The sequence below is a fragment of the Pinus tabuliformis genome, chromosome 8, assembly GCF_031772625.1.
Source record: "Pinus tabuliformis cultivar Carrire ecotype Pingquan chromosome 8, CPIR1, whole genome shotgun sequence".
NCBI classification, from domain to species: domain Eukaryota; kingdom Viridiplantae; phylum Streptophyta; class Pinopsida; order Pinales; family Pinaceae; genus Pinus; species Pinus tabuliformis.
The window spans coordinates 496084338-496156426 of record NC_142294.1 but is presented as its reverse complement, the minus strand read 5'-3'; the positions used below and the strand labels follow the sequence as shown (position 1 = coordinate 496156426).

The following is a 72089-nucleotide window of genomic DNA, read 5'->3' as shown; positions in this document are numbered from 1 at the left end:
ATACAAAGGGAAGATAAATCAAAGTAGGGTTAACAGCAAGCCACACGAGAAAATACGGTTACTGAGCTAGAGGCACCTAACGAATTGATTTGTATCACTCAGGAAGAATTGGGAAATTACCTTTTAGAATCTCACATTGGTTGCTACCAGGGCATACCATCACTCATATTGTTAGATACATAGTTGAAACTCCTTCCCTGCCCTCCAACTGGTGAAAATTAACTGTGTATTATAGATGTAAATAATTTTAGTTTAGATGTTAACCATGTAAATATTGATTTGTGGAAATTGTATTATTATGGATTTAAAATGCAAGATGGAGTTGTTGCAAGTTGTATCCTAATGGACCCCAAAAATTATATTTTTTTATTTCTTATCATTTCGAATTTCATTGTACTAACAACACTGCAGAATATGAGGCGTTGATTCTTGGAATAAAGAAACCCATCAACCTGAAGGTAGAGTGTTTGAAGGTAATTGGTGACTCTAATATTATCACTCAATAGGTACGCAATATTATTCGTTGCCTTTCACCTCATCTGAACAAATACCAACAAGAGGTATGGCAATTGATTTCCACATTTAAAGCTTTTGATCTTTTTTTTTGTAAGCTTGGCAAGACTACATATTCATCATGTCCAATATATCACCCCAATCAGGCGGGGAATTGAATCAATGACTTCACATCAAGGAGTGCCTTAACAGAGCACTCAATCATCGTCTATCCAAGACCACGTGGACTAAATATTTTGATATTAAATCTATCCAAGAATTAATAATTCTGCAATCGATACGTTAATTAATTCCACTTATATATTTACACCACTTAGGGATGGTTTTTCTATTAAAATAATTGATAAACCCGTTGTCCTGAACAATGTAGCTAACTTATGAATTTTTAATGATGATCAATAGTGGACTTCCTTTCCAATGTGGATATATTCAAAGACACAACCATAGATGAGGACGAACACAATAGATCCTTACAGAAAAGAGTTAACATTAGAGGTAAATCTAATTCTCAAAGGTGTTGTGTGACTCGAGAAGTTATTTGACTTGCAGAATCGGTTTAAAGGACCTCCCAACACGAAAACTCAAAGTTTGATGTTACTGCACGAACAAATAAATCTTGGGACAGAAGAAAAACCTAATTTCATCAATCTCGATACATGTTGTTCCCTGAAGGAAAGATGATATTTCATTAAATTATTTGAACAATATCAATATATTTTTTCATGGACTTACAAAGACTTAAAGACATATAAAAAATGGATTATCCAACATGTCATTCCAATAAAAGACAGGGTCAAGCCTTTTTAGCATAAACTAAGAAAGGTACATGTGACACTTGAGCCTCTCATAAAAAAGGAATTGAAGAATTTTTTGAATGCACAGATTATTTTCAGGGTCAGGTATTCAACGTGCGTCTTAAATTTAGTCATATTAAGGAAGAAATCTAGAGATATATGATTATGTGTTGATTTTTGAAATATCAATCAGGATTCGAATAAAGATAACTACCTAGTTCCCTTCATGGAACAAATTCTCGAAATGGTTTCAAGTGTTGAGATGTTATCCTTACTGGATGGATTTTCTAACTATAAATAGGTATTGGTTGCAAATACAAATAGATTGAAGACTACTTTCAGAACCAAAGAGGGAACTTTTTCTTTTATATGTATGGACTTATTAACATTGAAGTTGCATTCCAAATACCAATGGATATTACATTTAGAGGGTTGATTGGTCAGATTGTGGTGGTGTACCTTGATGACATAATAGTGTTCTCAAAGAAAAAATCAAATCATTTACATCATCTGAGGAAAAATTTTGAGTGTTGCAGAAAATACAGTATATCACTTAATCCTAAGAAAAACATATTTTTCATGTCTGAACAGAATCTTTTAGCCTGACATATCATCACGAAGAGAATTATTATAGTTTACCCCGAGTGCACCAAGTCCATCACTCAAATTTTGTATCCGAATGGTTCAAAAGTTATGTGATCATCACGAATAAATGCAAAAGAAACTAATTAAATGTAATCTATTTATATTACTCAACCAAGATGTAGGGAGTTACTACAACAATTTCATAAAAGGAAACATTCATCCCATTACTTATGAATAAAACCAATAAGAAAATAATTGAAATGAATATGAAAAACACAATAATTACTACTTCAAATCAATTCAATTCATATAATGAAAGTAACATAATCTAAGTTATACATTACTGGGATTAAACCACGGGAACTTGGACTAGATTTGTGCTCAGATTAATAATTATCCGTAAGACACAAGTCACTAGAGACTAAACTTATCGAATAAAAATATATACAAATTAAAGTAATATAAGACTGAAAAGAAATGTGACGAGTTATTAACTATTTGCATAATCAAACCATACAAATAGTAATTACTGCTTGTTTTATCCTAAAGAGTCAAATCACACAAAAAATAGAAGGCGATGAATAATAGTGACCATGGAACCATTTAAAACACAATAAGTAATTAATTAAATAAAACCAAGTTTTAAAACTCAGAGCATAATTCAAAAATATCCACAGTCACATGCAACTTTTAAAAACATTTCTTCTCTAGAGTCTCCCCTACAATATTGTGGGTATCCCCCCTCTTTTTCATCACAAATAGGAGGTTCAGATAGGAGTCTTTAGCTGAAAATCGAAATTGTCCTTTTACAAAATAATAGAGTATGTTTGTTTAGCTTGTCGGTCATATGTGAATAAATAAAAGAAACTCAATAGGATAACTAATAGGAATCCTTTTTCCAATATCAGCAGCAGTTAGAGGTTATCCAAAGGCATCCATTCTATGACAGATGAGAGCAATGTTTCAGTCAACACGAGGACCTGTGACAAATTAAGAAACTGAGATTACTATTCGTTATAATCAAGAAAGAAGGTTATTGCAGAATATTTGATTTTGTAACACCTTTTTTAATTTTAGCAAATAAAATCAAAATAGCAACATACCTTAACATCTCCAAAGGATAGGACATAAATAACAATATAAACCTTTATTTAGAATCATTCTGATCATCAATATCTGGAGAAATTATGACTTTTAACCATGATGACTTCACTATAATATGTGTGTCCATTAGAGGAAATTTCATATTAAAAATGGCCTCCTAAGGAAAAATAATAACATAATTGGAAAATAATCAAATAAGAGTTATGAATTTTGGAGGGAAAAGAAGAAAACTACTTTTTTCATTGTATTTTTTGCTTATCTCCTAATAGGTTTACTCAAATTTCAGGTTTAGATACTCGTTGGATGCAGAATTAAATTATGCACCCAACAAGTACCCAATATGCATACTTTTGAGAAGACCCACATTGATAAAAATTGAAGATACATTAAAAAACATGTGAACTGAACATGTTTTTAATGTATCTTCAATATTTATCAACATAGGTCTTCTCAAAAGTATGCATAATGGGCACTCGTTGGATGTGGAATTTAATTTTGCATCCAACAAGTGTCTACACTTGAAATTTGAGTAAACATATAAGGAGATAAGCCAAAAATACAATTTAAAATATATATATATATATATATATATATATATACATATACGTATATATATATATATATATATATATATATAGATAGATATATATATATATATATATATATATATATATATATATATATATATATATATATATACATACATATATATATATATATATATATATATATAGTTTTTTATTTGCCCTCCAAAATGTTTACATGTACCTCTTTTTAAATTTAAATGATTCTGATTGTGTTTACATATTATCTACATGAAAATTTCATGGGAAATTTTAGGATAAAATTCCCTCTAATGAAAAACCTATGATTTGTTATCTAAGCTAGAGGATGTTTGTTCTCGGTGTGTTTCTTGATCTCGGCAAGAAGCCCTGAGTCTTTCATTTTCTTGCATAAGCTAATTAATTCAACCATTTAGGAATGATACATTGATTATGAATTTTTGATTCCATTATTGATCTAACAAATATTCATCTTTCCCAAAATCATTTTCAATTTCAGGTGTATCGTTTTAATTATTAAAAACACTTAGGATTTCTCAAGCCTTAGGCTTATTCTTTTTAGGTGCAGGATTTGTATTAGCTTCAAGATCAACAAAGATCTATTTAGCAAGAGGACTCTTTCGCCTATTTCACCTTAGCCTAGATAATTTTATTTCTCTTTCCTTAACCTTGACATTAGATTCGAGATTATTCTTACACTAATTGTTTGTTTCTTGACATGCAGATTTTTTATCAGGGTGAGAATCTGGCTTCTTCGTATTTTCATCTGGTTTCTTAACTTTTGGTTTTAATTCAGTATGATGAAACAAAGTTTCCTTTACCTTGATTCTAGTGACCTGATCCAATGGAGGTTCAGGGCTTTCATCCCTGCAATCGCTAAAAGAATCGAACTATTGTTTGAGGCCAAAATGTTCAAAAGTATCCACCTCATCGGCATAAGCATCAGGTGGAGCCGAAACTGGAGAGGGTCAGTTATACGGAGTCTCTAGTGAAACCTCATGTTGAGTCGACTATAGGGTTTGTTGAAAACCATTTCGCAGGAGAAAAATTTTTCATTATTGGTTAATTTTAGACAAATGACAATTAACCAGAATACATATAAGACCATGGTGGAAGAGTGATCTATCTAGGTTTTTATAGTCATACTGATAGGTTTTATCCATTTTGGCTAAACCCTTGTGCAATAAATAAGGTAAATTAAGATCATTACTGAGAAAAACCATCAACATTCAAATGTCATACATAAACACCAACCCATATTGTCCCTCACAAGTTATATAATGGCATATGAAATACAATAAATCTCTCCATTTCGGTTTGAGATAGTTCACATGCATACCTTTTATGGATTAATCCTTGTCTTTATGCTCCATAAGCTTTCGCCATGGGATGTCTTTCACAAGACAATTATTAGACCATTTTTCACCTTTGGTGGGGAGGGAGGTAGCTTTAGCTATTAAACGTACATCAATCACCATTTCCAAGTCACCAATATTAAATTACTTTCCATCAAAAGTGGAAGCAAAGGCATTGACAATGCCATCATTAAACCCATGGAATTGTTGTATAAAATGACACCAACCCACCTGCTCAAAATGGATCGGTATTCATCATAAGTTTTGACAAGATCAAACCCTCCAGTTATGTTCTGATTACAAGCATGGGTATTTACAGAAATGAGATTTGAGCCAGGGTTTAGCTCGACAGAAATAGGCAGGCACATAGAAGGAAAAATTATTGGAAATTTGTAGAGAGACTGGGAAGGATGCATAGAAAAATGGGAACCAAATAAATGTCAAAATGAAAACCCTACAGAGATTTTCAAAAGATCACAATGCGAGGTTTCCTGAATGTACCATAGATCAATCATGAATAGGGAATGCTTTAATTTTTTACAGGTCAAGATATGCCTATGGGTTATAGCGTAGATGGGTGTCAAGAGGCAGGAGCACCAAATAGGAAACACAAGATTCAAAGTTAATCATACCCACTCCATCTCGCATTATCATATATCACTCGGGATATGGAAATGATAAATATCATAGCAACATGTTCAATTGTGACAAAAATATTATATCATAACATAAATAAACATAGCCCAAAACGATATAAATATGGTCTCAACTAAAACCCGAATTCATACATACGAATGAACAATATAAACATGACCAATGTAAAAATACAATAAAGCATGCCTTGGTACATATACCTATCAAATGGTTTGAAAATAGCACATAAATAAAATATAAGGGATTTTAAAAATCATTCACCAGAACTTTATAATCCGATATGAATATACAATATGCACTCATCATAATATATAACCAGTCTTCAAACCAATCATAAAACAAATATTTCTCTATAATACCAAATACTTGGACCAAGATCAATAATAATCTTAGGAATGAAATGGCATCAAAGCACAAGTTACATGGTCATTGCAAAATCAAAATAAGAATACCAAGTGCTAGTAACAAGTATCAAATTTTCCTTAAGACCGCATAACTAGATTGACTATAGTCCAGATAATAACCAAAAGCAAAACACAAACAAAAAGAGAGGGGACCCATATCATTTTCAAAATGAGAAGGGAGTTGGTTGGGCTACCAAAAACAGCATATCTCCTTTATGAGTATGGGCATGCAACGATCAGAATTGAATTATCTTGATATGGACAAGAAATCTTATGTTGTGTACAAGGATTTCAAAAACTCTGGGCCTTATGTTCTTAAAAATCATGTCATAGTGTTTGTTCATCATCCTGCAGTTAGATCTTTATTTATGCAGTTGGAACTAGGGGAACAAAGATCCAATTGGATGACTTGCTTAAAAGATATGATCTTAATTTCAAACCGGCTAACGCAGTGAAAGGCCATGGATTATGTAAGCTTCCTACCAAAGTTTTAGATACACATGAAGAAAAAATGTTAGGATGGGAACAAGAGATTGAGATGTATAATAATGATTTTGCACCCACACTCAGTATGCCATCATCTTGGTATGGAGAATTGAGGCAATATCTAGAACAAGGAACTTTGCCTTCTCATTTATTAGTGAAATAGAAAAGGGACATCATATTAAAAGCCTATTCTTATTAGTTTGTCCATGGTAATATATTTTGAAAACACCATAATGGTGTTTTGCTAAAACTCTTGAAGTCTTTTGATGTCGAGAAGGTTTTAAAGGAACTGTATGATGGACTAGCAAGAGGACATCATGTTGGTGATGCAACAACACAAAAGATTATGAGGATGGGTTATTATTGGCTTACATTATTCATAGACACTCATGCATATGCATGAAAATGTTCTTGTCAAATGTGTGACAGAAGAGGGATACATTCGGCTACTCCACTCCAACCCATTGCAGTAGAAGAGCCTTTTCAGTAGTGGGGCTTGGATGTGATCAGAGAAACCACTCTGCATTCCTCAAAGTGGCACAGGTATATTCTCACAACCACGAATTACATTACAAGGTGAGTTGAATTTATGCCACTCAGACAAGCGAATCATCAGGATGTAATTATGTTTCTCAATTGAAACATCATTACTAGGTTTGGTGTCCCAACCTCACTTGTTTTTTATAATGAAACGTGTTTTTCATCATTAAGGTTTTATGATTTTTCTTTGGAGAGTGGGATTTTGTTGAAACATTTTGCTAATTACTACCCCCAAGGCAATGGCCTAACTGAATCCACCAATAAAAACTTCATTTATATCATCAACAAAACCATGCTCACTCAATAGAGAAATTGGAACAATGTTATAACAAATGCTCTTTGGGTTGATCGGGTTACTCCTAAGCCTTCTCTTGGTACTTCTCCTTACTTCCTCATATACAGAAAAGAAACAATCCTACCACCCAACATGTACCTCCCTACTTTACAGTTGTCCTAAGAATTCCATGGTAGGTCATTCCCAATTATGCAAAGTATGATTGAAACCTTGAGGAAGAAAGGAAAAAGGCCTGGGAAAAATAATCCTCTCACCAAAACTAAATCAAGAGATGGTTTAACAAGAAATTTGTAGGTAATAGGGAATTTAGTGTGGGAGATCTTGTCTTGAAATGGGATAAATCCCATGAAGACAAGGGAAAGCACACCAAGTTTCAATCCTTGTGGATTGGTCCATATCAAGTCAAAGAAAAACTTGGCCAACATACTTATCGTCTCTAAACCTTAGACAGGAAGATGGATTCCCTTCTATGAATAGTTAAGACTTGAAATTTTATTTCCACTAGCAGCGCTTGCAGCTTCTCTCCTCTTTGTACATATTACTTTCATGTCATATTTATTTCATGCAATTTATTTCTTGGCATGCTTTTAGTTTCCTATCATTTCCTCATGCATTTTATTTTTTATCTTAACCAAAGGCTTATGTACATAAATAAAGGCCCTGTATATAAATAAAGTGTTATGGGACACTATTAATAAGTCAAATGTTTTATAGAGAATATGGAAATTGTTCAATCATTGGGAAACTTTAGACCTCCTCCCACTATTTAGGCTTGAACATATTTACAGGTCAATGATATCCATAAGGAAAATATGGAATAGAATTTGTGGGGAACTCTAATCACCTGGAACATCCCCATATCCTTAATAGGATTTATGTTACTTAAATTCAATTTTAAACTCAAATTGTGTTCCAATTGAGTTGACCTAGTGGTTAGACGAGGGAAAGGGGGAAACATATAGTGAGAAAACCCACTTCGAAAAATATTAAAGTCTCTGAAAACAAGAAACAACCTCTCTTTCCCATAAAATAAGTCAATATCCCTTATCCACCATGGCACAGTAAACACCTAATAAATTATGCCAATGTGCATGCAAAAGAAAATTAATTAAATAAAGGGTAAAGGAATGAGAAAGGCTTCATGCGTAGAGAATTGATGCAAGTAACTTCTTTGGGGCTATGGGTGCCCACTGGTAGAGAAGTAATGCTTGTGATTTATTGAGTGACTCTTTCAGGGCTATGTATGCTCACTAGCATCAGAGAAACACCAGAGACTCACTTTAATTCCAAACATCTTCAACTTGCATATTCACTATCTTGATCCCCTATCAATGCTATTAGTGTCGACTCCTGAAGGGTGGTCAAAGCAAGCCAATCAAGTTGATAGAGAGACTACATCCATAAGCGGGGTTGAATGGCGAAACTATTCAAATCCATAAGTTTAATGATGATGATGATGATGGTGGTGGTTAACGTCCACTGAGACCAAATTGGTCTATCGGACCTACAATTTAATTTTTACTTGTCTGGCTCCTCGTCTTTCTTGGCGAGATTGGTGTTGTAGCTTTCTTTTTTTTCTCTACGGTCTTCCAACTTCCTTTATCTTGCATCTCCTTCATCTCTTCTGGTTCTTGGAACATTGGTGTCTTAGCTTCGCGATCTATTATGTTCGTTCTTTTGAAGATAGTCGGAGAAGAAGTTTGGTCTAGGAGATCTGCTTTGCTGTTAAATGAAGATTTATTTTCTGAGTTATTCGAATCCTCATAACTGTTGATTTGCTGGGGCGGGATTTCTTCTTGCTTGTCTTGAGAGTTGTTTATTTCTTCCCTGCTTTCTTGTGACTCAGAGTTTTCTCTAGAATATTCTTCTTTGATGACAGTGTAGTGTTCTTTTTGTGCTCCTTCCCACCATGTAGATCTGTGGTGGTTTTTTCTAGCAAATTTTTTCTCAGAGGCTTTTTGGCAATTTTTGGCTAGATGCCCTGTCTCAAAGCAGGATCGACATCTGAAGAGGACACTTTCATAATCAAGTTTCTGGTTCCACACATAGTCTTTACTTGTTAGGTTTATTTCAGCTGGGAATCCGGCGCTGAAGTCCATTTCCACACAGATGCGTGCATAGGTGGTTTTGGCATATTCCTCTATTTCTGGGCACCTGCAGTAAAATTTCCCAATTGCATTTCCGATGGCTTTTAGTGAGGAGAGATTCCAGAGATGCAAGGGTAGGCTTGGCAATATCACCCAAATTGGTGATGAGGTTATCACTGCTGTAGAAGGATCGAATGATGGGTCCCATGGCTTCATGAATAGGCCTGATTTTTCCCAAAACCAAGGGCCGGAATCTAGAATACATTGTCTGCTTTTAGGATTTTCAAAATCTACTATAAAGAAACCCCTAGCACAAGGGTAGATATTAATTTCATCAGAAATGACAGGCTTCCATACCTCTGAAATCCAATTGTGGAGTGCTATCAGCCGCGGCCAAAAACCATTGAACCGGCAAATTAGGGCACTTTCGGAAAACTTCAAAGCTTCATCGAGTGAGGCCTGGACCACTTGGATAGTGGGAGCTGGGGCTTCACTGACGATATGGGCAGGAGATTGCCCTCCAGAGGCGGGTGAGCCACCAGTGATTTTTGCGAAGCTCGGAGCCATATTTTACTTGCCCGTAGAACCCAGCCTTAGGGAAGATAAGATTAGGTCTAGATCTGGCCGCAGAAAATGAGCAGCCTAGATCTAGATCTAACCGTAAAAAATTAGATCTAAGTATATATATATATATATACTTATAGACGCCTGGAGACCTGGAGAAAGACGCAGAGACCTGGAGAAACACGCGGAGATCTGATTTAATAAGACCTGGAGAAAGACGCGGAGATCTGATTTAATAAGATCTCATTCAATAAGAGCCGCAGCCGCAGAGAGACCTGGAGACCTGGAGCCGCAGAGAGATGCCCGTAATAATTAACGCATGAGATCTATGAACCATATAAACTCTAGGTCTCCAGAGTTTATATATGAGCCGCAGCCGCAGAGACCAGGGATTAGACTTTATCTTAGAGTAAAGGCTAAACAAAGATTTTGAGGTACACAAAATATCTTCCATTGGTGCACTAAGTGAAACAAGACCAAAACTAGAGGTCAAGCAAGACATCAAGTAATTTTGGATATGATTAAGAAAATTGCTACAAGAGACATTTTGGAGGCTACAAAAGAAGTAATTTTGTAGTATGTGGTTGAGACCGTGAAGTTGAAAACAAATCTCACAATGTTGTTGAACTAGCTACAAGCTAAAAATCCAACCTTCATACCAAATTTAATTGAATGCCTCGCGAGGTATGGGGATGAGCTACAACACAAGATTCTGACGATCACATGTGAATACAAAATTTGGAAAGCATGTTTGGTTAGAGATCTACAGGCAGAGGCTCTGGATCTTTCCATCACCAAACTAGCTAAATTGAGAACATTTTGTTTCTTCAATTTTGATGTAATTTATATTTTATTAAAAATAAATTAGGATTCAAAGTAGAGATTAATATGGAATGTGAAAACTCATGTGGAATTTGAAGAGTCATTAAGGTAGGTGAAAGGTCATGGTAGGTGAAAATTCACTCTATCTTATATAAATAAACCCTCATGGATAGATGTAAAGAGACTTGTAGTTTTGGACTTGATTTGTGCATATTGTTTGAGAGATGATAGATCTTTTTTTGAATTCAAATGGTGGTTTTGCATCTCCACTAATGGATTTCATGGGCATTTCATGTGATGTTGTTGTGGATATTTTTGCTTAATTTAGAAGCTATTTGAGCCCATGCATGCAATTCCTTACATGTATTGTTGAGCATTGTGAGACTCTCAGTTGCGGTGATTTGATGGTATATGTTTTGTTTCCATGTGTTTATATTAATGAACTATGTTTTTGATTTGAAAACATATCATACGTGGGATTGTGTTCTTTTAAATGCTTTCATGTTCATTGTCAATTAGGAAATAATTCATAATCAATAAATGAAAGGTCATGGCAAGCGAAAAGTCACCTCATTTCTATAAATATACCCTCATGCCTCACTTGTAATGGACTTTAGCACTTGAGCTAGGCAAGCTTTAGATAGTTGTTTTGTGCTTAAGGAGATAGAGGCACTTAACTCTTGGCATATAGTAGGGTGAGTTGTGTTGAGACTAGTGTTTTGCTTTTAAGAAGGCATGAGTAGCCCATGTTCCACTATTGGGCTTTGATGGTTTGCAAAACATGTACTTGAACTTGTAGTAAGAATAATGAGAAGTTTCTCACTTTCAGAATTGATTCTCATGCATATTCATAGTGGTAGTATTGGCTACCAGTATTTCCATTGTGTTTGTATGTGTGCTTTCATGTGAGTGATATGTTAATGAACTAATTCGTGGTTTATGGATTGCATGCTTACTTTGAATCAATGCTTTCTTATTTCACACTATGTTGGTAATTGATTGTGAACTAATTTGCAATTAACTTCTGGTACTTTCGTATCCATGTATTTCTGAGATGGATTTAGCTCATTAGCACTTCTTGTGGCATGTTCCTTATTACTATTTTTTTGTTACATTCTTATATTTTGTTCTACATGTTTTCAGTTGTGGGATTATTTCATTCCATTTTTTGGGGAATTTCATTCGTATCCTCATGCTAACACCTCTACATTTTGATAGCCAATAGATCTTCTTTGTGCATTTGTTCCATAGATGAGCAAAATATGGCTGATAGGGATAGGAGATAGAGCGCAAAGAGAGGATTTGTGCATTGTAGTAGCCCATGGGACATAGACCATACTTCTTTATACATGTAGCCTTTTTCTATTCAAAGAAAGAGAGCAAAGTGACCTGACCTTCCAGCTAGGTTTTTCTCCCGAAAGGGTTTCCCAAGTCATATTTTGTGTGTAGAAATTTTGAATAATTAAACACTTATTCACAGATATTATCCCGATTATACACTATTGCAAAATGCATGCATAATACATAACCTCCTCTACGTTGATCATCAATCTTGCAGCATTAAAAACAATGAAACATCAATCGCATGCACACATTAACACAGCATGTACTGGGGAAAGAATACAGCTGAAAACCCCTAACTATCTGTATATTATAATGATTGAGAACATGTAACAATACATAGTACAATACTCCTCACAAGTACTCAGTACTATCTCCACATGTTACACACAAACTAGCTCAGATCTAAATCAATCACAGGTTCAAATCTCCTCCACTGCTTGCCTGCCTCCACTGTGCAATCCTGCATGAGAATAATGATGAATGGCTGAAGAAAACTCGTATTTCCTTGGCTGAACCACGCAATCCTCATTGGCATTACTCAATCCCACTGATTGTGCAAATCTCATGCACAACTATAGTCACAACTGACAGTTGTCTTGCCCTTTCACTCACCTCTAACACTTGTCCCCACTGAACTGTCCATGCACTAAGTTAAATGATGTATTCTTTAGTTGATTTATGAGTTAATAATTAGTGAATTAATTAATAATTAATTCACATCACTCATCACTAGTGTATTCTGTAGTTAGACTAAATACAACTAGTTCAACTAAGTCAAACTGAACACAACTCCATCAACTCCTCAATCAACTCCACCAAACTCAACCACATGAGTTCTAACTGAATTCCATCATGCAATAGCTCAACTGACCCATAAGAAAAGCGTATTTCCTTCTGACAACTGCATGTGCCACATCTGTAGCTCAAACTGAAGTGCTCCAAGAGGATAATATGATGTTTATAGTCCAAATATTATTATGAGCTAATAATATTCGACTGTTCTATTTTTAGCCTGGCAATCTAAAAATAGATTCCGCCCATATGTCTAAAAATAGAAGTCCATATATTTTTACCAACATGACCAATCATCCACAAATAGCATCCTGCAACTCATAGACCATGATCCATATGTCTAAAAATAGACTTTATGCCAAAAATAGCCTGTAGGCCCACTTAGTGAAGGTGACTTCTTTTCACTAAGCTCCATCATCTTGTTGCATTTTCAACATTGTTTCAAATGTGTTTCTGAGATTTTATTTCATTGTTCTCTATTTTCTACCTAATTTTAATTCACATGCATGCACTATTAACAGTGATCTACAAATCCAGAATTATAAAGGGAAATAAATGTGCTTATTCCTAGGGCCTTCTGCATGTTCCCTTTGCATTTTTGTAGAGGTGCTACTCCTCTTTTCATTCACTCAAATATTCAAAATAACTCAAAGCATAAAAATATGATCATTCAACGCATTCACATGTTAGTGGACCAGGAAAATTATAAATAAATATGATCTAACAGTTCATCCCAGAGTATACATCCCTTTGAGGGACAAGGGAGCATATGTTGGTGGGGATCGATCCTTGGTCTGGCAATAGGAATATACTCCCTCCTGATTTTGTTAATTTTTTAAATGAGCATACTATCAAGATGATAAATCAGATATCATATCCAAAATCCTTGTACATATGGGGTCAAGGTTGGTTATCTGCACAGGCCTTAAATATTCCCATACATTGGCATCAAGTATGGCAGGATTATAAAAATACCCTGGAAAATTCACATGGCAGGATAATGGATTTGGTAGATGAAGTGGGGTACACTCGAAAAGGGGTATTTACAATCCAAAAGACAGTTATATAGTTGCATACAAGTACAAGAAACCTGAAGAGACGCGTTGGTTGTGGAAAATCATTTGGCAATTGAAGAGTCGTACAAAGGCAAGACTCTTATTATGGTGTATTCTATCAAATAAAATTCCTACCATGGATAATCTAAAACGAAGGGTTTTTCGGGGACCATGATGGTGTGCATTATGCAATTGTTCAAAAGAAACAATTGACCATTTTTTTTTGTACTATCATGTTGTTAATATGATATGATTTGGACATTCGATTCAGATGGCAAGGAGTGTTGCTCATCAAAGCATGACAGGGTTGGTGTTATGAGGTAAATTCAAAATAACTTTGGAACATCTCGATCCTCGTTTGTTGGGCGATTTGGATAGGAAGAAATAGGAAAATATTTGAAGATTAGATATTCATGCCTGAAAAATTAGGGACACAAATCATTGTCATTAATGAGCTTATATCGGAGGAGGAACGATATGGTTCAAACTACATCACTTTATAGGAAATCATTGATTACTCAAATCCTGGGCTTATTTTGATGGATTAGCAAGGGAAAATAGTAGTGGAGGAGGCGCTATCCTTTACCTGAATAATGAGAATTTCTTTAAGATGAGTTTTGGTTTTGGACCTAGAAAAAATAATTTTGTTGAGTTATACAATTTGAAGCTCATTCTTCTTTTTTCCCTGGAAAAATTCTATTGACAGCTATAGGTATTTGGTAACTCAACTCAATGTAACACACACACACACACTGAGAAATTTGTTGTATGATACATTAATGATAAAAGCTCAATTTGATCATATATCTTGTTTACATATATATAGGGAAAGGAACGCCATTTCTGATCAGTTATCCATAGAAGATGTGCAGTAGAACCCAAGCACATGGTTGATTTATGAGCACAATGGAGTTGAACATTACCAGTATTACCATCATCCATTCATTGATCTTTTTGGAGGGCATGATGACAGGGAATAACAGAGAGATATAGGATATGGAGAAAAAAAATTGACACTCATATATTTCTAATAGTATATCTAACATGTATATATTTATGTTTATGTTATTTTTTTTGTTGCTTAGATGTATGTATGACACAAAATGATTCTTTCATACAGGTCATGTCTATTGTTTTCATTTTTGGATAATTAGTAGGGATCTGCACAAAATGAATTATACAATTACATTGGACATTTATCATAGAACAGGTACATAGTTTTTGGATATGCTTTGACAGCATCTACTACATATAATTTTAATTTTATCATTAATGAAAATTATGATTTTTCCTTTGGGGAAAAAAGTATACATCCATTTGTACAATATGAGGAAAACACATTTGAAGCAAAAAAATAAATAGAAAGTGGAGAAATGGTCCAAATATTTAGAGAACTCTAAAATGATCTCATTTATTCAAAGATCATAAAAAATCATAGGAGAACATTTATGAGATTTCATTGCTCATTTAAAATCATTGAAACCATAAATGACATGCACTCTCGAAATAGCTTTATGCAAAAGTAGAAGAATAATTTTACGAACTTTAGGTTTGAATAAAGTGCCTAAAACACTTTACAAAATCTTGATACTCAAGCGTAAAAATTAAAGGAATTCATTGTAGATTTTAACCATGTAAAATTAATATGTTTCAAACAAATTCTTAATTATAAATATATATATACAATAGAAAAAACAAACATTAACAGAGAGATTTTATCGTGGAAACCCAAAACTAGGAAAAATAGCAATATTTTTTAAATATAAATTTATGTACATTGTTATAACACAATATATGTCCTGGGAAATCCATGAATTGCTAATGCATTTATGCTATATTAGAATAAAATTGTAGTTCCTTAACCGAAACTGCAAAACCATGGAAAAACCACCATGTACCATAATATTGCTTTTAGTAAAAAATCATGTGTCAAAATTTCCCAAAAGCATCGCAAAATGCACCCAAAAAAAACTTTGGGGGCATTGTGCACCGTGCAACGTACAATGAATAAGCCTAGTCATGCAAAGAATATAATATATACCCAGCATTCTCACACTTTTTGTTTTCTTTTCACAAAGAGGTTCACAGGAGTACATGATCAATAATCTAGGACAATAATGCCCATTGTTTCTCTACACCAAGAGAACTTCTCAGTGCTCACAAATTTGTTAATGAATCTGAAACATTCTTCAAAGTGTCCACTATTTCCAGTGGCACCTTCTTGTCTTCAATTTTATCTCTTAGGAAGTGAAAATAAACATCAATGAGCTTTGCCTTTGAATGATAAGCTTAGTTATTTACCATGAAGAATGGACTCTGACTATCACAATTTATATTGCTTATATTTATTTTGAATTATACTATGTCACAATCTATCCTTATAGTGTCTTGTATCATCCCAATATCTAAACATAATCTATGTAACCATATTACTCCCTTTCTTGTCTGAGTGGTTGCCATATATTCATCTTTTGTAGCTAAGATTGTCACTACATATTTTCTTTTTCTCATCCAACTGATTTCTCCTCCAAATAGGTTAAATGTATACCCACTTGTAGATATTTTTTGCTCGATATCTCCAACCTAGTCTGCATCAACAAAGCCATGTATTTCTAACACTTGATCCAGTATTGGTCTTCCTTGGTAGCACAATCCATATCTAGCAGTGTTGTTGAAGTTTCTAAGTTTTCGTAGTTAGAAACCCTTCATGCACTTTTTCTGATTTATTCCTACCTACTTGTTATTTTTCCTTAACAAGTTATTTACAAAGTAAATACTGAAAATAAACACCAATGCATGCTCAATATATTACAAATTATCAACTAAAAGAAATAAGAACAAACACACCACATGACACCATTATTTTTGGACTAATGTCCGCAGAAAAACCCAATGTGGGAAAACCGGTGCAGCTATCTGAGGGTTTTCTTATTAAGCAATATTAGAGTATAATCTGAGTGCCAAAATTGGCCTACCCAACAGAGAATTTCCTTAGCAGTAATACCTCTTGGTTTCTGACAAATCTACTAGTTGAAACCCCGAATAATCCTTCCAGTAGCTACTTAGCACCAATCTGTCCCAGAAACCCCAGCGTCTGCCCAATCTGGACTGCTTCAACCTCTCCTAGCCCAGCGTTGGCACTATGTCAGCCTATCTTGTCCTGCATCAGCTCTCTGAGCCTCTGTGTCAGCTACGCTGGCCCCTCTGGTGCTTTGCGCAACACTTAGCTACCTCTGAGTGGCCCTGCATGAGCACTGGTTGCTCCTACATCTCTCTCTCTGGCTACTCTGCTACTAACCTGGCACTATCTCTGCCTCTCTGTCTCTTTGTACTCAATGCCCCTTAGTTGCTTTCCCAATCACTGATTCTATCTCTCTTAGAAAACCTCGCTCTATGGAATAGAATGACTAATCACTCTGGTGTATTCTCCAAGTGACCCTCAAGCCTCCTCTTATACTTTTCCTGTTGACATCTCAACGACCGAGATTAAGTGCCTAATCAACGGCTAAGATTAGATCTGGCTTGATCCATGTCTTTTGGACCATTCTAACACAGATTCATATTAATACACATCAATATTTTTTCCCTAAGTTTAGACTCAAGGACTCCATTAAAAATATTAATTATTTTAATATATCCTGATCTGTTTAGAATCTACCCAAACCCTTTCTAGGTATTGGATATCTCATGTGCCCCAACCTCTCCACCAAATTTCGTGGCTAGAGCACATCCGATGCTACCCCAAATCAACAAGTTCAACGCAAATACCAGGAAACCCTCTTAATTATTGCCCAATGCTCCCTCCCCAGCTTTGACATATGTAGAAATTTTGAATAATAAACACATATTCAATGGAGATTATCTTGATCATGTACTATTGCAGAATACATACACAATACATAAGCTCCTCTACATTGATCATCAACTTAGCAGCATCAATAACAATAAAACATCAAGAGCATTCACACAATAACACAGTATGTAACCCGGGGAAAGCTTACAGCTGAAAACCCCACACTATCTGTATATTAATGATTGAGAACACGTAACATTACAATAGTCAATACTTCTCACAAGTATCAAGCACTATCTCCTCTTGTTACACACAATACATCTCAGATTTGATCTCCAAATCTATTCCATTGATTGCCTGCCTCCACTGCTCAATACCTGCTCAAGAATGAATGAGAATGGATTAACCAAACTCGGATTTACCTCCAAAGAATCACTCACACTGGGAAATACGTGAGAAGAGGCTATATTACTGGGCAATACTCATTGGCATACTCAATCCCTTGATTGTGCAAATCCTCTTACACAACTATAGTCACAACTGATAGCAATCTGATCCTCTAACACCTGTCCCTGCTGAACTGAACATGCACTGACATGCAACTGAGTTAACTGATGTATTCTATAGTTGCATTATGAGTTAATAATTAGTTTAACAACTCATCATTAGTCTATTTGCAGTTAGACTAATTACAACTAGTTTAACCAAGTCAAACTGAACACAACTCCATCAACTCCACAATCAACTCCACCAAACTCAACTGATTGAGTTCTAACTGAAGTCATGCATGCAACAACTCAACTGACCCACAAAGAAAGCGTACTTCCTTCTGACAGCTGCATGTGCCACATCTATAGCTCAAACTGAAGTGCTCCAAGAGAATAAGATCAAGTTTATAGTCCAAATATTATTATGAGACAATAATATTTGACTTTTCTATTTTTGACAACCAGTCTAAAAATAGACTTTGATCACTCTTGCTGTAATCACTCCTGCTGTGATCACTCCTATTGTGATCATTCATGCTGTGGTCACTCCTACTGTGATCATCCCTGTTGTGATCCAAAAATAGAACTTGCGCCATAATTTTCCTGCGGGCCCACTTAGTGAAGGCGACTCTTTTCAATAAGCTCCATCATCTTGTTGTAATATCAACACTCCCTCCCAACAAGATATGGATTATCAGCAACCCCTATCCTGCCTCGGTGGTATTCGAATTTTCTCCTGGTGAGAGCCTTCATCAGAATATCAGCATCCTGATCCTCCGTTGGAATGTATGAAAGTAACATGATCCTCCACTGCACACAATATCTTATATGATGGTACCTGATGTCAATATGCTTAGATCTATCATGAAATACAGGATTAGCCGAGAGTTTAATGCAACTCTGGTTATCACAGTAAATCACAGTAGGATCCAAATGAGAACCGAACAAACCAACCAGGATCTTCCTCATCCATATAGCCTCGCATGCAGCCAAACTTGCTGCCATATACTCGGCCTCTGCTGAACTGAGTGCCACGGATCTCTGCTTCCTGCTGTACCAAGAAACTGTTGTCAATCCGATACTGAAGACCCCTCCTGATATGCTCTTTTTGTCCGTTGGGCTCCCTACCCAATATGCATCTGTGAAGCCACATAGCTTCACCTCATCCTACTGTCTATACCACAATCCATATCCTGATGTGCCTCTCAAATAACGCAATACATGCTTGCCCGCCTTCCAGAAGAGCTTGGTAGGCTTAACCATAGCTTGTGAAAACTGGTTAACTGCATAGCGTATATCGGGTCGTGTATTGACCAAATACATCAGCAACCCCACCAACTGTCAATAAACAGTGGCATCCACTTCTTCTCCCGAAGTGGCATCCTCCTTCCTCCAACCTCCAGGAAGAGGAGTATCAACAAGATTGCAGCCATGCATGTTGAACTTCTCCAGTATCTCCCAAGAATACTTGCCCTGAGAAACAAACAATCCACCACTGTGCTGCCATATTTCCAATCCTAGGAAATAGTGAAGGAGGCCCACGTCCTTCATCTCAAACTCCTTAGCAAGATCATCCTTGCATGAAAGTATCAATAGCTCATCACCCGTTAGAATCAAATCATCAACATACAGTACAATGATAAGCAACTTACCCTCCACCACAATCTGGTATAGGTTAGGATCTGCCTCGCTCTTGGAGAATCCAAGTCCTATGAAATAGTTGTCTATCCGTGTGTACCAAGTACGTGGTGCTTGCTTCAACCCATACAGCTCTCTCTTGAGCCTGCACACATGCGACTCGCTGCTGAAGACCTCAAAGCCTTCGGGCTGCTCAATGTACACCTCCACCTCAACGAATCCATTGAGGAACGCAGTCTTCACATCTATCCGATGAATGTGCCACCCCATCTGCGTTGAGAGAGAAATAATCGTCTGTATGGAAGAATACATTGTGACAGGTGCAAAGGTCTCCTCATAATCGATCCCCTCTATCTGTGAAAAGCCTTGGGAAACAAATCTTTCCTTGTACTTCTCCACACTCCCGTCAGCTACCTGCTTAACTTTGTAGATCCATATCGAACCCACCACTGATTTCCCTTCTGGTCTAGGAACAACCTCCCATGCACTATTTCTGACAATAGAATCATACTCTTCCACCATGGTGTCTACCCACGCAGGATCCTCCACAGCTTCCTCGAAAGAGGATGGCTCAGTCACAACACACTTGCTCATAAGAGCCATGTATCCAGTGTACCGATCAGGTGACTGTCTCTGCTTGCGTTGGGCTGTAGGTGGTCCTACAACTTTCTCTGCGTCTTGAGCCAGTCGCTCAGCTTCTGTCAAGCGCTTTCTTCCTCTGATGGTTGGCGCTGCATGAGTGGTCTCTTCCACTCCATGAACCTCGACCTGTGGCTGATTCACGTCCTGAAGCTCATCCTTAGGAACTAATAGCTCCTCATCTGCATGCAAGTGTAGCTCCCTCTCAAGCGAACACTTCATGGCTTTCTCCTCCTGAAATTTTATATCCCGTCGCACAATAGTTTTACCATTGTCTGGAAAATACACACAATAGTTGTGGGGTGTATCAATGTACCCCACAAATATCCCAACCTTAGTGGTCGGCTCCAACTTCTTCCTGGCATCCTTCGTCACATGCATGTAAACGTTAGCACCAAAAATCCTCAAATGAGAAAGATCAGGCTTCTCACCAGAATAAGCCTCCTCGGGTGTACTCATGCCAAGTATCCTATGAGGACAATGATTTTGCACATAAATTATTGTATTGCATGCTTCCGCCCACAAGTGAAGGGGTAGGCCCTGATCATGCAACATTGCCTGTGCAGCACCCACAATCGTTCTGTTCTTTCGCTCAGCCACCCCGTTCTACTGTGGGTTATGGGTAGCTATGAGCTCTCTTCGAATCCCTTTTGCCTTGCAGAAATCCTTGAACTCGTCCGAGATGTATTCACCACCATTATCGCTCCTAAGAGCCTTCACCTTCTTCCCCGACTCCTTCTCGACCAGTGCTTTGAATTCACAGAACTTTGAATATGTCTCGCTCTTCTTCTACATGAAGAAGATCCAGCACTTAAGAGAGAAATCATCAACAAAAATCACATAATACCTGTGTTTTGTTGTCGAAGCAACTGAGAAAGGTCCACACACGTTTGTGTGAATTCTCTCAAGGATCGTCGTGGCGCAACTATCCTTCTCGTGAAAGGTGGCTTTCACAAACTTCCCCAAAGTACACCCCTTGCACTGATCTGACTGCGCAAGAGTGCCTTTAGGAAGCCCTGTACTGATCTGCTGTAGTATCTTTAAGGCTCCATGGTGAAGGTGACCCAATCTCCTGTGCCACAACTCGCCATCATCCCAGCCCACCAATCCTTTGCCTTGCCTGCCATTGCTGCGCATCCATCTACATGCAACTGATAAAGGTTCCTCACTCGAACCCCTATCTTCCGGGTCTCACCAGTTGTCTTGCTGCACAGGAAAGCTTTTCCCTTGCTGAAAACAACATCATACCCCTTGTCTTCTAACATCGCCACAGAGATAAGATTCTTCTTCAATCCTGGAACACGCATGACTTCCTTCAATATGAAGGGTTTACCAGACTCCCTCTCAAAGGAAATGGTACCAATACCGGTTGCACTGTATCTACCATCATCGCCAATCTCGATGTGCACTCCAAGATCTTTGTCCTCCAGATCAGAAAACAAATCTCGATCTCCCGTCATGTGAAAAGACGCACCACTGTCCAAGAACCACACCGATCCCATCACACTTGAAACCAAGCATGCGATCAATGAAAAATCAAGCTCAAACTGCGAGGCTAGAGCCTCTCCTACTGCAAATCCCGCAGCCTGCTTGTTCTTCTTCTTCTGCGGACAATTAGTGGCATAGTGTCCATGCTGGTGACAATGAAAACACTTCACCTTGGACATGTCCTGCTTCTTTCCTTTTGCACCAGACTGAGAATCTTTCTTGCTCTTCCCTTTCTTTTCTTTAGCAGCCAAAGCGCAATTTTCTTCATCAGCTCCCTTTGACGAAGATCCGTCCCTGGTACTCTGCCTGATCTCCTCCTGCACAAGATATGACCATAGTCTTTCCCATCCTGGCAATTTCTCCCGACCATTGACAGAGTCCTGATAGGAATGCCGACTCTTCGGAAGACCAAGGAGAGCCAAGCTCACCAAGTCCTCATCATCGACAGTAACCCCCACAATTCCCAGCTCATCTTGACACTAAGTGAACTTCGTGAGATACTTGGGCATATTGTCACCCTTCTCGCATTTGATGTTTCTGAGTTTATCTTTGAGCGCCAGCTTCCTTTGATCGCTCTTGCTTTGGAATAGATCTGTTAAATCCTTCCACATCAGATATAGAGAAGTCTTTCCATGCAGGCTGGACACAATGTGATCCTTCACGCCCTCCAACAGAAGCCTTCGACATTTTGCGGTCTTCTTTTGCCAAGCATCAGCTTGAGTAGAATCAGTAGGCTTTGGGACATCCGTCTCTATGAACTCCTTCAGCCCGTTATCATCCAATACTGCCTCCATCCTGTCCTTCCATGCAATATGGTTTGAGCTGCCCTCAAGAGCATACTCCAATCGCAATCCATTGAAAGGCATTGTTGTGTTTCCACCAAGAAAACACTGCTGCAAATTCGAATTCCTCCAGCTCCAAACTCAACCGCCTCAGATCTAAGATTCGTGAGAACAAAATATTTCTCATACAGAGATTGACTGTATGGGCTTTTACTGGATATTTCACCTTCCAAAGGAAGGATGAATCCATAGGCTACCATGCCTGATTACAGGCTCTGCCTGGAGAAATAGAATGTAAACACTTCCTGAATAGTAGATCTGATGATCAACAGCTCTGATACCATGTAGAACTTCTTCTACAAATCAACTTGCTCTGATACCATGTAGAAATTTTGAATAATAAACATATATTCAATGGAGATTATCTTGATCATGTACTATTGCGGAATACATACACAATACATAAGCTCATCTATGTTGATCATCAATTTAGCAGCATCAATAACAATAAAACATCAAGAGCATTCATACATTAACACAGTATGTAACCCGGGGAAAGCTTACAGCTGAAAACCCCACACTATCTGTATATTAATGATTGATAACATGTAACATTACAATAGTCAATACTTCTCACAGGTATCCAGCACTATCTCCACTTGTTACACACAATACAGCTCAGATCTGATCTCCAAATCTATTCCACTGCTTTCCTGCCTCCACTGCTCAATACCTGCTCAAGAATGAATGAGAATGGATTAACCAAACTCGTATTTACCTCCAAAGAATCACTCACACTGGGAAATACGTGAGAAGAGGCTATATTACTGGGCAAATACTGGGCAATACTCATTGGCATACTCAATCCCTTGATTGTGCAAATCCTCATGCACAACTATAGTCACAATTGATAGCAATCTGATCCTCTAACACCTGTCCCTGTTGAACTGAACATGCATTGACATGCAACTGAGTTAACTGATGTATTCTATAGTTGCATTATGAGTTAATAATTAGTTTAACAACTCATCATTAGTCTATTTGCAGTTATACTAATTACAACTAGTTTAACCAAGTCAAACTGAACACAACTCCATCAACTCCACCAAACTCAATTGATTGAGTTCTAACTGAAGTCATGCATGCAACAACTCAACTAACCCACAAAGAAAGCGTACTTCCTTCTGACAGCTGCATGTGCCACATCTGTAGCTCAAACTGAAGTGCTCCAAGAGAATAAGATCAAGTTTATAGTCCAAATATTATTATGAGACAATAATATTTGACTTTTCTATTTTTGACAGCCAGTCTAAAAATAGACTTTGATCACTCCTGCTATGATCACTCCTGCTGTGATCACTCCTGTTGTGGTCACTCCTGCTGTGATCATCCCTGTTGTGATCCAAAAATAGAACTTGCACCATAATTTGCCTGCGGGCCCACTTAGTGAAGGCGATTCTTTTCACTAAGCTCCATCATCTTGTTGCAATCTCAACAACATATACTTGCTCAATACTCCCATTGCATGTGCAATTTCTAATCTAGTAAATTCCATTTCATACATCATGATTCCAGCCTCATTAGCATATGGAACATGGGACATGTCCTCTTCTTCTTCATGTGTCTTGCGACATTGATCTGTAGATAAGTTTACACTTACATGAATAGGCACATTTATCAGTTTGCATTCTTGCAAATTAAACCTTTGCAATATTATCTCTAGATACCTCCTTTGACTTAATTAGAGTTTCTTATTTTCTTGATCTCTTTTAATTTCCATTCCCAAGATAAAATTTGCAGCACAGAGATCCTTCATGTCAAATTTCGAGAACAACTCAGTTTTCACTTCCTAGATAATTTCCATATCATTTCCAATCAACATAATAATACAATCACCAACTAATTTGAAATATACACAATGATATGCTTTTCTCCTCATGAAGCCAAGTCCCAGTATATAAGAATCGAATTTTTGATACCACATCCTTGATGATTACTTTAACACATACAGGGATTTTTTCGGCATGCATACTAGCTCTTTATTTCTTTTCACAACAAAGCCTTGTGGTTGTTTCATATATATTTCTTCTTCCAAATCCCCATGTAAGAATGATTTCTTCACATCCATTTGTTCTATTTCAAAATCAAAAGCAACGACAATATATAAAAGAAATCTTATAGCAATTAACTTCAAAACAAGAGAAAATATATCACCAAACTCAATTCCCTTTACCTGGGCATAACCCTTTGCTACTAACTGAGCTTTGTATTTCTCCACTCTTCCTTTTGCATTCAACTTTTTTTTAAACACCTATTTGTTTCCATTGGACTTTCTTCCAGCCTATAACTATACTATATCCCAAGCCTCATTCTTTTCTAAGGCTACCATTTATTCAATCATGGCATATTTTGATAGTTTCCATCCTTTGAATCCACTTACTCCATAACATTTCTAGGATCATCATTAGTAATAAAAAAAATCAAAATTTTAATAGAAATCAGGTGGAGTATACATTTTTGGTTTCCTTTTGTGCGAACCAATCTCCTCAATACCAAAGTATGTGGTTCTTCTTCTTCTTATTCGTGTTCTTCTGTAAAGTCTGATTCATCATCCTTCATTTCAAACTTTATCTTTTTGGGTTATTTCTCCCTTGGCATGACTTGTCATGTGATAGCATCCTTGACTTCTTGAAAAACCTCATCTCAACTATACATGGCCTTTTTAGTTTCTAGGTTCCAAATCATATAACCTTCCAGACCATATTTGTATCCAATAAAACTACACTTTTCAGCTTTCTTATCCATCTTACTCCTATTCTCCTTTGGAATATGTACATAACCATCATAGAAAGATACATGAATATGTTTAGGAGAATGTTTCTTACCATTCCATATCTCATGTGGAGGCTTGTCAACCAATGCTAATGAGGGTGGTATATTTACTAGATAACACGAAATGTCCACTTCCTCTTTCTAGAATTCCTATCCTAACTCAACACCATTGAGCATGCACCTTGCTTTCTCCATCATTATCATGTTTATCCTTTCTAGAACTCCATTTTTCGAACATGCATATGGAGTATTCTTTTGCCTTGCTATACCACATTTCTTACAAAATTCTTTGAATTCATTCCTATAGAATTTTCCACCATTATCTCTCTTCAACACCTTAATTTTATTCTCTATCTAATTTTCCACAAAAGCCTTAAACTCTTTGAACTTGTCAAAGACTTCAAATTTCTCCCTAATGAAATAAATCCATGTATTCCTCAAGTATCCATCTATAAATGAGACATAGTAAACTGATTTACCCAATGATAAAACTAACACATGTTGAAACACATACTTGTATTTACTACCTACTCTGCTTGCTTGCATTTACTACTTGTTCCACTTGCTTGGATTTATGAATATCAATTTCATCTCTTCTTTATATCCACTTAATATGAGGACACAACAACGGGCACTAGGGATCAAAATTGTTTCAATGTAGATTTCATTCACGTTGAATAAGTAGAATTCAATTTAAACATTCATTTTTGTTAACAAAATATAATGTTATTTTTGTGTTCTTTTACATATGGTGTTCTGCATCATAATGCACATGTGAACCAATCACTAGGCCTATCGTGGTTATAGAAAAATCTTCTGGTAAGTTATATTTTTTTAATATAAAAATACATTATTGGAGATTTTAAATAAATGTTTTTTTTTTTTTCTTTTTATTGGACATTGTAGTGATATCCATAAAATAATACTATGTTTTTAGTCTTTAAAAAATTCCTTGCAATTTTTTGAATAATTGGACCAATTACCCTATAAGAACATATAAGAAAAACATTTCACTGCATTTGAGGAATGGAGTCCAAGATGAAAGAGTAAATAGTCCCATTGAATTCCTTCCATAAGATTTCAATATAGACTACAAATAAATGGTCCTATTGAATTTCCTCCATATGATTCTTATGTAGAGTGTAAGTAAATAGTCCTATTAAATTTTTTCCATATGATCCCTTTATATATTGTAATACTAATGAACTAGAGTTGAACCAATGCTATCTATGTGGACCCATTTAAGCATCCTTAATAGTTTTGATCTACTTCGTAGACTTGACGCGATAAGAGGTGTGATGTATGATGAATACATGAAATTTATATTATTTTTCATATTGTTTTTTTTTGTAAGTCATGAAGCAGTTGTATTACTCATTCATAAATAAACATACATCATTCTTTATACTTATTGCCATGTGATTGGAAAAACCAAACCAATAGCATAGCAGCAAAATTTTTTCCCATTTAAGCAATTTAAACTTGATGATAAAACCAAAAAGATTACAGTCTATATTAGTCAAACAATTTACTAACAAACTTAGAGTTATCAATAGTTAGGATTGTAGCAAATCAACTACTAACATATATAACAAAAAATAAAGGAAATGTATCTATCTAGATGGAAAATCCACCTTAATGGTATCAAGTATGTCTTCCTCTTCTTCATATGTAGAGAAATCCATGTCTACAAGATTTTTGGATAGAACCAAAACCCTATAGATCAACTTCCTCATTTGCTTTAGAATTTTGTTAATGTAGAAGAGTATCTCCTACTATGTTTCAAAATGCTTTACTAAAACTTTGCCCAAGATGGTTTTTGATTGCCAATAAAAAATTATTTTTCATTTTCATATGAAAGGAATAGTGTATTTTCACTTACCAATATTGAAAATCCAAAATGAAATTAACCCTTCAAATTGAAATGTAACCCTTCCTTCAAATTTGATCCCTAATAGTGATGCTACATGTCGAGAAAGGTGCCATTAGATAGGCATACAATGATGCCACATACCCATGAACAACATTCCACTCGACACGTAGAAAATGATGCCACATGTCCCAAGGTAGGGTGCCAATTGGCAAGCAAACAGTGGTGCCACATCCCGGGACAAGTTTCCAATTGGTAGGTAGATAGTGTTTCCAAATGGAGAGCAGACAAGGTGCCACTTGGTCAGCCTACAATTATGCCAAAAGGTGAGTAGAAGTTGTGTCACTTGGTTGACCAATATTGGTTCCATATAGTAGGTGAATAGGTGTGCCACTTGGCAGGAAAACAACAATGCCACACAGTAGGTGGAACAGTGTGCCCCTTCGAAGGTGAATGCCACCACATGGTGGGTGGAAAGGTGTGACACTTGTCAGGTGGAAAATACCACTTGGTTGATGGACAGTGTTCCACTTGTTGGGCAAAGATGATGCCACTTGGTTGGAAAAAAGGTGTGTCACTTGCGGGAACAAATGATGCCACTTGTTCGATATAAAGGGTGCCATTTCGGGCGAACAAGGTTCCGCTTGGTTGGATGAAAGTCGTGAAAAATGTTTAGTGCACAATGCGTGATTTGCAGGCTGATAATCATGCCAAATATCGAGCAAACAAGGTGTCACTTACTCGTTGAATCCATGCCAAGTGTCAGGAAAACAAGGTAATCCTTAGCCCATGTACAATCGTACACGTGTCATGTGGAGGGTGTCACTTAGTTGGCGAATAGCCATACCACATATCATGTAGAGGGTGCCACTTGGCTAGTGAACAATCGTACCATGTGTCATGAGGAGGGTGCCACTTTGTTGGAAAATAGTGGTACCATGGGTCGAGCAGAGGGTGCTACATGTCTAATTTATATGGTGACATGTGTGTAGAGCATGCCACATGTCCATTGTATAGGGTGCCACATGTCCATTGTATAGGGTGCCACATGTCTAGCGTATCAATTTCCACCTAGATTCAAAAAGCATTAAGGTGCCATATGTTGAGTGGTAGGGTGCCACATGTCGGGATAGAAGGTTCCACATGCCCAGCGGTAAGGTGCCAAAGTTCAATCAAACAGGGTGCCACACGGCCAATTATATGGTGGCACACGTCCGATGAATAGGGTGCCACTAGGGTAGTGGTAGGGTGCCACACGGCCAATGATATGGTGGCACATGTCCGATGAATAAGGTGCCACTAGGGTAGTGGTATGGTGCCACATGTCCAGCGGACAACATTCCATTTTACTGGTGGTAGGGTGCCACACAATCGGCAGACAGGGTGCCACTTGGCTGACGGTAGGGTGCAAGGTATTGAATGTTAGGCTGATAAGGTGCCACTTGGCCGAAGCGCAAGGTACCAAATGTCAATCTAACACAGTACCACTAAGTCTTCAAACAGGGTACCAATGTCGAGCTAATAAGGTACCACTTGGCCAATGTACAAGGAGCTAATTGGCAAGCAAACAGGATGCCAATTGGCAGGCAGACAGGGTGCCACATGTTAGACAAGGCGCACTTGATATGTGATTAGGGTGCCACATGTTGAGAAAACACGCCAGAACATGTCCCTTTGGCAGCCATTCCAATGTCAAGTGAATAGGGGACCACTTGTCTTACTAAAATCATTGTCGAATTTCAATGGATGGGGTGTCAATTGGCGAGCCCATAACAATGCCACATGTTGGGAAAAGGGTAGCACCTAGGCAACAAGAGCGGTGCCACATGTCTAGCAGATAGAGAACCACTTGGTAGGCCAAAAAATGTGCCATGCGTCATGAAAACAACGTCTCATTTGGCCTGTTGGGCACATGTAAAGTAGCGAGGGTGCCACTTGGGAGACAAGCAATGGTGCCATGTGTTAGGTGAAGAGAGTGCCACCTCGTTGGAAAATATCAATGCCACATGTCAAGAAGTAATCAACATGCCACCTAACAAGAAAATAGACGTGGTGTCGCATGTCAAGCAGGCAAAGTGCCACTTGGTCGACCAACAGTGATGCCACTTGTCAAGAAAGTAGGGCGCTACTTGGCCAAATAACAACAATGTCAAATGTCAGTCGTAGAGGATACAATTCTTGCAGACAACTATGTCACATGTTGGGCACACAGCATGCCACATGTTGAGTCGATGGGTTTTCCACTTGTCTAATGGAAAATTTGTGCCACAATTCAAGTGCACAAAAGTGCCACATAAAGCGTGGAGAAGGTTGTCACTTTGCCTATGCAATAATTAACACATGTTAAGCAAACAGGAGGCCAATTGGAAGCCTGATTCCACATGTCTATCAAGTAGGAGACCACTTGGTAAGAAAGAGTAGTGACACATGTTGAGAAAGTAGTTGTGCCACTTGGCAGGTTGATAGGGGTTCCATAATAGGTTGAGAGGCATACAACATGTTGGGTAGGTAGGGGTGTCACTTGGCCCATAGACAACAGTGCCACATTAATGACAAACATGAGTGCCACATGTATGGAATATTGTGCGCCACTTGACAAGCCGAGAGGGTCACCACATGCTAGAAAAACAAGGTTGCCATATAGTGAGCCGACAACCTAAGCACGCCACTTGGCCAGCCATTGACACATGTCTGTCTAATAGTGCTACCACTTGGGGTGGTCATAGCACATGCGATTGGCCAAATTGTTACACATAAATGTGTCACATCCATGCAAATGATGTCAAATACGGATCTTTTACCATCTGAATAACTATTTTCATCAATCGCTGAGAAAGGTGGAAGAAATACCTCTCCATAAGCATAAGAATCCTAGATTATGATACCTTAAAAACCCTATTTTTGGAGATTGTCTCAAGTTCCAGTATTACAACCTGCAACATCGCTACTTGCATAATAAATGTGTTGTGATGTTGTCGCAACTTTCCTTCATTACAAGTGCGATGGTCTTCTTACATGGATACAAAATAATAATAAAAAAGGTTACAAATCTTCCATTCTAGAAGCCTTGTGAAGGTATCTTTCCAAGCGGTGAGGATATGGGCTCGAACTCCTACCATGATGGATCTCATCCCTACCATAGTGGATCCCATCCCCTCCATTGTGAATCTAACTCCTACCTAGGTGGGTCTCAAACTTCCATCCTTGGCCTACAAATACAACGCACTAAAGGGAAAATGGGTTGTCTTTTTTTATTCTTTAAAATATACTTCCACTCTGTTGAAGCATCCATTAAAGGCTCTTGAATGGAAAGGTTGGAATTGAGGAATATCGGGAGGAATCTATCAACATGAATACTTTGGTTATAACTCTCTCCTTTTACTTATTAATACAAATGCATATTCCTTGATCACTTGTATAGATTATGTGAAATCATTTATGTATCACATGTTCTGATAATTTGTATGTTTGTGTCTTTGCAGAGATTCTCTTAGAGCATTGAGAACGAGATCGAAATTTGTAATAAACAACATCAAGGCAATCATTTCGAAAAAGGTATGAACCATTCATTCAATCCTACATCTATGATTTAATGGTTATCTAGGGAATATTTCTATGTATTTGATTTTTTTTTCTAGTGTTTGAATTCCAAACCTAGGGAGATTTCTCTTGTCTGCAAGAGCGATTTGTCCACAATATACAAGTGACAAATATGCCACATCTCATGAGACAAGGTTTCAACTTCCCAAGATAGCAATGCCAATTAGAAAGACAACAGCACCACATGTCAGGCACACACTAGGGCCACTTTGCAAGCAAATAGGTTATATCTTGGCCAGAGAAGAGGTTCCTAACAAGTGAAATCGCTCACCTTGAAAGGCCATTACCACTTGAGCCACATGTTAAGCAATCAGTGGTGCCATTAGACCACTAAGAGGTGTGCCACATGTCGAGAAGAAAGGGTGCCACTTGGAAATTAAGTATTACTTGTCTACCTGAGATTGGCACCCATATGGCGTCCCTTCTCCATAAAATGTGGCACCTTGTTGGCCTTCCAACAGCCACCCCTTCTCCTTGACATGTGGCACCATGTTGGACCAGCAACTAGCACCCCTTCTTCCCAACATGTGGCACTTATGGTCTTCCAAGTGGCACCAGAAATACCCAACATGTCACACCTTTGTTGGTTCACAAAGTGGCACCCCTATCTCGACAACATGTGACATCCTCCATCTAACATGTGGCACTTTGTCGGCATGCCAAGTGCCACCCTTTTGCCTAAAATGTGGCACGTCAATCAACTTGCAAGGTGTGATCTTCGTTGCTCAATGTGTGCCACCCTTGTTGGCCTACCTAGTGGAAAAACTATATGTCAACATGTGGCACTGCTCTTGGCCCACTTGGTGCACCCCTGCTTCCTGACTTGTAGCACCCTATCTACCTTCCAAGTGGCACCAAAGTTTGTGGCACCCCAAGATGTGGTACACTCTCTACCTGTCAAGTGGCATCCTTATCTGTCAAACTATGGCAGCAATTGGCCCATCAAATCTAAGGAACTTGCTCCTTTGTATGCATGCCAAATGGCATTGTCAATGTGTGCCAAGTGGCTTCCTGACAAGTGACACATGTTTGTCTGCCAATTTGTTCGTTATGGCCACCAACTGGTCGTTTTAAAAGTGCAAGTGGCACTTTACATAAACGCCACTTCACCTATTGGATCAATTGGGCACCACTTAGTCATTTGATGAGTGCACTCGGGCCGTTGAATGATTTCTTGATAGTTGTGGTCAACTAATCTTCATTGGCCTCCAAAAATGCAACTTGACATGTTTTATAACTAGTGGAATGAAATTTCACTTGAATCATGCATATAATTCAAATCACCATTCAGATAAGTGGTGTCTCAAGCTGCGAAAAATCTATCAATGCTTATCATTCATAATCAAACCACCAAATATTTGTTGCAATCTTAACCCGAAATGGATAGCCAGTGATAAGTTGTAATTATGTATGTAACGAGTCTAGTCCTAGGATAGCATGTTCTTATTGTTTTCCCAAAATTCATTTGCTATTTCCTATATAGACCGTGTTTGTCAATTCATTTTCATACCAAAATATTGAGATGAAGTTAAGGCCTTTACCCACCATCCCCACTTGTTTGAAGGCAAATAAATATGTATTATTTTCTTCCACATCCATAGAGCATCTATCCCATCTAATAATCAACTTCCCGTGCATGCCTCTGGATGGACACCTGAAGTTGACCAATCCTTTAATTCTACTTCCTAATTGAACCTATTTCATTTCAAAACGGAAAGCCTCGTGATGGAAGCACATGTGGTAGGGTTTCTTAGGAAGTTATTGAATTGAATTCAATGATTTTTAATGACGTTCACAATACCTTGTTATCTAAGGGATCTCCCAATAGAAACTTAATCCATATTCAAATTATTTTCCATGTTGTTTCTCCTGTTATGGATATTGAGTAAGAAATTCGTTGTTTTGTGAAGTCTTGCCTCCTCAAAAAGTTCATTGAGGCTATTCACCTTTGGGTTGTTATCAAACTGATGACGAATATCTTCATATGTTTCACATTATTTGATAAAATGTCATTATGTTTCTACCACCCCTCTGCTGCAAAAAATGCAAGTTCTTTTTTCCCAATCTTCTTTAGGGACCATCCATCTGCCAGTTTCACATCTTAGATGAAGGGAACTAGTCCTTAGTTGTGCAATTAAAATTTTAGATTTTCCTTTGGTTGAGGATCTCAAATACTCTTTATCATTATGCTTCCACGTGGGGTTAAATTCTTTGGAAAATATGTTTTTTCCCTACCTGTTTTGTCCACATGGCAGTCCTGAATTTTTCTAAAACCCACTTTTATATCTCCTCCTTAGCATGAGGACAGACATGTAGATTTATGTCCCATTTGCCCAACCACTTTCTATTTTGTTTCATCCATGTCTTTTTCAGACAACTTATCTCTTCTTCAACCACCATTTTGGGTCATAGGTGCTTATCCATATTTTCAACCTTTTTCAAGTAACTTAAAAAATGAATGATTGTTGAAGCCTCAATTGGAAGCATACCAACGTCAGCTAAAAGGATATCATATGGGATCGTTGATTTGATTTTGAAACTACTTGTGATTAGATGCTTTTGAATTCTTTCTATTTGTTTCCATTTGTGGCTTGACATGTTGCTCCCCATATCTCGCAACCATAGAGGATAATTGGCACCACTAATAAACCAAAGAGGATTTTCTTAATCTTCCAACCCCATATAAGGTCATGTGGCATTTGTATAATTTCTCACGCAAGGAATTCAAAGTTATATTCTATAAATGTTTTATACCAACGACTAATGTTAAATCAATTATAGTTAGAATCCTATTTTTCTAGTTATAGATACATTACACAAATGATATTGTTATGACATAAAAATAAATAAATTAATTAGTTAAATATAATCCGCTCTGAGAATAAAAGGGGGAGTAGTTGAGGGTCATACTTTAAATATCACTTTAATGAATTTAGTCACTTTTAATTAAATATGATATAGTTTGTTTACAAGTGAATATAATATAGTTTATTATTCATTAGGTTAAAATTATTTATTAAAAAGTTTTTAATATAAAAATATTAAGTTGATAAAATATTTATGGTCGAATTCAAATTATAGAATAGGATGATGTAAATTCTAAAAACCATCTTTCATTATTTCCAAGAAACATGATTCGACCATAAATATAATTTGAATTCGACCATAAATATTTTATCAATTTAATATTTTTATATTAAAACTTCTTAATAAATAATTTTAACTTAACAAATAATAAACTATATTATATTTAGTTGTAAACTAATTGTATTGTATTTAATTATAGTTTTGACATAGAGATATAATAAACTATATTATATTTAATTGTAAACTAATTGTGTTGTATTTAATTATAGTTTTGACATAGAGATATAATAAACTATATTATATTTAATTAACATGGATTAATAATGACCCTCAACTACTCCCCTCTATTCTTACTAGAGATTTGTATTTAACTAATTTAACTTTATTTCACAAAGATATTAATTAATTAACTAATTTATTCTTGTTTCACAACAATATCAATTGTTTAATATATCTGTAAAAAGAAAATCAAGTTTCTAACTATAATTGATTTAAAATTTTATAAATTCACTTATAATTAATATACTTACCAAATTACTAACTTAAAACCATATAATTAAATAATTCATTATATTCACTAATTATAAATGAAATCCTCTTACATAAATACATAAATAAGAATAAGGAATTGTGTAATATAAACGCATATAAAAGCAATTCATCCCTTTTAATTACCCTTTTCATTAAATATAAATACATGAATTGATGCCTTGAGTCATGTCCCCTTAAAATAATTATGTACTACCTTATTTTACTCTCATACTTCTTATTTCTACTGAGTCACATATGGAAGACTATCCATAGAGGTATATAAACACTTCGGAATTAACATTTATTCTATTTACAGTTCACTGAACCTTTTGGCATACAAGCCGTTCAAGCATGAGTATGTGTTGATTCATATTTTCAATAGATAAGTGGTGATATCAATTTAGGAATGTTTTTTGCAACAACTATATTGATCAACTCTTAGAAATTGTATATTTATTTTAAGCCAAAAAAGAGGATAACATAATTAAATTTTAAGCCAAAAAAGAGGATAACATAATTAAAGGAATGATTTACACACCGTGAGTTTAGTTGTCTTCTTCCATTCTTTTTAATAGAAACAATATTTTCAATGTACTATAAAGGAATAATTAACCAGATTTGGGAAGATGCCATAAAAGTAATTTAATGTCCTTTTTAGAGTTGTCAATATGTAAGAGTAATAATATTTGTCTTCTCTTAATTGTAGTTGTGAAAAGTGAGATAGGTTATAGAAAGTGAGGAATTGTGATAATATTCACTTAAATTTGATTTCTCAAATAGTAATGGATTTTTCTTTCTCAAGTAGCTAGCTTATATAAAGAGGTAATTGTAAAGTAATAGAGTTGTAGTAAGATAAAAACAAATAGTTATTGATGGGGAAGTTGATTCTGATTATGTTAATATTGCAAGGTATTTCTATATATTGGATGCACCTCTTTATGCTGCCAAAGAACATCTTCAAGAGGATGGATTCCATTATCACAAAATTCCTTTTGGGAAGGCCTGAGATGTAAAGAAAATACATCTTGTTCATCTAGAAGAGATTTCTAGGAGGGTGGAAGAAGGCAGTTGGGGAATAAAATATACAGAATGTTTTAGTAGGGCATTGCTGGTCAAGAATTTATGGATGGTTTTGAATGGAAAGGGTTTATGGCAATAGATCATTAAAGGGAAATACTTGAGAAACAAACATTATGTGTTGTGGATTAAACAAGGATCTGTCCAAAACCCCAGTTCATACATATGGAGAAGCATGATTAATATTAAAATTTTGTTGTTAGGGAACCTGAAATGGGAGGTAGGATCTGGAAATAAGGTAGAGATTGGGTTGGATTCCATAAGGGTTTCAATGGTGACCACTCGCTATCTGTCCCACTTATTTGGCATTTGCAAAATAATGGTATTATTTTCCGAAGCCAAATCTATGTGTATCGAGAACGTTTTTCTCCCTCACATTCCTGGTTGAGTGCAAGGTAGATTGGCCTTTCAGGGTTGTTGGTCGTTGAATGGGAGAGTTACATTTACCATCTAAACATGGCAAGTTTAAATATGTCAAATAAGGAGGATTCTCTTTCATGGGATGACATTTATTTCAAAGGGCATATCGCAGTAAAAGGCATATACAACTACTTATCCTCTACACTTTATCCGAGAGTGGATCACTCATGGTTTTAGAAAATGCGGAAGTGGGAGATCCCCGTAAAGTTGAAATGTTTTGTATGTCTGGTTTTACAGGACGAGATCTTAACTTAGGATAATCTTCTTAGAAGGGGGTTCCTATGACCCAAGAGGTGTGTTTTATGCCAAGCGAAAAATGAAGATGAGGTACATCCCTTCTTGACTTGTCCATTTGTGGTATCAATTTGGTTTAGTGTGATGAATTTGCTTAATTTATCCTCTAATTGGGAAAGGAATTCCATTGATCTATGTCTTTTTCAATGGTCCAATGAACAAAAGGAATATAGGACTTTGCCTTTTTACATTTTATGGGGTATTAGAAGAAGCTGAAATGCATACATTTTCAAAGAGAGAACAGCAAATGTAAGAAGCACTTGCTAAAAGATAGAAAGTTTTTATATGGAAGTTGGACCAAAAAAGAAGAAATTATCTAGGAGAGTTTATCAGTTGGAGGATGTGTGGAAAAGACTTCCAGTAGGTTTCTTTGATGGGGCTAGTGGCAACAGAGTTTATATTGTCTTGAAGCCTGGAGATTTTGTCTCTTCAGATGGAACAGTGGTGACAGTACAAATAATAGAGCAAAGCTATTAGCTCTTTGGGGTGTCTTATTTTGTGCAAGATCGCTTGGAATTGATTGATTGGGTATTGAAGAGATCAAATTTTGGTCCACTAATGCTCAAAAACTAGATATACTGCATAAGATCATTGATAAAAAAATCTAGAATCTATCATTTTCATATATCTACAAGGAACATAATCATATCGCGGATTCTCTGTCCAAAGAAGGATGCCGCGAGTCGTCGAAGAAGGTATATTTATATGAATTTTTCAATGTAACTCATCATGGTTTTGGGAGCATAAATATAACTTAGCTAGTTTGTGTTTTTTTGAAGATTAAGCCACAATTATGTAGTTTTCTCTACAAATTAGTTTTTTTGAAGAGAATTTGTCTAGTAAGTTTAAACAAGAAATATGTAAATCTGATTTGGGTGGAGGGTTGAAAGTAGAATGATACATTTTATGTAAGAATTTAGAGAGCCATGTTCAAAATATATAGTCTAGATAGCAAAATGATGCAAAGTGGGATTAGAGTAAATGAGGAAGATTTTGAATAGTGAGTATATGTAAAGAACTTTTTATTATGATAGAAAGCTTGTGGGTTTTTTCTTATTGAAAAAAATATCAAACTCCTTCACACCTTCAAAATGTTAATGGTGTCCCACTTCTTAATAACTAATAGATACTCTATCAAATGTTAATGGTGTCCCAATTCATGTCAAAGGATCTTAGCTCGAGTGGTTTGGTGCACAATTTGTTTCCCCAGTTGTGTAGGTTCTAGTGTCCAAAGACATATTGCAATTTGCTTGTTAGTGACATATATGAAATAGTTGTATCATATGTCAATCTTATCTAAGTTATTGATTCTCTAAAACTCATTCCAATGAACCAATATATATATGTGTGTGTGTGTGTGTGTGTGTGATGTCCCAATTCCTAGTAGGCAATAGATATTCTACAATATCGATAATCGAAAGCATTTTCAATCACTATCTTATGTTATCCTTTAGTTGTCAATGAGTTGAGTATATGCATTGTGGCTCCCTATTGAAGTATTGATGTTAAAAATAAACCTTTGTAACTAATTTAATCTTTTATATCTTTTGTTGTAATGTTTAGCCAATATCATGGATTCTTTCACTCGCATTATATATTCTCTTATCTTTGTTTATGCAATTGTTGACCATATATGGATGCTTCAACATAAACATTGGTGGTTCCTTGTTATTTTACAAAAATAATTGAAGAGAACTATAAAGGAAAGAAGGCTTAAAGAGGGGATAGTCATTGTGAAAACAAGCAAAGAATCAAATATTCAATATGGTTTTGGCATTTTTGGCTTTCAATATTAGTTGACAATATAAAGAGTGAAATAACGAACGAATGGCATGTTTCCTAGACTAATAAATGCCCAATCACTTGAGAACAATATGGTGCAAGGTTGTGACAGTGATCACTTAAGAACAATATAATGCAAGGTTGTAATAGTGATCACTTAAGAACAATATAGTGCAAGGTTATGATAGTAATCACTTTAGAACAATATACCAGTATTGCGGAAATTACAATTAAATCATTAATTTTTCCACATGGCAATTTAATCAGTCAATGTTATCAGCGATTTTTTCCAAAAATTTGTAAAACTCCCCAAAAAATCATGAAATTTTGGTCACTTTTTTTCAAAAATGAAAAAATTACAATAAAATCGTAAAAATCACCAAAAAATCATTAAAAATGTCAAAAAAAAACATGGACGCTTTAGATACTAAAAAAAATGAATATATATATATATATATATATATATATATAGCCGATTTTTACAATTTTTTCTTTTTCCTAACCCTCTTTGATTTTACCCTGATCATGATTTTCAGAACATTGAAATAAATTGCAAGCTTGTGATAGTAATCAAGTAACAATGTGAAAAGAGATCAAAAGAATGAGGTGCTTCTTGACAATTGAATGCCCAAATCACTAAAGAACAATATTGTGCAAGGTTGTGAAAATCAATGTAACAGGGGAATAGGTGAAACATCATATATTTGCTCATTTTTCCCCAAATACCAAAAAGATGGTGAGATAACACTTTTGATGTTTTTAGTTTGGTGGTTTAGAATCATGTAACAGTCTGAAAGTCAGAAATAATGAATGAACCCAAAATCAGCAAAGCAATGTCATGCGGAAAGCATTGGGCCCTTATCAAAAAAGCAATATGTGGGACTAGTGTGGCCATATCAGCAATGACTTTTCTACATATCAAAAGGGGCCCACATAGATTTTCACACTTCCAACACACAGAGGAATATTGCATCAACCAAAGTAATCAAAGGGAAAGTCTCTCTCAAAATCCAATATATAGTTCACTAGCAGTGTTAGGTGACAACAACCAAACAAATGACCAAATCTATTATTGGAGTGAGAATTAGCACAAACATGTGTGAACCTAGGTCTAATATGCACCTCAAGATTTCATGGGTGGAGGTTGGATAATGTTTAATACATGTGTCATTTGTGTAAATAGAGGCATGCATCCTCAAGCTTTAAGCTCAATGTTCATATCAAACCCAAATTTAAATAAGTTTGCATTAATGTCCAATTCCGATGCACCTATTGAATTGTTTTATACACTCACATGCACATGCACATGCACACATATAACATCACCCTCACCCTTACTAGGGTTAACACCACAAGCAAATAGATATAAAAAACCAAGCACACAATAAACATATTCAAAAAACCAAACACAAAAAAAAAGATGTTAAATCAAAGAGATTCAAATGGAGCCCATACACATTTCAAGCATTTCCTTTCAATTCCCTAATGTAATGAATTACATGCCATATTTTCCATTGTTCATTCCATAATTTCCATTAAGAGTAGTCTAACGAGGCTACAATTTCACTTGGAAAATAATGAAAATTCCAGCAAGATTTTGACAAACTCTTGCTGAAATTTTTGGAAATCAGGATGGTGCCTCGTTTTTGATGGTGTTAAATCCACATTTCCGCCATCAAAAAAGTGATTCAAACATTCTAACAATCAACTTTTTTTAAAATTCTCACCAAATTCTGACAAGAAATTTGTCAGCTAATCAAAATTGTGGCCTCAATAAACCTCATCTGTCCATTATCCCAATAATTTTTATTTCATATTAAAACCCTAATTACCCATCAAAATGCCATTCATTTATTTACATTCTAATTAAATTATTATAATATAAAAAACTTATAATTTTATTTCATCTAAAACAGCTTGGATTCATTTGTCTATAACTACATTCTTGAAATGCTCATCAGCATTAAAAATAATAGGGCTTTTGGCACATCAATCACAATAATTGGATCTTCCTCACTAAACAATAATGTGATTACCTAGTATAAATACGAGTTTTGCATAGAATTTGTTCTTTATTTAGTTAGTTTTGGTAAAATGTTAGTTCATAGGCTAGTTGGATTGAAGATACTGGTTTACCCGTGTGTTCTCTAAAGAAAGAGGAGAAACAGTAAAGACTACTTGTCTTGAGTCGGTGCTAAGAGACTTGAGCCAAGGGGTACTTTTAGTTAAAATATTGTCAAGGTTAAGAGTTAGTTGAATTAGTTGCCTTCAATTGAGTCGGAAGATTGCTTAGGTCAGTTTAGTGGAATATTTGCCTTCAAAATAAGAAATATGATTAATGTGATCAGTGCCAAATCTGGGACTAGAATTGACCGAGCGTTAGATTGAAATGTGGAACCAGCCAACAACTGTGATATATATATATATATATGTGTGTGGGGGGGGGGTCATTTGAAAAAATACATAAAATAGATAAATTTTAATCAACATGCTGCAAATAATATGTTTCCAGGCCAAAATTTGGGGTTTCCAGCCCAAATTTTGGGGTTTTGAATCGCTTTATAAGATGTTCATAATTCAACATAGTCTAAGCATATTATTCACAATAATAAAATCTATAGGATGATGATGATTCAACATTATCCATGTACCTGTGATCTAACATTCTGCCTCATGCTGTGGTATATTGTTCACAGTACCAAAATCTAAATTGATGTCCTTTTATAATTTACGTGATTTTATACCATCTAATCTCATAACAATAAATCAATAATTACTTTCTCATTTTAGAAAAAGTTAAATGCTTCAAGGAGATGGGGAAGTTAGGGTCAGTGAATCTAAGAGATGTAGATCCTCTTTTGGATTTTTTTACAGAATCCTTGGAAGAGATATCGATATTCTCCAACGGTCTATTCACCCTCTCTTCCCTCGTAATACATCTTAAGTATCAAGCAATCATTGGGGAAGGGGGTTTGGGGACAAACATTTTGTACCCAATCATCCACCTATGTACATGAAGGATCTGGGTGTATGTCTGTTATGATGATCATCGCAAGTAACGGAACATTCAAAGCTGCAGTGAAATGATCATATGACAATAACACTAAAGCTTGCTCACGCTTGGGGGCTTGGACGTAGTTATGCATGCATTGTTTTCTCTGTTTGCGCTCGGTAATGCCACTAGTGAAATATGTCAACCTCTTTGCCACAAAGCAGACAGGGAGCGTTTGGGAGGATCTAGCTTGGCAATGCCACTCGTGAAATATGTTAAACTCTTTGCCACAAAGCAGACGGGGAGCGTTTGGGAGGATCTATTTTGGTTAAGCCAGGTCGAATGTTGCTATAAGGAGAAGGTACCTTCCAAGCAATCTAGTCAAGGTTGTGGGGTGGTGGATGGAAAGAATTGAACTAGGTCACAATTGGTGGGAGGCCTTCATGTGCAAAGGAACTTCTGGCGAAGGAACAAAATAGACGAGAAGATGGGTGCTATGAGATGTATAATTAGTAGTTATACACAGCATCAGCTTCACTGATCCAAATGCAACCACATGTTCACCAGCAGCTTAAATGACAAGTAATAGAGATGAAAATCCACACATCAAAATAAGACATAGACATGACCACCGCAATTCAGTGATACAGATATTAACATAAAATGCAGCAGTTTGAGTTGGATAAGGACTTCAAATGATAGGGGAAAAGAAATGCGAAGAGTCACAACTGGATATTACATTGCAATAAGCAATACTAAAACCATAATTTGTATTTCTTCCAAAGCTATGACAGATAGCCGTAATCACAGCTATAACAAGTATAAAGTCGTTCTGCTTGCCCTGATATTTAAAACTGTCAAAAGCAATTATCACAAGTTACATGGAAAGTACAGAGCTTGTAAAGACTTGGACACAGTCTCAGGTGACGTTAATAATTTATCCTGGACCAACTTTAGGAATGTCATAATGTTCACTGAGATTTGCTAAATATTGGTTGAAATCTTCAATTCGTTGTCTGTGTGATCTGGTTGCCAATCTTGCCAACCTTCTTACATCTAACTGGTCTCTTTGTTCCTCGTATTTCTTCTCAGCTGCCGTGCGATGGTCTTCGTAAACAGATTGCTGTGCCTCAGTGCCTCCGTTTTCAGCCTCACCGGTCAGTTTAGGATCAGATTCTGAATCATTTGTTGATGATTTTCGTGTTTCTACCATTGCCAAATTCTGCCCGTGATGTTTCGTTTCTTTCTTTTTCTTCTTAATGCCGCCAGCTTTTACATCGAGAGCTTTGCCTTTCAGCTTCAGCTTTCCTCCCGCCACATTTCCATACGCTGACATCCTTTCCAATGATGAACACTAAATAATTTAATAGTCAGAATCTTCATTTTTCACTGAAAGCTAGTTGAACTATATAAAATGGAGTACAAGGAATTAAAATTTCATAGCCCTCACTCCCTTACATGGATAGCAAAATCAGATCCCAGACCAAACGGGAAGAGGTTTCTCAACCAATTAATTTTAAAGAGAGGCACAGAAAATTTTGTGCTAAAATAGAATCTCAACCAGAAGAAAAGGTGTGCTGGAAGCACGTCAAAATAAGCTATATAAATAAACCCAACTTTCAATTGAAACCCATTCAGATAAAAAAAGGTGGGCAAACATCCGAGCCCACCCCACAAACTCTTTTACAGAGAAACGAATATTATCAGCAGAGATGCAACCCATTGCTCACGTCAACCTAAGTGCATGCACATAACACAGAGATCTAGAACAATATTACCCCCCATAAATGTATAAACACTGATAAACTACTAGTGTTAGAAATGTTTTAAGAAAGCCCAAAACCATATAGCAATCCGAGTAAACATGTTAGAAACAGCAAATACATATATATGTATATGTAGCGGAGAGCCAATCTTAACCCCAGATCTGTTAAAAACCAAGATAAATTGAAAACTCTAGATGTGCATCCTCAAAGATTATTTAATGATACTGATAATTCCATGTCATACCATGTCATATTTTGATCCTTCCATGTTTAATAGATCGAGGGTAAGATAGATCTATGCCAATTTATTGATTATGTCATAGATATATGAGATACAACTGCACAAAATTAATATATATTCACACATGTTTATCCAAAATATCTACAACAATGAGTTTATCCAAAATAATACAACAATGAGTCCCAACTGCGAAAGCCTGTATTCTCTATTTTTTTTATTTTTCATTAAGAGGTTATTTTCTCTCTGGCTTATATATAGTAATGAATTTTCCTCTCATCCTCTCTGCATAGCCATTTCAAGAGCCTGCATTGACCTTTTTGACCAAAGCCTATATCATGTGTCAAATTCCAGTCCAAACTTAGTAGAATGGGATTCATCTTTCCACTGAATCGTTATGCTTAGTGAGACAATTTCCTTTATCTTTATTAAGAATTATGTGTTCATTTTTCCAAGTATAATGCTTCTTTGCCAGAACAAAGTTCACATTCTTGACTGGCTCATCTACATCGTGATCATGACACCTGTAGCAGGTAAACAGTTGCAAGTAGATATGGTACTTTCAGAATTGCCAGAACAAAGTTCACATTCTTGACTGGCTCATCTACATCGTGATCATGACACCTGTAGCAGGTAAACAGTTGCCAGTAGATATGGTACTTTCAGAATTCAAGGAAACCGGGAAACAGCATATCTCTATCTAGATGTATAAGCAGGAAGCAAATTCTTTCTATACACTGGAACATAGATGTATGGATAGTTTACTGACGGTTTCTAATTTCTAGCTTCTAAAAAATCATGCTACACGTCTAGTTGAAAAGGTATTTAAAAGGAAGTGTCGTTTTTATACTCAACTCTTCCTGGAACTGCCTGGCAAGCATTTCCTATAGATACCTCCTGTTAATATTGGCAACTAGGGCCAAATTCCACCTTATGACAGCTCATACGATGGAGATGATTATTGCATTGGATTCCCCTTTTCGAGAGGTCCAATTTTGATATAAAGTTCATCTCATTCTGACAAGCAGAAGTGGAATTTTGAATTTATTCTCTCTCATGCACAAATTGTCAAGGTCGGCCTCAGTCAAATAAAGCCAAATAGATGTGTCTCCACGCCCTCAACAAATTGTATAAATAGGAGTAACCTTTCTCCTCATTTGGATATCACTCATCACATCACACATCTCTCTCTCCTCTCTTAATTGGTTCGTACAGCTTGGAGGCAGCCTCTCTCTTCTTTGCACGCATGGCAGGAGAATCCATCCAATCCTACTTCATGAGGATTACCGAAATCAAGAATGATCTCCTATCTATTGGAGAAGTCATTGGTCACAGATAGTTCACTCTTATAGCATTTGGAGGCCTTACAACAGAATGGAATGTGTTCAACATTATCATCCTCAATGACAGGATTCCGAGATTTGATGAATTATTGGCTAGATGCACTCAAGAAGAGATAAGGATGATGGAAGGAGACAAGCCCTCAAATGGAAACAATCCTACCGCCTTCTCCGCCCATGATAAGAGGAAGAACTATGCTAATCCAAGAAGACAAGGTCAAGGGTTCAAGGCTAGATTCAAAGAAGGAAGAAAAGGAAAATGCTTCAATTGTAACAGGTTTGGCCACTTTGCTAAAGAGTGTCCTCAGATGATGACAACCATAACAACAACTTCAAGAGAAATGGCAATCAAAAGAACAACAAGTTCAACAACAAAGGAAAGAGGAATGCTCCCGCTGCTCGAAATGGAAATGGTCGTCCTCCCAAGAAGTCAAGAAACTCTACGTATGAAGAAGTTAATGTTGGTGTAAAACAAAAAGAATTTTATCTTATTTTTGCCCTCACCACCGCCTCTCCTCCAAATACATTAGATCATTGGTTGATTGATAGTGGTGCCTCAAGGCACTTTAGTGGGTACAAAAAAGCTCTTTCAAACTTGATTGAAAAGAAGACGAATATGGAGATTATACTTTGGGATAATGCCATGTATCCTGTGAAAGGAATTGGGACTGTTACTCTTCACTTTAATCAAGGTCAAACCCTTCATTTACAATAAGTATTGTATGTGCCTGATCTGAAAAAGAATCTGGTCTCTATTTCTACAATGGAAGATAAAGGTTTCAAGGTGGCATTCATTGATGGGAAGGTTCATGTTTGGCAAAGGAAGCCAAGTGATGCATTCACTCTTGGATTCAGGGTTGAAGGTCTCTATCAGGCTGGAGAAAGTCATTGGGAGCAATGACTTGTGATACTTCTCTTCAATCTGAATTATGACACTGGAGATTTGCTCACCTTAATTTCAAAGCCTTACCTGATGTAAGGAAGATGGTCACAAGTATGCCCGAATTCAACTTAGATCATGAAGGTGTTTGTCAGGGTTGTGAAGCTGGAAACCATTCCCCTCAAGTGAAACTCAAGCTACTAATATCCTTCAATTGGTCCATTATGATCTATCAGGTATGTTGCCTGTGACATCTTTGGGTGGATATTTGTAAAATGCAATTTTTGTGGATGACTTCTCTCGCAAAACATGGATCTATTTCTTAAAGAAAAAGGACGAAGAGTTAAAGTTGTTCCATTCTTTCAAAGCCTTGGTCAAGAATAAAACAAGGAAGAAGATCAAAATATTGAGGACTGATAATGGAACTGAATATGAGTCGAATGAATTCAATGATTATTGTAGAGAAGCTGACATTAAGAGGGAGAACATTACTGCATATACTCCTGAACAAAATGGTGTTCTTGAAAGGAAGAATCAAACTATCATAGAAGCCATGCATGTCATGCCTCATGACCAAGGTCCACTGAAGTTTTTATGGGGAGAAGTTGCCAACACCATTGTGTATGTTCAAAACAAATGCCCACATCAAGCATTGGACTTCAAAACACCCAAAAAAGTATTCACTACTAAGAAACCTGATGTTTCTCATTTCAGAATTTTTAGTTATCCTGTATATTTTCATGTGCCAAAAGAGAAAAGAAACAAACTAGATGCATCTAAAAAGAAAGGAACATTTGTGGGCTACAATGAAACTTCGAAAGCAATGGTACAATAGTAATCATGGCAGCTAAGTACCCTTGGTACCTGTTCGGCTTCTTGCTTTCACAAAATGTCCCCCTTGGTACAATATGTTTCTCAGCATCTTCAAGAGTATCTTTGAGCCACAAAAGTCTTTTTCTTGAAGCAAGCAGTAGGCTCACTAGAAGGTGGATCAATGGGATCCATCAGACCTTCAACATCGAGCATTGGATCATCAGTAGGAGGCTCATCCTGCTTTCCTGCATCATCATCATTATTGTCCTTCCTAGGGATAAGAAGATCTCAGATTTTCCTAAGGGCAGAATCTTCATCGAAAGTGATATCATGACTTATCTCTACTTCCCTTTGACCAAGCACATAGATTCGAATAAGTCGTGAAACACCAAGTTTGGAAGGATGCAATGAACAAGGAGTATGAGTCGATCATGAAGAATGATGTATGGGATGTGGTTCCTAGACCCAAGGACAAGTCAGTGGTCACTTCAAAATGGCTCTACAATATCAAACATAGAGCTAATGGGAGTGTTGAAAAGTTCAAGGCCATATTTGTTGCTAGAGGCTTCTCTCAAAAAGGAGTAGAATATGATGAGATATAGCCCTTGTTGCCTCGCAAGGATGAAGCCTTCACCAAATGGATGTCAAAATTGTCTTCTTGCCTGGCTCGCTTAAGGAGGAAGTCTATGTAAAACAACCCAAGGGGTTCGAAGTCCAAGATTGAAAGACACATGTATGCAAGTTGAGGAAAGCACTCTATGGGTTGAAGCAAGCGCCCAAGGCTTAGTATGAGAGGATTGATAGCTATCTTATGAAGTTGGGATTTACAAGGAGCAATGTTGACCCAAACCTATACTTCAAGGTTGCAAAGGACAGCCCTCGCATTCTGGTCCTTTATGTTGATGATCTCTTTCTGACAAGTGATGACCCTCTCATTCATCAATGCAAGGAGGAGTTGGCTTCTGAATTCGAAATGAAGGACCTAGGACTGATGCACTACTTCCTAGGGCTGGAGGTCTGGCAAAAGCCAAGTGATGTGGGATGGTGGGCTTCAAGAGATGTGGGATGGTGGGCTTCAAGTCCATATCTACTCTTATGGAACTCAACTTCAAAAAGCTATGTGGAAGTGTTATTGGGTCCGAATTAGCAAACCCTTCCGAGTATCGTCAACTAGTGGCGGCCCTGATGTTCTTGGTCAACTCTTGTCCTGACTCCTGACATATGCTTCATTGTGAACACATTGAGTCAATTTATGGTCGAGCCCCATCACATTCATTGGATTGCTGTTAAGAATCTCTTGAGATATCTCCGGGGCACAATCCACTATAGACTGAGATACACTGTCGAGAACTTTACGCTACATGGATATTCAGATGCTAGCAATGTGGTGGATCATGGATCGTAAGAGCGCGTCTGGGTGTTGCTTCTCTTTGGGGTCTGGCAGTGTGGTGGATCGTAAGAGCACGTCTGGATATTGCTTCTCTTTGGGGTCTGCTTCAATATCTTGGATGAGCAGGGAGCAGAAATCGATTTCTTTAAGTGCCACCGAAGCCAAATACATTGCTGCAAGTATGGCCTGTTGTGAAGTTGTTTGGTTAAGAAAGCTCTTCAGTGAGCTATCTGAGCATGTGTTGGATACCACTGTGATCTTCTGCCACAACCAGAGTGGGATTCACCTATCAAAGAATCCCATGTTCCATGACCGCTCCAAGCACATTGATATCAAGTACCACTTTATCCAGGATATGGTACAACAGGGAGCAATAAGGCTCCAACATATTAGAACAGATGAGCACGTTGCAAACATTCTCACAAAGCCTTTAGGGAAGGTCAAATTCTTAACCTTCTAAGAGAGACTTGGAATCGTGAAACTACCCTCCTATGAGGGTCCCGTATGAGTTGGACACAGAGCTCTGGGAGCTCCTGAGGGCTTGGGGTACTTCTGGGAGGGCTTGGGGTACCTCTGGGAGCTATGGGCAACCATAGGATGAGTGGTTCACCTTCCCCTAATGTTGCGCTAGATACAAGGTGAGTGGTTCGCCTTCCCCTATGATGCCCCATTATGGTTGACATGTGTGTAGGGTGAGTGGTTCACCTTCCCCTACCATTGCGAACACATGTATGTAGGGTGAGTGGTTCACCTTCACCTACAATTGACATATGCATAGGATGAGTGGTTCACCTTCTCGTATGGCATATGCGCAGGATGAGTGGTTCACCTTCTCTTGCCAATGCCCCAACACACATCCTACCCATGGAGTCCGGGACTCGTGGGAAGTACCTCTCATCTGGCCAATGAGTTGGGAAAAGATGGTTAGGGACCATAGCACTATCGATGGACATGTCGTGTATTGTCGCACTCCCTATGACTAGGATGCATGGTGTTCAACAACTTGATCTGGTATCAAGGACTGATTTTTGTTAGTGGAGAGTGGTATGATCTTATGACTCACTCTTGATCACTTCTTCATTATTACTTCATGGTTCAACAGAGCAAGGCAGTGATGACAGAGATGGTACATGATGACAGATAGACTGGCAGGTGTAATTCTCCCCTAGTTGAGAAGGAGTGTTAAAATTGGCAACTATGGCCAAATTCCACCTTATGACAGCTCATATGATGGAGATGATTATTGCATTGGATTCCTCTTTTCAAGAGGTCTAATTTTAATATAAAGTTCATCTCATTCTGACAAGCAAAAGTGGAATTTTGAACTTATTCTCTCATGCACAAATTGTCAAGGTCAGCCTCAATCAAATAAAGCCCAATAGATGTGTCTCCACACCCTCAACGAATTGTATAAATAGGAGTGACCTCTCTCCTTATTTGGACATCACTCATCACATCACCAGTGAAATAAAGCCTAATAGATGTGTCTCCACACCCTCAACGAATTGTATAAATAGCCTCTCTCCTCATTTGGACATCACCCATCACATCACACCTCTCTCCCTCTCTTGATTGGCTCGCACAGCCTGGTGGCATCCTCTCTCTTCTTCGCACGCGTGGCAGGAGGCTGAATTCTTCTGGGGCAGAACAGATCGAATTTCAAGAAAACAAACAAGCATTGACCAGGGCTTATTTGACCTCCCTTGACTTCAATTTTGACAGCAAAAATTCGATCTATGGAGGCTCCATTTATTGGAACAGGAATCGAAGTGATTGGAACAGTTTGACCAGGGTTGACTTCAGCGTTGACTTCCACATTTGACCACATAAATTACAGCAGTGTTTGACTGGGTTTGACCAAACTGTTTTGGGCTGACTTTGACTCTCTTGGAAGGCTGAATTGGACTATTGTTGACCAAGTTGCTTGGAGGACATTTTGGTGCTGCTTTGACCAACGTTAACTTTCTAGTTAGGGCTGCAGTTGACTGTTGTTGAGTGCTGATTTTGACAGGACAGTTTTGGGCAAGCAAATTTGATATTTGTACTCTCTCTCTGCTGAACTATTGAATAATAATAAAATTTGATCAAAGGTTTTTTTCCCACATTGGGGTTTTTCCCTTGCATCCGCCAAATCTTGTGTCCTCTTGTCTTGGCTTGTATTCTGCAAATAATTGGAAATTGCCATTGGGCTGATAACGAACATTGATGTAAACTGTGCTAAAGCATAGAACATACCATTGTTGTCTAAAATTAACAACTCCAGAAACATTTCCCAGGAGCTCTCCAACAGTTTTCATAACTTTCCCTGTGTGGAAACAAGACTCAACCCAGACGTTTTGGTTTCAATGAATGATGTCTAACTCTCATCATCTTTCTACATAACCATTTGAAGCACCTGACACTGAACTTTTAGGATGAAACCTAATGTCCTAACTTTTCGAAATGGAAATAGAAAAAACGTCATTTTTAATGATCCTTTGCTCAGGTTTAATTCACTGCATTGGCCACCGAAACACTTGCTTCATCAGCATCTTAATGCTATCAATATATTAGATATATCAAAGTTGACATTCGTAACGTGCGCTTATCTTTTTATCCTCATCTCAGACTTCTAGATGTATAATAAATTAGTGAATTCACACAACCATGGTTGTCTGTCAAATGTTAGCTACGGTTTTGGCATAAGTATTACCAATTCATGAAAGGGGCATTTCAATATCCACCAGAATAAAAGTGCTTCTTTGGAGCAACATCCTTAAATTCCTGCCAGAGGTATAAAATTGCTTCTAATCCTTGTCCCTTGAGATTCTCGTTGCACTTGATATTAATATTACTAAACATGATTTACTGTATATCTTCATGCAATTGGTAAGAAATAATTCTCCGACATTTCAAGCCAAGTTTTAGATTTCACAGCATTTATACTGCACCTTGAAGTACTACTCCATGAGCTAACAGTACAGAACTCCCAAACAATGGTGAGAAGATGGGGGGCTGATTGTATAGAGCTGCATTTGTGTACTGTGCTTCACCAGCTCAAAATCACCTCCTTTTTTAATGATTGGGGCCTTTATCTGTTTTTGTCTTCCAGTGTTTTGATTTAGAAATGACTCAGCAGTTGCCTAAGAAATCACAAAGTTTCCTAGTCAACTCTCAGACTCAGAACCCAACAAACACCCCGCAATCCTCATTTGTAAGTCTTGCATGCCACATTTGTCAGATCCAAATAGACACAACTCCCATCTAGAGCTCTCGAAAAGAGCCTGCATTTATACTTCAGCTTGAAGTACTACTCCATGAGCTGACAGCACAAAACTCCCAAACAATGGTGAGAACATGGGGGCTTATTTGTATGGAGCTGCATTTGCGCACTGTGCTTCATGATTGGGACCCTTATCTGTTTTTTTCCTCCAGTGTTTTGATTTAGAAATGACTCAGCAGTTGCCTCAGACAGAAATCACAAACAAAGTTTCCTAATCAACCATCAGACTCAGGACTTAACAAACACCCCGCAATCCTCATTTGAGTCTTGCAAGCCACATTTGTCAGTGCCAAATAGATGCAAGTCCCATCTTGAGCTCTTGAAAAGGGCCTGCAAGGCCCACTTGTGAGTTACGAGTTGAAATTACCTCACAAGAGTTTCAGCGGTGAATGACCAACGCCGTTGGTGTTATGCATATACCATGCTGTTTTTTTGACCTGAAGCTAGATTCAAGAACACATACAGCAGAAATCATTCCACGTCAAATCACGACTAACTTGGGAGTAATTTGCTTGAGAGTTTCCTTATCGCAGTAAATCAACCACAGTTCCATCATTGGATTTTGGAACACAGATGAGCATCATTTGGTGCAGTAGTGGAAAGCTCTTTGAAACCCCAATATGAAGCATAGAAAGGATTACTTGTCAAACTACAATGGCCTGTTAAGGTTTTAAAAATCATACTGCCGTAGGTATCTAGATGCCATTCATAGATGAAAGGCTAAGATTTGAAGTTTGAAGGTATCACTCCTTCCAATATCCCATGAGTGATAAGGTACAAGTCATGGGAAAAAAACATATTACAAGGATCCATCATTTTTGTAGTTGAACAGGTAGCCTCCCTCCAGTTTTTCAAATATGGTTTGATATTTTTCAGATACCAGTTTAATTGCACCATAAATTTTGGTTCCACGATTTTGTTTAAAATTAACCTTAGTTTAGATTAATAGATATCATGTATTTTATTGCATATACTTATTGAAGAGAGTGAAAGCTATTACATTACAAAGTAACCATCCATTTTTTCTGTAATTTGAGAGTCAGCCTCCCTTTGCTTTCGAAAAACAATTTATTCGTTAGTTTCTTGATACATTGACAAGGCAGGGTTGTCCCTTGGTTAACGCCATGGAAGCTGTGGGTTACATTCATCATTGGACTTTGCTGCGTATTACACTACCCAGGCCAAAAACTGGCCAAATGGTCAATGGGAGTTTCACCAATGACTCTTTTCTTACCATTCCAGAGGACAAGGAGCCAATGGACAACACTGTAGACTGTATTCATAATTTTAATGAAGATGCAAGTCTAAGATCCAAGAAGCCAAGAATTGGCGCTACCAGTGAGCCCAAGAAGCCATTCCAGACTGCCTTGCTAGCACTTTATGTGGGGAGGCCATTGAAGCTCTGAGTTACCTTCATCGTTGGACTTTGCGGGATTTTACACTACCCAGGCCAAAAAGCCAAATGGTCACTTAGAGTTTCGCTGATTACTCTTTTCTTACCATTCTGGAGGACAAGGTGCCAATGGACAACACTGTGGAATGTATTCATATTTTTAATGAAGTTTCAGGTCTACGATCCAACCAGCCAATAGTCAGTGCTATCAGTGAGCCCAAGAAGCCATTCCAGACTGGCTTGCCAGCCAGCAATGATTGCAGATTCACTGTGGTCAAAACTTCACCTTGTCGAAGACCCCTTGGGAAGTAGTGTTCCAGCATATAGATAAGAATGTCAACAAATGGATTTCTCAGCCTCTGTCCATCATGACAAGATTTCACATTTGTTTTAAGATTCTAGCAGCCATTCATTTATTATAATTTATTTGTCATGTTGGGACCCTTCTCAAGCAACCTCTCAACAGCTTGAGAAGTTCCTTCGTGATGTGACTTTCTCTGGGTCAGCCTGCAAGGATGGAAGGGCGTTCATATAATTAATTGCACTTTGAAAGATCAGGGTAGCTTGGGAATGATTGGTTCTGCCCACCAAGCACAAGACCCTATGTGCCAAGCAGGTTAGTGCCGAGTAGGTTATAAGAGACATGGAAGAGCAGAGCAACTGGAAGGTTCTCTGCAACCATATTCTGCAACGATCCCTTTTGGAGGAAAAGTATTGGCCGAATCTTAGTTTCCAATCTATACTGTTAACTACAAAGCCCCATATTCTAGGCACCTTCATGGGGCAGAGGATCTAGACGGCCAAGAAAGCCATCAGGCAGCATTTAAGCTGACCTTTGGGCGCTGGCCTATCTTTTAACAGTCCTTGCATTTGGTGGTCTCCCTTGGCCCTTTTTGAAGGAAGAACTATGGCTGAATTCCTTTTGGTTTTCAGCTAACAGGCTTTTTCAGAAGAGTATTGTGCAAGCGCTGGATCTTTCTGATGGCAGCTTCCATTGATGGAAAACATGGGAAAATTTTAAACAGGAATTGTCTTGCTCGACCCAACAAGACTATTGTTGATAGGATCTGAGATCTGATAACAGAGGACTTATTTCCTAAACTATGTGGGGCTATCCCAATGGCTTGGTGGACAGACTGGAAGTGGAGTGGTTCTAAATCGTTCATGAAACCAGCTGAGGGATATTGGTGATTAAGTATGAAGCCAATGCTAGATGCCAAATTAAACAAAATATGAAGGCCTGGCTCTAAACAATCTACGTAGTTGGTTTAGCTCCATTCAGTGCAAATCTTTTATTAAGCCTCAAAGAGATGTATTTGTTTGGTGCCTGATTCTGTCCCAGCCTTCCTCTTTGTCAGACCCTGAAATATCTAGGAGTTTCATAGCCAAAATGCCCGTTCTGTCCAAAAAAGAACTAATGTGTTTCCAATCTCAATAAAACAAGTAAATTTTTTAATTTAATTAATACTGAAATTAAATTTCAGCCCCTAGGATCAATTACACATCAAATAGCAGAAGCATAAGAAATAATTTCCCACATAAGCAAGCAATTTCAAATCAGCTGTTCATTCTTTCAAAAAACTTACAAGGAAACCTCCACATGCTGCCCAAAACAGCACTGTACAGCTACCCAAAATACCTTGAAGTAAAGCAAAGTGACTACTATACAAATGTACAGCTTACTCGTACAAACTTGTTGGTGCCTGTATGGACTGTCTATGTTATTGTATGGATCCGCACAGTGATGTTTATACAGCCATGCAAACCCTTACAAGCCTATATATGATTGTGGGGATCTGTTCCATACATTGTGCGGAACTGCACACTGCCCTAAAGCACCTCTTCTTTCCTGCCTCGCTGCACTCTCTCCCTATCTCTGTTGCTCAACCTTCTCAACTGCTATATATAAGACTAAAAAGTGAATTACAAAAGAGAATTACTTTTCCAGAAATTGAAAATCCCCTTACAAGCTATAATTATTAATTATAATAAACAAATCTAAGGCAAGAAGTTAGAATTAACACTGGCACACCTCCAGCAACTGATGGAATTTTAGGGGGTCAGTCCCATGTGCAGTATGTTTTCGCTTCCCTCAAAAGTTCACTGTCCTCCTAACTCAGCTCATTTGTGCCATGTTAGCAAGCCATGCTATAAAACAAACAACCTAATTTGCAAGCACAATGAATGTTGCAGCCAAAGTTGTGAGCACCACAGCCATCTGCTACCTCCTTGGCCAAAGAATGACAAGTTCCTCAAGCTGGAATTGGCTATTTCAATAGAGAACACGAGCAGAAGGAAGATTGATGGGACACTGCTGAACCTATTGATGATCCAAAATTTACTGGGTGGGGCCCAAACCCTAATGTTTACCGTCCACTAGATCTAAGATCCATTGCTGCTGCTTCATGTTTATGGTTATCCTTATTGGGACCATCTGGCCCCCATACTTTGTTTTTGGTTCCTTGATTTCTAGTCCTTGGCCATGTGATTTTTTATCTTGTGGCCCCTTTAAGGCATATTTCAACAGCTGCTGGAGTGCCTCTAGCTTCTAGTTTTTGCTTGTGACAGCTACATATGTAGCCAACCTTTTCATATCAAATGCATATACATATCATTCCACTGCAATGGAAGTTTAATGGATGTATTTTATTCAAAAATTAGTTTCTTGATACTAATTTATTTAGGTCATAAACTTGGAACAATGGTTTTGTTTCGAATTTAGGCTGGGTTAGTTAAGTTGATAACACCCATTTTACAAAATATACTTGCAATGTTTGCTTTCATTCGATGTATATTGAAGAAAGAGAATCCTAATAGTTTATATTTCAACTGTTTTCACATCTTTCGATGAACTACAAATATTGATTGTACAAATATTTGGCCATTCTTTTTCTGTTGTTGAACAAGGAAGTATTTTTTATAGATGTGAAAATAAATCAAATGAACTAGCATGACTGAGACAGCAGCATTGTTAGAATTTATTCTTGTAATGGTAACACCCATTTTTTTATTGCTAGCAGTTCTGAGAAGGGATCCAAGCTGATGAAAAGTACAGCAACGGAAAACTTTGCTTCCTAGACATACTCAAAGAAGCGATTTGTCTGGCAAGCAATTGACATGCCTGTTGATCTGCATTGCAGAGTAACCCATCTCCACCCCTGTGGAACACAACCCATGTGATCCCCATCACAAAGAACTAGGAGACTGCAGGGGAAAGCCCCCATTCAAAAGGATAAGCCCCCAAGGACGTGGAGACCTCCCTCGAATTCCCCAAGAGACATCCCTCAATGGTTTTTGGGACAACATTTACACACCCCTAATACAAATTTGTTCACATATGGCGCCAGTTCTACAAGAAAAATATTCACCCACTTGTTCACCATTCAGGCCATAAAAAGTATTATCTATGCAGTGTGTTCTACAATACTAAGTCAAATGTTTTTTGTAATGAGGGATAATTATAACAACAGTTTCAACTACCATGTCTGTTAGGTTCATGTACCCTATATCAACTCTTTTTCAAGGTTCTAATATCGATAGCAGGAAGGCTTTTCAAACATAATATCTAGAAATTGGTGATTTTAAGATGTATCACAGTCTTATGTTCTAGGATCTTTGTTCATTAGATAGAAAGTTTTATAAAAAAAAAATCTGTCCCCATTTTCCTATCATGTGGAAATTTGAGCGTTCCTTCCAAGCCATCTACAAACCCCCCCCCCAAACATTCAACCCAGTGTCTCCATTCTTTAAACGCAGCACAACATAGCTGTAAATATATTCAACTTACACAACTTTCTTAATAGCAATTTGCAGTGCCTATTTTATTGCAAACATAAAGTTCCAAATTGTCTGCTGTTCAACTGGATGCACTAGAGCAAAATTGAATGTCTGGAAAATAAAGAAATATGAAAGTGGGGGCCATGGCACAAATCAGACTTAGGTTTCATCAAGCAGCCTTAGGAAATGGCATCACATGGACAAACTAGCTACATTTTATTCTGGAAACATACTAGCTATAGTAATAATAGAATCCCAATGGTGAGTCAGTGCATAATGTCTAGTTCATATTTTAAGCATTACCAAGAATTCTGTTTCAATATTTTATTAGGGATTGAAAATGATCATGTCACCAGAGGGAAATATCCTCCTTGCAACTGTTCAGACACTAAGTCAAACCACAGATGAAATAATTTAGATTATTACCACATGCAGGGATTCAATGAATAGTCCTTTATACCAATGAGTAAGATACTAGGAGTCATTGTTTCCCATCGGCGAGAGTTAATGGTAATTGGAAATATATTCAAGCAACGCATGGTTTCAGAACACTAATGAAAAACCCCAGAAAATGATGTAGATTGCAGACCTCTGTGGAACACGAGGACTTTTCAAGGCACAATGAAAGAAACAGCTACACAAAATTGAAAATCTGCATGCCTTTGCAAGAAAATATGAACTATCAGGATCTTAGGAATGATTTCTGCAGGGAGGCCTACTGACCTTCACTTTTAATTGCAGCACACCCTACAGAAGCATGCCGAAGTCAAGACTTGGTGACTCCAAAAGTAAGCCTGATAATAACGAGAAAAATGACTTTAAAATAGATTTGAAGAAAACCTTGTATCCTAATATTACCGATGATTTAAAATGTCCTCCTAGAAAACACGAATTTACAACTAAATCTGAAAGCTTAGCATCCTGAAAACAATGTTGCATAAATGCTGGGACAAAAATTCACTGTTTACAAAGTTAGATTGAAGTCTGTTCTGGTCAACAATAACTGTTGACTAACTCTGCTTTTGTTATCATGTGATCCAACTCTCTGCAACTCATCTTTTGCCTGCTATATACGAATGTTCATTATGTACACTGTACATATTGTTTTCATGATGTAAATACGACACACCAAAGTCACGTTAAAATAATTGAGAAATGGGCAATCCAAGTTTGAGTCCAATTCGATTATCTGTGAAAATTGTGTAAACTAATATTGCCTGCATATAAAACGTCCTTTACTTGATATTAGAATATAGTTTAAGCAGTCAATTTTGTTTTCTCATGAGCTGTGTTTGATACCACTTTCTCCAGACTCCCAGTTTCATACATTTTATGGAATTATACGTCCACTCCCATCAGAAACGTATGTTTTGGAGCTTATAAGTTTGTCACCTATACTGAGAGCAAAAGTTAAGTGATGTCATCAACACATGACGTGCATACATAATAGGTATGCTTATCAAGCACTTTGGAATCATTTTTCCAAGGACTCTGCAGATGAAACTGAATTTCAAGATTATGTTACCTTGGTAAACAAAACAAAACAAAAAATGTACTCAATCCCACCTAGATAGGAAAGGCCAAGATGATTTATCATGTATCTGACTATTCCGTCCTGGATACCAGCAAATAAAGCAAGATTCACAGAATTGAAACCAGACCAGCAGAGAATGTTCAATCGCCTCATTCCGTTAGTCCACCGATATGATTCAATTTTTAAGTTAAATATTTGCTGTGTAGGATGAAAGAACTTTAGACTAAGTTACCACAAGTACCTTTGGAGGTCCATCGAAATGTCATTCCCCATTTCAGATTCTGAAACAGAGAAGATACACCGCCAAAACTTTTCAGGGCTGCTTTTGTTTTTCTGAAATAACATTTCAGGATCCAGAAACAGAAGCCCAAGTTTCAGCCCTACCTTGAAACATCTCACAATTTTGGTAAGAGTTTCGGGTGCAGGTCGCAGCGTCTACGAAAAACCTTTCCACATTTATTCCCTTAAAACCCTGACAAGCTAATCCTCCCGCTCGTTTTAGAAAAGGGTCGGGGAAAAAATATCCAGGCATACATATATAGAAAACACAAACCCTTCTGAATTGTGGAGAACAATAATTGTGGCAGAATTTCAAACATATAACATGAGAGGTGGCTAAAAGCAAGAACGAAAATCAGAGAGAGAAAGTGTGTCAAATTTGTACCTGTACCCTGGTGAAGATAGCCGATCGCAAGCAGAACTCCACCGGCCTGTATTGCGAGCAAAGTCGAAATGAATTTGTTCAATGATAAACCTAGGCAGATCCGCTTCAGGGAAATAAAGACCGGTTTATACTAGAACCATCCAGCGCCTGGCCAACGGGCAATTCTCTCTTGTCCAAATGAATTTGTTCAACGATGAACCTAGGTAGATCGGCTTCAGGGAAATAAAGAACGGTTTATACTAGAACCTTCCAATGCCTGGCCAACGGGCAATTCTTTCTTGTCCACGACAGTATTTTTAGGGCACACCAATTGGGCAAGCCATCCCAGATTTGGACATAGCCTATAAGCCATGTATTTGTATTTTGGGGCAAAAGTGGGCCTAGGTGGGTGTCCTCACTTCACCATTATCTTCGTCGTTAAACGACACGGTCCCTCTCGATTATACGACTTATTTTTTTATTTATGAAGAAATTGAACTTTGAGTTTATAAAGCACCAAATCATATTTTTTATTAAAAGATATAATGAAATGAATTCATCTCGAATTTATATGTATTAGCAATGGTCTTAAAAAGTGCAAAGATATACATTAGATTTGAATTTAAGGTCCTGAATTTAAGGTCCTCAAAGGGCGTAAAGATATCGAAGAAATATAAGATTTGGGAAGATCATCTCCTAAATAATAGAAGATTTGCTAAAATCATCTATTAAGAGACAAAAATAAGCTCATGATTAAATTTTAGAATTCGAAATCAACTACATAATTAAAAAAAACAAACAAATGAAAAACTTTTAATAACAAAAATAATCATAATTTTGTATTTATAAAATACAAATAACTAAAGAAATTTCGGCGATGGGTAATCGGGAGCTCATGCCCTTTCTGAACTGGGAGTGCGGTTAGGGTTTCCCCTCCACTGTTTGCAGTTGAACTCCCGCATGCTAATTTTCACAGTTGTGTTGTCATTCTCACCATCATTATTGGCATTTGCACTTTGGGTTTGTTGTCATTGCATTCCCTTTCGCTATCGTCGGGGCTGCCTGCAGGATGTCAGACATGGATGCAAAAGAGGTGGACTACTCAACCGACCCTAACCCCTATGCCCCTATCTGGTCGTGCCCTAACGCTCCACCGGAAGCTATGCTTGTTGGGGTTCAGTGTCCGTCATTCTCGTGTTTTACCATTACTCCTCCCTCCCTTTCGCTCCTCAGTCCTTCCTCATCTAGCCTTCTGTTCGTCGCCCCCTCTATCGAATCCCCAGAACTCGATTGCCCTCCCCTTTCATCAGCTACTCTCCATTTGCTTACCTCTTGCACGTCGCCATACCCTCCATTGGACCTGTCGCCATCCGGAGATTTGCCCCATCAGACATCCTTTGAGCTACCCTCCTCTGTAGGGTTCGATTCGGTGGCTAGCCCCTCTCAACCATCACCCTTTTCGCTGGCCCCTCTCAACTATCATCCTTTCCGCTCACCCCTCTTGCACCTAAGCCGGGTCCATCTTCCACCCCATCGGGCTGTTTTGAAACTCTAGTGATCAAAGCTCGTCCTAACACCCAGCAGCCACAGCAGGAGCACCAAAGCACTCAAGACCCCTTGCACCACGTAATGGAAAGAGAAAGCTAAAGTGTGTAAAGGCTACAAGCAAGGATCTGACCCTAAAATTTGGAGAAGGGGTCCAAATGGGGGAAGTTGTAGATACGGCGAGCAGGGTTCTAGTTGGAAGAGTTTGTGGTCGTGCTTATTCTACCGAGAGACTTTGCCTCTGGGTCAAAGAGATATATGGGGGAGCATTTTCAAAGAACTCCTAGAGGTTCAAACATTGGCTCGGGGGTGCATTGGCTCGGGGGTGGTTTGCGCTCTACTTTCAGCAGGAGGAATATACAAATTGGGCACTCTCCAGATACTGGCATATAGAGATGGCCCTAGTCATGCTTAAGTGTTGGAGCCCTCTATTTAATCCAGAGTGGGAACAAATTGGAGTTGGACCACTATGGGTCAGGCTGCTAGGTTTACCCCTCCACTTTTGGTCTGAAGATATATTCATTTGCATCGACAATGCACTCGACTCCTATCTGGATTATGACAAATCATACATCAACTCTGGCAATCGGTCTATGGCTCGTATTCTGGTTTATTTGGACACCAGAGAAGGGTTGGAAGAAAAAATCACTCTGCAGTGGAAGAATTTCACCTGGATTCAAATCTTGGATTATGAAGGTGTGTCATTCAGATGTCGAAGGTGCCATAAGGTAGGGCATCTTTACAAGGAATGCCCGCTGGTTTGTAAGACTGCTTCTCCTTCTAAAGAAGCAAAGGAAGCTGCGCCTTCTACACCCTCTTCAATTGCTTAATAGACACCACAGGAAAATGTTCCACATGCAACGGCAGGTGGTTCAACTCAGATGCCATCCTTGAACACTCCTCGTCCTCCCTCCCCACTTATGACAAGATCCACGGTTGTTGTTGCGGCTGCTCGATCATCGGGTATTCCTCCTCTCCCTTGTTCTATTTCTGATGCTTCATTTTATTGCTCTGCATAGCATATGTACCCTGCATCTACATCTATACTAGACATTTCATTTGTTGTTATTAATTGCCCCCTATACATTCACCTTCTGGTTAACTCGACTACTCCTCCTGCTATCCCCGAACTGGTTCACTCATCCCCTCTTTCAAATCCTTCGATCATCTCTGACCACTCTCATTCATATAATCTCCATTCTCGTGCATCTCATCCACCTGAGAATTTTGTGAATTCTGGGCTCGGCTTGGCCTCCCCTCCTCGCTCTTCCAAGTCCAACAGGGGGCGAAAATCTCATATTTCTATGGCCATCCAGCAAGCCGGGGTGGAAGTGGCATATGGCAGACAATCCACACTTGATTGGGTACTTAGAGCACAGTCTACCCACACTCAGCCACCCCCATGAAGTGGCTCTCCTTTAACTGAAGAGGTCTGGCTAGCCCTCCTAAAAAACTAGCCCTCAAAAGATTATTTGAATCTGAGATTGTTGATATTATCTTCCTGCAAGAAACACTTGGCTTGGCTGACCATATCATACCTGTGCTACAATATTTGAATTCGGGCTGGACCTTCCAGGCACTTGATGTCATTGGATGCTCTGGAGGGCTTGCTTTGGGTATAAACCCTCGCACTATTCACCTCAAGGCCTCCTGGGGAGGTGTTGGCTTCTTAGGCATGGATATCTTTTCCTCAGATCTGGGCATGGATCTCAAGATTGTCAATGTATATGCCCCTTGTCAAAATAGAGATGAATTTTGGAATCACCTCCTAAATCTTTCCTTTGTAAATTCTGATAATATCATTTTGGGAGGAGATTTGAATTTCTCCATTGGTTATGGGGAATCATGGGGAAGCAATGCACAGGTGGATCCCTTATCAGACATTATGGAGCAGCTCCTTGAACAACATCACTTGATTGATATCCCAATGGTCAAATCACAACCTACATGGCGCAATAGAAGAATTGGGGATGCTTCACTGTCTTTACAAGATCATTGCCAAAACTATTTCCAATCGGCTTAAGCCTATTCTCCCATGTCACATCTCTCCAGAACAATTTGCTTTCCTCCACAATAGACAAATACATGAGGCTATTGGTACTGCTCAGGAAGCCCTACACTCCATGAAATCTAAAAAGCTCAAAGGTGCCATTCTCAAAATTGACCCAGCCAAAGCCTGTGATTTCCTCCTCCCTTTATTAATTGGGTTATGTGTTGCATCACTACTGCCTCCTTCAGTGTCCTGATAAATGGTTATGCTTCAAACTTCTTTCATGCAAAACATGGACTTAGACAAGGTTGTCCACTCTCCCCACTCCTCTTTTTGATTGTCATGGAAGGAATTAGCCGACTGATAGCTACTACCATGCAAGATGGACAATTACAGGGACTCAATATTTCAGAACATTGTATACTCACTCACCTCTTCTTCGTGGATGATGTGCTCATCTTCCTCAATGGAGGCTTAAGGGACACTACTACTTTCTTTAACATTTTACTACTTTTCTCTATGGCCACAAGTATGGAAGCAAATCGTCTTAAATCCACCATTACTCTATCATCCTGCACCCCACAGGAAGCTCAGATTGCACTATAGAAATTTCCTTTTCAGAGCCATCAATTGGAGGATGGACTCAAATATCTTGGCTTATGGATCAAGCCACACTAAAGATTGTCGATTGGTTATGGCTTGTGGTCAAGATCGAAAAATGACTGCTCAACTGGAATCATAGATTCCTCTCCAGGGCGGGTCGATTAGTGCTTATCAAAATAGTTTTGGAGGCTACACCTGTTTATTGGATGTCCCTGACATGGATTCCTAAAGGAATTTTATCCCGGATTCAAAAACTTTGCTGCAAATTCCTTCAGAATAGCTATAAGGAAGGAAAACCTTTTACCTAGGTGGGCTGGAAGCATATTGCAATACCAAAGAAATGGGGCGATTGGGGATAGAAGGATCTATCTTCCTTCACACATGAACTAGCTGCAAAGATGGGTTGGCTTACCCTGACCTCCCATGGTCTCTGGACAGAAGTGATCTACTACAAATAAATCTAGCCACATCATATTATGGACTGGATTCGTTTGCCCACCTGGCAACGATTTGGGATATCAATGGTTTGGCGAGTGATTCTACACACCATGCTTACTATCAGGAATGGACTCGCTTGGAGAATCAACGATGGCACATTGGTGCGAATCGACATTGATCCCTGGACGGGCTCTAGTAACATGTTTTGACTACCTTCTGACCTCATTCAATTTCTTAAACACAGAAATATTAATGTGATTGCCCATATAGCTGATTTGGGGAATAATACAATCTTTTCACAAGCATGGACTTCAACGAAGCACCTGGGCATTCATGTCATTGGCAGTAAGGCTGGGAGGGCTATCTCACTGTGTTGACTGAATCACATGTCTGCATAAAAGATGGTGTTGATGAACTCATATGGGCCCTTGTTGAACATGGCACATACTCCCCTAAGGTTGGTTATCCTATCATTCATAATGCCCACAGACCACTTGTGCTTTTGGATTGGTGGGGCAAGCTATGGAAGCTAAAAGCACCTCCGTGCACGAAACTGTTTATGTGGAATGTCTTATGGAATAAGACACTAATAGGGCACAACTTAATGCATCAATCCTTCTTTGGTCCCACCTGGTGCGTGCTCTATCATCGGGTAGAGGAAACAAATGACCACCTATTCCTGTCTTACCTAGCGGTGAATCATATTTTGGAACAGATCATGGTTGCCCTATCAATAACAATCAAATGGCATGGACTCAATGTAACTGATGCCTGGGATCTTTAGCGAGCTACATCCCTGAATCCAAAAGTCCATTGCCTTCCTCTGCTTATTTGTTGGTCTATTTGGCTCGCAAGAAATGGGATCATTTTCAGAGATAAAATGGCTTGATGGCAGTCCTCCATCACCAAAATTATTGTTGCATATCATGAAATACCAGATGATAATCACACACCTGTTGGTCGTGTCGTTTTACCTCAAACCATTGATCGCAATATTCCCTGGGCCTATTTTGATGGTGCAGCACAAGCACAGGGTTTTGGAGGGGGAATTATACAACATAAATCTAAAAATCATCACTACAAAATACAAATGGGTTTAGGAACATAGACAAACAACTATGCATAATTGATCTCTCTTAGACATCTTCTCCATTTTGCTCTTGCACATGCATGCAATCATATTCAAATTTTGGAGATTCTAAAATCATCATCAATTGGTTCAATAACATATCGAGCACTCTCTCAGGAACATATTGGATGAAATCATGATCTTAAAAATACAATTTAATTATATCTCATGTCAACATATTTACAGGGAACATAATTCGGCTGCTGACCAACTTTCTTAGGAGGTCACGACACATCCCAGAGGACTATGGATAATTCAAGAGCAGCTTGGAGATGAACACTACCAAAACTATCATCGTCCCTATACAGATTGGGTCTATCAGAGGGTCGACAATACCTAATTTTTGTAGTTTACAACAGTGAATTATATCAACACTAGTTGATAGTTTGTATGTATTTTTGCTCATGAACTTAGCAGTATACCCTGTGTGGTAAATTATGTACAGACTATATATTTTTGAAAGGCTACCACCAACATGCTTATATTTTTTTAAGGCTATGGCCAACATACTGCATATGCCAAACAGGCATCTACTACATGTAATTTTTCTAATTAATGAAAAGTTACGATTTTTCCTCGGGGAAAAAATAACTAAAGAAATTTAATTACATTCAACATAATGATGACAAACAAATATTCATTTTTACTAAAACTTTACATCCACACAAAATTTGTTTAAAAAAAAAAACAACAACAAAAACAAAAACAAAAAAACTCTAAATCTTACACCCTGTTTAATTTTGAATATAGAATTTATAATGATTTTATTGTCCCAACATGATGAACAACAAATAATGTCACAATATGACGAACAATAAATGATATGGCAATTGGAAAAAAAAAATTGATGTCATAATGTGACAAATAACAAATTCCATCACCCATGTGACAAACAACAAATGGCTTTGCAATGTGATGAACAATGAATGTTTTCACAATGTGATGAATAACAAACAACATTGCAATGTTATGACATCAAAATGTGATGAACAACAAATGTCATCACCATGTGATAAACAAGTGTTGTGACAATGTGATGAACAACAAACAACATTGTAAAGTGACTAACAACAAAAAACATCACCATGTGACAAAATATAAACAATGTTGCAATATGATGAACCACAAACGTCTTTGTAATTGGAAAAAAATGATGTCTCAGTGTGATAAACAAATATTGATATCATAATGCATATAAAGTAAAGAATATGATCTCAGTGACTATGGTTGGCTAATAAATGTAGTGTAATGGCATTTTAGATCCAGGCATGCCCTTGCTTATTCTTATACTTTTGCATTTGACGTGTATGGAGAAGCCATAGAGAGCGATAAGTTGACAGCAACGGAAAAAGAATTGAAACGAAAACTTTTCGAAGATCAACAATAGCAGCTAGAGGAAATAGTGGTAAGACTTTCCAAGTTTATGGAGGGCCTTTTGATCAACAAAGTATTATCGCCAACCGAAAGCAGACCTAAGCTAACTAGATTTTAGTGTGTCTCCTCCCCCTAGCACGAGCACAACAACCTCCGTGAAGTTTTGATCCTGAATCGCTTTGGTAACAAGACTCGTCCGAATGAAACTTGACTGCTATAATTCTTTTTAATTGATAAATATTATTTTATTATTTTTAAATATAACCTGATTATACATCTCCACACAAAAATGAATCACAACTATCTTCACGCAAAAATGAATATATACAAATTATAAAATTAGATAAAATTTAAATTTGTATATAATAATTTATTAAAATTTTGTAAGAAAAAATAATATATTTAAGAAAACTTTATTATTTACTCAATTTATACATGAGAGTAAAAATGATATAAAAAATATTGTAATTCAGAAAATTGGGTGGCTTTGTTTATAATTTAAAGTAAAATTAATTTTTAATTCGTTAATTTTGCAATTCTAATCAATTACTTTTTTTCAATTATTTTAATGAATTAAAATCCTCAAAATAATCTTTTATAACTAAAATCTCAAACCAGAAATTTCAAATTTAATATTCACACCTCACCTTCAATCGTTATGAAATTAAATTGTCCAACCGTGAAGATTACAAACGGTTATCAGATTGTCTCGGTTTAAGTCCATTGGCACGTGGCTAGAGAGCATTCGTTAAAGTTATGGCTATAAATTACAGGGATGTGCCCATTTCCGATTGCATGGGGTCATGCTCTTTCCTTTTTATTGCCAACTTGTGAGATTAACACCTTTCCTTCTCTTGAAAAAGAGCACACCCATCTTGAAGTTGGTCAATTTATTAATTTTTGGTTGATCGTAAACGTATAATTAATTCAATATGTTTATTTTACAATTTAGTATGAGGGGATGTGTAAGTTTATTTGTTTGTCTGTATTTCTTTAAAATAAAAATAAAAATTATATTTCAAATAGAAAAATTATATTGACTACAATTAAAAAAAAAATGAATATGTTGTAAAATAATTAGAAGTCAAAAAAATTGTGTGAATGAGATGTTTAAATCTTATACTTTTTAAAAAAATTTCAACAAGAGATTTAAATAAACTATTTGAAGATCTATGTTAACTAATTTATGTCAATATCAACTTCATATATATCTATATATAGAAAAAATACTCTATATATAATCTATTTAACATTTAAAATACAATTTAAACAATGAAAAATAACACATTGTATTTTGCACTCTAAAAAAGTTTGCACATGAAGAAATTTAATCCCTCTTGAATCATGTGAAATCCATACTTCAGATGGATCTACGTTGGTCTAATATGATCAACATTAAGGACTTGGCATGGCGGACTCAACGATAAGCAGCGACGAGGATTGGATGAGCCTGGATGAGGAAATTAAAGGAAGTGAGCGTTACGACAAAGTTGTTCCCATCTCCATGCCTATCCCTACACAGGCCATCTAGCTCATCACACAAGAATCTTTATTGCAAGCACAGAGAGAGGTTCTACATAAGGTGTTAGATATCTTTGATGTAAAGGAACATCATGCTGACGCACTCTTAATCCACTATCATTGGGATTTTGAAAGATTACTTGATGTAGTTCCCGAAAGAGGAAATGATTGGTTTCTTTCACAAGTAGGTTTTGCCATTAGACCGTAATCCATAAATTCCATAGTTATCATCTGCATTGTCTGTTTCAAGGAAGATTTGAAGGAGGGGGACACCACAATGATGGATTGGTCACACATTTTGCAATGTCTGCTGGACACGACACTTTTTTACTAAGATAAGTGAGGGATAGAGCAAGCGGATTAAGTGCATGGCTCCTAATTGTAATATCATCTGTGATGAAGACATTATAAGAAAGCTAGTCACTGCAAAAGATCCTGAAGCGGCCCAACGCTTCAATCGCTTCCTATTTGAGTCTTATATCGATGATAACAACAAAGTGAAATGGTGCCCTAGTGTTCCCAATTATTGTGGAAATGCAGTTCAAGTAGAAGGAGATGTTTACTGTGAACTCCAATGTAGTTTTGGGCATCAATTTTGCATCAATTTCTTGGATCAACCACACTCTCCTTGTTCCTGCATGATTTGGGGCCTTTGGGAAAAGAAATATCAGGATGAGTCTGAGAGTTTAAATTGGATTGTAGTTAATACCAAGTCCTGCCCCAAGTGTGGGCAGAACATGCATAAAGATGGTGCTTGCAACTTGGTGAGTTGCTTATGTGGCCAACACTTTTGTTGGTTGTGTGGTGGTGCCACTGGACGTGGACATACTCGGGAAAGCATTGAGGGGCATACTTGTGGTCAATATAAAGAAGAATAAGAGAAGGATATTGAGAAGGCACAACGTGATTTAAAAAGGTACACACTTTATAAATCAGCATGGAAAGCGCATGAAGAAATGTCAACAACAAAATTCTGCCTTCACGAAAAACAACAAAATTTAGCCGTCACCAACCATTTTTTTCTAAAATTACTCACCTTGTCAAACTCAAATTCGGTATAAAATTTTTGAACAAATGTCACTTAATGGACAAAATAGAAGACCGACAGATGTCAAAAGGAAATGAAAAGGGTAGACAATGCCTAACCTGACCAAATTAAAAAAGAGACATCTTCGGTGTAATTAAATAATTTAAACATATTCTATAATTATTGAATTTATCGTGATATGATTCATGAATACAAATATTAAAATTATGTTCTAAATAGAAAAATAACATTAACATTGTAAAATAATTAGAAGTAAAAAAAATTATGTGAATGAGATGTTTAAATCTTATACTTTTCAAAAATATTTCAACGAGAGATTTAAATAAACTATTTGAAAATCTATGTTAACTAATTTATGTCGATATCAACTTCATATATATCTATATATAGAAAAAATACTCTATATATAGTCTATTTAACATTCAAAATACAATTTAAACAATGAAAAATAACACAATGTATTTTGCACTCTAAAAAAGTTTGCACGTGAAGAAATTTGATCCCTCTCGGCTCATGTTAAATCCATACTTAAGATGGATCTATGTTGGTCTAATACGATCAACATTAAGGACTTGGCATGGCAGAGTCGACGACAAGCAATGACGAGGATTAGCTGAGCCTGGATGAGGAAACTAAAGGAAGTGAGCACTACGACGAAGTTGTTCCCACCTCCATGCCTGTCCCTGCATAGACCATCCATCTCATCACACAAGAATCTTTATTGCACGCACACACAGAGGTTCTACATAAGGTGATAGATATCTTTTATGTAAAGGAACATCATGCTCGTGCACTCTCAATCCATTATCGTTGGTATTTTGAAAGATTACTTGATGTAGTTCCTGAAAGAGGAATTGACTGGTTGCTTTCACAAGTGGGTGTTGCCATTAGACTGCAATCCACAAATTCCGTAGTTATCATCTGCATTGTCTATTTCAAGGAAGATTTGAAGGAGGGGGACACCACAATGATGGATTGTGGTCACACATTTTGCAATGTCTGTTGGATGCAACACTTTTTTACTAAGATAAGTGAGGGACAAAGCAAGCAGATTAAGTGCATGGCTCCTGATTGTAATATCATTTGTGACAAAGACATTATAAGAAAGCTAGTCACTGCAAAAGATCCTGAAGTGGCTCAACACTTCGATCGCTTCCTATTTGAGTATTATATCGACGATAACAATAAAGTGAAATGGTGCCCTAGTGTTCCCAATTATTGTGGAAATGCAATTTGAGTTGAAGGAGATGTTTATTGTGAGCTCCAGTGCAGTTTTGGGCATTAATTTTGCTTCAATTGCTTGGCTCAACCACACTCTCCTTGTTCCTGCGTGATTTGGGGCCTTTGGGAAAAGAAATATCAGGACGAGTCTAAGAGTTTAATTTAGATTGTAGTTAATACCAAGTCCTGCCCTAAGTTTGGGCAGAACATGCATAAAGATGGTGGTTGCAACTTGGTGAGATGCGTATGTGTTGGAAACCTAATCCTCAATGGGTTAGTGTGGAAGCCGAATGGACAAAAGGAGTCCAAGAGACCTTGGGATGTGAAACCCAACGGTCACATAATGTACTATAAATGTATATCTCTTGTTAATAAAAATTGTACTCTCATGATTTATCATTCATATTGTTCTTGCTCCCATGTGTGTTTAACATGGTATGGAAGCTGGTACGTTCATAACCTTCTCAATATTGTGTAAGCCACTTGTTTTTTGTGGCCTGTGTAAACCAACATTTCTATGTTTTAATGAGTTTTATGATGTGTGGCCTTCCATGAGTTTTATGGACTAATCAAGCTCAACATTTAGTTTTCTACATTTACTTGTTTAGTTCTGTGCGTAATGGTGATTATAGACTCCTTTAGCCGTTCCATTTTATTGAGCGCACTCTGCACATGTCAGTGTTGTCAAATCTGAAACTAGTTCTGACCTTCCTCCTTTGCTTATGCCTGGTCTCTATTTTTGGTCTCTGACACACTGTCCATATACATTATATCAGCACTGTCCCGGCCGACATCTCATTGAAAACGCTGGCCTGGCATCTCATGCAGTTTTGATATGTAACGCTGGTTTTTCCTATTCTGGCTTGGGCATTTTATCTTCCCAAGGAAACTTAACGCTCATGTGCACTTGAGCTTTGCCAATTTGCTGACATTAATTATTGCCACCGCTATGCTCCATTGGACCGTTTGCATCTTGTCCCAATGAATTTGCATAGTCGAATCTAGTCTACGAGCCGACCTCTCCAATTATTTCAAAAAGCGTTGAAGATTGGATTGTCTTGTTGGACTGTTGCATTCCCATACGCAACATTTTTCTATCCGTCACCAGGTAGCAACGCTCCATATTCTGCTCTGTGTAGTCATCATAAAGCCTCACGCCGGTTACCAAACGTTTCTTTTCAGTACTATCATCAGAACATCATATCATTCTGCTCTGTTCTATCTTATGCACAGTAACGTCTCAGGGAAACAGAAGGCTGCAGTTTTACCGGAACCCGTCTGCGCACACTAACCCATTATTCTTTTCCAGTCATCGAATATGATTAATTCATTCTCATTCTATGCATTGTAACGCCACCTCTCCAATTATTTCAAAAAGCGTTGAAGATTGGATTGTCTGGTTGGACTGTTGCATTCCCATACGCAACGTTTTTCTATCCCTCACCTGGTAGCAACGCTCCATATTCTGCTCTGTGTAGTCATCATAAAGCCTCACGCCGGTTACCAAATGTTTCTTTTCAGTACTATCATCAGAACATCATATCATTCTGCTCTGTTCTATCTTATGCATAGTAACGTCTCAGGGAAACAGAAGGCTGCAGTTTTACCGGAACCCGTCTGCGCACACTAACCCATTATTCTTTTCCAGTCATCGAATATGATTAATTCATTCTCATTCTGTGCATTGTAACGCCTAGTCTCTGCATTGTTTGCAGTCTTGAAATAGAAAAATACCCTGCCTAGTTAACGCTTCACATAACGCTCCTCGTCATGTGCATTGAATGCCATTTCCTCTGCCATTATTCTCTGTCCGACGCTGCTGCCGTGAGCATGGAGACCAAGGTGAGCATGGAATAGGTTGAAAATTGTGGAAGAGCGCCTTCTTTCTTCACTAGTTCCAAGACTAGAGCGAGGTGGCACGATTATACTTCTGTGGAGGCCGAGTTCTATACATTATTTTGTTGGGACGGAAACATTGTTCACAGAACCGTGTTTCATTGTTTCTTGAGCTGCGTATTGGTGACAGACATGAGTGAAATAGTCGTGGGGCCTGCCTAATGTTATAATAAAGCCGTGTAGAAATCTTCTGGGGCTGCGAATGAAATTTGGGCGGAGTATATATATTATACACAGTAAAGCTCAACCACACTCAAGGAATTAACCGGTCGGTGGGCATCAGATTGCAGAATTAAGCTGGATTATTTTCCTTGAAGGCTGAAATTGTGTTACGTAAAAAGGACAATTTCAAGCTGACTTTATCCTATGGCATCGGCCGAGGTAAATTCTAAGAAATCGACCGCGTTGCATACCAAGGATTCCCAGTGTTAAATTAAACCATCGAGGGTCGAGGTGGGGTATCAATTGTCGGTTGCCCCTATGCATTAGAATCTTGAGCATACTACGTGTGAAGTGCATTGTCAGCGTGGTATGCTTGTATCGAAGGACGAATTCCATTGAAAACGAGCATAGCTTCCTCAAGTCCAAGCAGTCGTCTATCCATGAATTTTATTGCAGAAACGGTGTTATTCTCTCCCGGAGAACGAGAGTTTTTCAGTATATAATTGCCATAATTTCATCTTCAGGAGGCCCGAGAGATACCTTAAGCATGGGTAGAATCTTCAACGTGCGATTTCGATATTCTGGGCATGTTTGTTGTTTAGCAGAAGTTTGGGCTCGTTGATTGTTGATAGAGTCGTGACCTAACCGAGCCTCCATGCCAAATTGGGTTGAGTTTAACATTTATTTTGAACGAGCCGAATTATGAAGATCGAACCCACTGATCAAGAGAGTCGCAGATCAAGTTTCTGAGGTTAGCAATCTAATTGGGTGTGATTTATTCTCAGGAGATCAGGAGCCTTCCTTTGCTCTGCCCATGTACACTGGGAAGCTGCTACTCGCAACGCAACAGAGAACT

General features: G+C 37.6%; 1 protein-coding gene across 4 annotated transcripts; it reads right to left on the bottom strand.

Annotated features, from left to right (window-relative positions):
* Positions 1–42023: 42023 nt before the first annotated feature.
* On the bottom strand, positions 42024–58664 carry LOC149236255 (uncharacterized). 4 transcript variants are annotated; one of them, XM_089372358.1, is made up of 3 exons: positions 58328–58664; positions 56853–56923; positions 42024–42607 (listed from the first exon to the last, which is right to left on the bottom strand). In XM_089372358.1, the coding sequence occupies exon 3, from the start codon at positions 42604–42606 to the stop codon at positions 42208–42210; it is 399 nt and encodes a 132-aa protein (XP_089228484.1). In that variant the 5' UTR covers position 42607; positions 56853–56923; positions 58328–58664; the 3' UTR covers positions 42024–42207. The 4 variants fall into 4 exon arrangements, with proteins under 4 accessions (XP_089228484.1, XP_089228482.1, XP_089228485.1 ...); XM_089372356.1 differs by having other exon boundaries at positions 42024–42624; positions 58328–58663; XM_089372359.1 differs by lacking the exon at positions 56853–56923.
* Positions 58665–72089: the final 13425 nt, after the last annotated feature.

Bases quoted from the DNA above. Each gene is read 5' to 3' on its own strand.
- LOC149236255 (XM_089372358.1), bottom strand. From the start codon at position 42,606: ATGTCAGCGTATGGAAATGTGGCGGGAGGAAAGCTGAAGCTGAAAGGC.